Raw genomic sequence first — 69,369 nt, 5'->3', positions numbered from 1 at the left:
CACCCTCCTCAATAATTATAACATATGAAATTAAATTAATTGAAAATAGTTCTCTTACCAGCTGTATTATCGTCTTTACAGTAGATAGCTGCCACCAAGGAAAAAATTAGAATAATTGCCAAAAATTTCATTTTGTATTTTTTCTGGAACTTTAGTTGCGTTAAACTTTTGTATTGATGACTACTGTTAATAAAAATCAATAGGTATATTTATTTAATATATATATATATATATATATATGGCTCGGGGGGAGATTTCGTTAAGCCAATCAAATTTAGGATGGTTATCTTTCCACTTGAACTGAAAATGAGGAAATATATAGATAATATCTTTACGATACTTGTTGGATATTGCGAATAAAATAATTAGCAACCTTTTTATTTATCTTAATCACGTATATTAAACAGAATATATTGATAGCAAAACGGATTTGGAATTATACTTCTAATTTTATTAGAAAATTTTTGAAAAATACGTGGATCGATGAAGCTGAAATTATATTTTGATTGAAACTAGTTACTATTAAGTAAGTCAAATTTACTATCACCTTTGATCTATTTCTTCTGTCTGCCTTTTACAGATGAAACTTCAATATGTATTTTTTTATAAAATCAACGAACAGAGATATAAATTGCAATTCTTGATTCTCAGACAGGGTAGGTAAGCACCCGATAAGACGCTATGTGATTTACACCTGTACTTGTTCATAAAAACCCCCTACAAGGAAACCCCCAAATGAATGTACAGGGTCCTTCACGACGAGCTGAATCGATATTTATATGGGAAAGTTCTGCGACTGGTGTTCTGAAAATTTGCTTGTATGAGTTTTCCGGAATGCTCGTTTCAGTTAAAATATTTTTATCAAATTTTTGGAATCTACGCAAAATTTCAATATAACTTTATATAAGGCATCGTATGCCTAAATTACACCATTTTTTAATTATTTCACATTTTCGAAATTTTTGGACACATGCAGCCCTCCACTAAAACAATTATATTTCTAAGTTTAAGTGAGTCAGGTCTAATATTTTTGGGATTTGGACAAATAACACTTACAGCTTTCAAAATCTGTGGAAACTTTGGCAAAAATTTATACAGAGTGTTCAAAAAATGGTGCCGAATTTCGCTATCTAAAAACTTCGAAAACTTAATTTTTTCAAATGGCAATCCCCATTTTTCTACGTTTTAATTTAAGGGGACTTCGTTAGTAAATTCATATATCTCAAATTAACGGTTTTTGTAGAAACTTAACAAATTGAAATAATCTTCATTAATAAATCCTAAACGGGACATGATGAACACTTTTGCACCGCTTAGACGTCAGCTGTTTTCATTCTGTCCAAATCCCAAAAATATTAGACCTGACTCACTTAAACTTAGAAATATAATTTTTTTAGTGGAGGGCTGCATGTCCAAAAATTTCGAAAATGTGAAATAGTTAAAAAATGGTGCACTGTACGTATACGATGCCTTATCTACAGTTATATTAAAATTTCGAGTAGATTCCAAAAATTCAAAAAAAAACCATAACACTCCGCTTAAAATGACGAAGTTTGGATCCACTTTCGGTATAACCGGAAGTTCCAGAAAACTGAAATTATTTTAGCTGAAACGAACATTTCGGAAAACCCATGCAAGCAAATTGTCAGAACACTAGTCGCAGTACATGTCTTAGTAGTGGTGGTGTTATGGCCATCAATCAACCTAATGTACAGATGGTGAGAAAACTGCTTCTTAAGGGTATGCGGTAATTTACTGGGAGATTGAAGAACCGTAGCCTTTATGGACGAGCTTTGACCGACTGAGAGGTTTGTTTGCACGAAATTTAATCCCACTTTTCGTACGTTCCTACTTCCGTTTTGTGCACCGTTTCTTTCCTGCTCTATAGCTACAGAGTAGAACCCGTAGAATTTTTGAGTTTTCAATAAAGATCATTGTGTTTAACAGTCGTTTCACTTTGTCCTGTAAATTCATATTTGGCAAACTTTGTATGTATGTATACAGAGTGAGTTTTATGTACAGAACGCCTCAATTATCTCGAAAATGGCTTATATGATTTTTATAAATTTTTGTGTACAAGGATCTTGTGATACAATTGGTATCGTGGTGGTATCTAACATTGTTGTCAGATCTCTTCTTTTTCCGGAAAAATAACTAAATTTTTTATTTCAAATGGATCACCCTATATATTTTGTGTTTTTGGATATCCTTAAGAAATAACTGATTATTTTCGATATAAGATTCTCTATACCTAAATGCCATAATTTCTCCACCAAAGTTACCAGAAATATTGTACATTTAGATGGCTACGATTGAATAAACTCGTTTAATTTGAATATTTCTTAGTAATTTATGTTCTAATACAAATTTCGTACCAAGGTCTAGTGTCAATAAGTTAGTAAAAAGTTTATTTATCCAAATCATTGCGCTGAAAACCTACAACAACAGAAGACAAATCTTTTAATGTTTGTGTTATGTTAGAAGTGGATCCACATTTGTGAAGTAGAAAAATTGCGTATTTTAGGCGTTTACAGCATTACATGTGGTCCATTTAATTCGATACAACAAGCCATGCGATTCTTAAAACTTTGCAATACATTTTGTAACATCCCTGACTGCTCAATTCTTCTTATCTCTGTGGTAATCTTTTAATTTCTGAATATTGGCAGGTTTTGTTTTATAAACGATGTTTTTCAAGGATATAATCTAAAGGATTCATGTCGGGTGGTCGCGGGGGCCATTCGATAAAACCAAGCCTTCAAATCCATTTTCTTGGAAACACATTATTTAGGTATTGCCTCATCATCACACACGCAGAGTGGGGTGGGGTCGTTTAGAAGATTTTTATTGTCTGAAAATTTCTAATAATGTAATTTTTTTAAATGTAATTGAAATAACTTACTTGGATTTCGAAATATTCAAGCCAATTCAGGTATAATACTATTTTCCAATAAATCTAAATGTGCTAGACCATTTAAGTTACCCTCAATGAAAAAGGGACCAATTATTTTGTCACCTATTATTCCACCCCATACATTCAGTTTTTCGGGATAATGGGTATGGGATTCATGCATCCAACGAGGATTGTTACGTGACCAGTATCTACAACTATGACGATTTACGTTTCCATTAATACAAAAAGTGGCATCATGGCAAAACATAACATTACTTAAACAATTCGAATAGTTTTGATTGTAACATTTTCCATCATTAGGTCTACAAACTCTTCATGTCTATCAAAATCGTCATCTGACAACTAACGTTGCTTTGTATAGATGGATAGATGCGCGTAGACAGGAAGAGCTAACAAAGATGATAATTGAAACATATAGACGACAATGGAAGACATGATACTCATACGAATACCAGATTCGAAAACACACATTGAAACAACATTTGTTGTAATTGGCAAGAACATTTGATTTTATACATTTATAATATTATGATATTTATGAATTATAAAAAAAGAAAATGTTCGATTCATCCTGTTGGTATTCACAGTTTTGGAAATTTGTGGCTAAAAAATGTAGATTTTTTAAAGCTACTAATTCAGTATAGATCTGTCATTAAATATTTGTTTTCGAAGAGTACTCTGTTTACGCAAATTAAAGAGAAATTAGATACTGCACCATCATTTACGGCCGCGAAATTTTGGGCAGCTAAATGCAAACGTGGCCGTATTAGGGCAGCTTAATTCAAGCGTTAAAGTACAGTTTATCTATAACGATTAATTTGTTTAAACACAAGTGTGGAATGCTCACAATGAAATATTAGTATTAGAATACTAGTCGTTTACTGGCCATTAAATTCCTACGAAATGCAGGAAAAGATGTTATAGATTTGATTTGAATTGGCAAATGATTGTGCATTTTTCGCGTCGTACAGTCTTGGGCCTTTAACTAACTCTGAACGTGGAGTAGGTAAATAAAGATCGTATTCAAATATAAATAAGTAAGCAAGAATCGATGTTTTGAATCATATATCCCACTGTTTAGTTTCAATAAATATCAGTTCTCTTATGTAGTTTGAAGATTCACTCAAATTGAGTACACAACTCGTACCCCAGAAGAGAAGGGCATATTGGAGGTGTGACTCAAAAACGGCATCAGAAACTGTTATAGAGGTTGATAATTTTAGTTCCTTAGCGTAGACTTTAATTTTTAAGTTAAAGTGACGATATGTAACTGCACTTTCAGATAATTGTCTACAATAGGCCCTTAGAATTTTAGAGCTTCAACGACGTCAATGGTGTTATTTATTACAAAAGGCTACGACGTATTTATAATATGACAAAACGTTGAGACACGACAGAAGATTGGAATCGCACTATGATTTAATGGTGATTAGGTCACTAGATAAATAGACCGTACATTTAGGAACAGCCATAAACTGCTAATATCAATGATATATTTTGCTATATTCTGACTGCATTATAATTATACATGGGTAACCTACTCGCTCATTGGGTGTCGCTTTTGCTCATTTTGCTCAAATGAGTCAAGTTTTTGCATCGATTTATAAATGTAGATGAAACCTGGATCCACCACTACATTACTGTAATATAAAAGAGTCAAGACAGTGGATTTGCAGAAGGATAACCTACCCAGAAAAAGGCTTAGACAGATTTTTGGGGGAGTCATGGAATTATGTTCATCTACTTAGAAGGACTTCGTTATGTCGGAAACTTTTCAAGCCGTTTCCGTAAGATAGTTTTAGATTGAAAATTCCATATTTAAAATAAATAAATCAACTTTCTTATACACGTCTCTAATTAGATTCGATCTACGAGCATAAGTTTGTAAACCGCATTCACGAACCTTTGAGCTATCGATACAATTTTACATTTGGTTAGACCAGGATGATTTATTTTATAAAACATCGTTATGAATTTTGTGAAATCAAGTTAGTTCAAAATATCTACTAATTATACAATGAAATTAAATTAAATGTAAATTAGAACATTCTGTTCCATACAAATCGCGATGTTATTAGAAAGTTCCCCATTTTTTTTCAAATTAAGTATGCATTGTTATCAAAACGAAGAAATTATGCGAAATTTCTAATCAATAGGTTGATTAGAAGTTATCAAAAAATTTCATTTAGACAAATACAAAATTAACATTAGATAAAGTGTGATAAAAATGATTTCTTTCTATTAAAAATATCACCTTTGAATTCCGTTATCATGTACAATTTGCGGCCACATATCTATGCTTTCATCTTCATTTGAAAAAAATAACTCATATTCATCTTAATTATTAGACAAGTGATTAAGTGTGACTCATTATTTTTATATCTTTAATTGAACTCTTAAATTTATTATATGGAATCATATGACGACTACTAAAGTAACTAGAAGAATCAATAAATTTTGATAAAAACCAATTTTAGAAAAATTATAGGGTAATAAATCATTTTTGTCGTTCATATGTATACTTAGTAATAAGATAACTAACTTGAATTATCTCTTCTTATCTTTATCTCGTAACACAAAGCAAAATATTGGACGCGATTGAAAAAGCAAATGCTTTCATTTCGCAATAATCTAGTAATCTAGTCACTAAGGCAATTATAACATATATTTCTATCTACACGTGAATCCCAATATGTGTATCCGAACATTTCATTTCTTATTTATCGTCTAATCAGAATAAAATTCAATTAAACTTTAACTAAAGTTGCTAGTTACGTAAGAGTAACTTAAAGGTCTTAATCAATTTCGATATAGTTGATTTGGGAAAATTATAGACAGATAAATTATTATAGACATTATATCTGCTCCACGTTGGGCTCTTTAACTTTATGACCTAGCTGGAAGTGGTATTTGATATAATTAAATACGAGGGCTGACTCACAATAGAAAATTGTTGAAGATATTTTCATTTTTTAATATAGTGACATTTTTCTCGTTGATGTTGCACCATTTCTAATATGTATGAAAAGAAAGATTTTTTAACAATTGCAAATCTTTGATTTTGTGATGGATCTATGACTCATTCGTTGTTAGAAATTTTGCCAGAAAATTTTCTAGTGTAATAAATGCAGCGTCGTATTAGGAAGTAGTGGGGCTAAAATCGATCCGGTGCCCATTTAAGGAAATCAAAACCAGATCGAACTCTTTTAAATCTAATATAGTAGTTTCACATTAAACATAAATTATAAGTAAAATAAATTCAAATCTTATTTCTTAAACTATACAAGACTTTTATTTAATAAACTTCTTTCTCGATTTAATTTTCAATTATCTCATCAAAATTCATATTCTGTAACAACTAATTTTGTGCAAGCCTTTTAATGACAATTATCGCTTATTTATTACCCCAATCGAAAGGCTATATAAGCATTCGGAAAAGTAAATAAAGTAAACTAATTTATTCGTTTCATTTGATTTTCCAACAAAATTTTTGTGAAAAATGCAAATTTTGCTTTATATCCAATATTGCTTCTAAAATAAAAGATCAAATTAGTAACTTTGCGGCGCCTTTACGTGCTAGGGGTCTGTGGCTTCAGCCCCCGCTAGACCCGCCCTAACTCTGATACTGAATAAATGGCTATTGTCACCACTATTATAACTTGTAACTGTAAGAATCTGAGAACCGCTATTCTCGACAAATCAATTCCTTTCTGAGTAGCAGCTGCTGTCACCAGTGTCAAAATGTTACCCTAGAAGAGTGGACTGTCTGCAGCGATCGATAAAGGAATCGTTAGGGGTTGTTACACTCTCCTAGGTGCAGTATGCTTCATTTTGATAGTTTTTTTTTGGTCGTAATGTTTTTAAAATTCTATAAAAATGTATTTCACTGCAATAAACTCATTTGTCAGAATGCCACACCCTATCCTAAGTCTAAGAAATCAAGGAACCGGTACAAATAATTCATCAGCCTAACTTATCAATAGTAAATTTCGATTTGCAAGAAATTTTTCTCTGTGCACTATCCACTCGCGTTTCGTCAGAAAATACACTTTGCACTACTATTCGAGACCCTGAATTCCACCGAAATATCCTCTCAATCTCCTTAGGCTGCGGGGAGAAACAATTGAGTCTAAAGTCATGAAAACGACTTCCTCAGATCGCTAAGGTGACTTCGCTTGGAACCGCGAGGCGATTCTATTCGAAGTCGCAAAATCCACTTTCCTGATATATCAAAAATCTGTCACTCAAAATATATTCATTTATATATTTTGAACCATAAAACTTCGTTAGTTTCGAAAAGCTTGAATCAACACTTGGCCCCACCACGTTTGTTTTAGTATAGCTATAGCTATATTATACTAACTTTTCGTTTGTGGTAGCGATTATGGCTACTTCAGCTACATTACATTGAAACAGATCATTGTGAAGATGCGTTGGGGTCATTTCATTCAAATCAAAATCTTCAATCACCATACGTTGCTCAGCCCGATCTATTTTGATATTAATATGCGAATATCTAGATCTCGAGTTCCAACAGTAAGCACGCTTCAATAGATAAGAAGCTTGACAATTTCTAGTGTGAGTATATACATATATAATAGCATACAGCATAGACGAAATGGATCAGCTCTGGTATAGAGATATTGGCATGGGACGAATTGGTACCTACAGTTTTTTGACGAAAGTAATTTATATGTCAACAAAAGAAGAAAAAGTAGAAAACACATTGTAAATAAATAAGAAAATTGAGAATTCTTAATATATAAACCACAATTTGTATTTCGGAAGCGAAAATAGCGAAAATCCATCTATAAAATGGTACGGTACAGGTTAATTTAACAATTCAAACCTTTACCAAGTTGGAATGTTTGGAACCGTTGATGATATTCGTACTGATCACACTGTTTACCAATACTAACACTATCTGACGCGCGTTTACCTTCAGTCGCTGAATATGATAACTTGGTAATTATCATAGTATAGTTTATTTCTTAATGTCTGACAGCACAGTAGCCTCATTAAATATTCAAATAGAAAATTATCTCTTACAGAGTGATCCTAAGAATTTTACAAGTAAATGCTAAAATTCTAATGCAAAACAAGTAGGTGTCTGTATTGGTTATCTGTACAACCCTGTTTCAGCTCAAAATACAATATGGTAATAAAACTGAACAATGCCAGCTAAACGATAAACATTGCGGCAGTGGCGGAGATTACGATATTACATATCATCTTCAAATGGTATATCTTTTACGATTAACCAGTTTTTAATATAAGCTTTTCTCCGAGAGGTAGATGGAAGATTTTCTCTTAATCGCGAATGATAAGTGGCATTGTTCATATCGATTACAGCATTATTTGGAATTAATTCGACCATTTGTGTAAAATACTTTTCAAAAACATCTGCAGTCATTTCTTCATCATAATCTTTGGTTGATGTTGACCAGTAAATCACCTTCAACGAACCCTTGATTGCATCCAATATGCGCTATTATTAGTCGGCGACCTTTAACGATACGAGTTTTCAGTCCAGTAGATAAACCTGAATGTCCTTCATTGAGCCATGTCTCATCTAGATAATAGATTTGTCTTCCCTCCTGTCTGTATTTTCGGATATCTCGTAAATACTGGAGTCTCCAACATATTTCTTTGTTGTCGATTAGCACTGATTTGCGACCAAGTAAAATTTAATTTGTGTAATATTTTCGCCCTATGTCAGCAAATTCTCGTCCTCCTTCTCCATTCTTAGAATAATTTCAAGGGTTGGGTAGAGATATATTTCCATATTTCCTCTCTCTTAGAAGCCTGTAACTAGAAGATTCACTAACTTCTGTCATATTGGAACATGTCGAAACTATATTTCTAACAGTAGCAGCCGGCATTTGATGTACAACAGCATCATGCACATTTAACACTACAGTCTTCGTTTGTAAGCTAAGCAGCACACTTTACTGGGGTAAAACATTTTTCATAACACAGTCAACACTTATGGAACGTAAGCTTTCTCTAAGCAAAACAAATCATACAAATTTTGGCGAGACCAAGTTTCACCGTATATACCTGCAAAATTTCTAAGTAGTTATTAGGACAATCCCTAGTAGGAACTTATTGTAATGTTTCTTGGAATTGTTATTATCAACATTTCGAAAATCAGAAAGTAATTATCTGGAAAATGAATTGATAAATGGTTTGTTAATATGTCTCCCAAAAATTGACCTGCGCCAAATTATCAAGATAATTAATGAAATATTCAGTCAGAATAGTTGCAAGTTAGTTACAAGATTATTTCAAAAATAATTTATTGTTTTAACTGCATGTACTCTACAAATGTATGAAGGTCAGTTAGTTGTTTTAACTAACCGAATTTACATTTATATTACCTTTATATATCAGATCGGGTATAAAATTAAATAGTAAATAAATTCCTTAGATGAACGGTGACGCTTATGGTTTACTACTAGCATCTGTGACCTTTTCGCGTGCTGTCAGACAATAAGAAACAGATTATAATTACAATACTACCAACTTCATCTCTTCTCGCCAAGAATGTTCCAATTTAAACTACCCGATCTTTTGCAAGAGATAGAGAGAAAATCGTTCATTGGTTTTTTTGGTGTTTTGAGGAAATTTTCCATATTGAGGAAGGGATTTATTGGGTTTGGCTCTGGTATAGGAATTACTCCTCTGCAGAGCTGATGTTGTGGTAGATGGTAATGTGATGACTGAATAAAACAAGCGAATTATTAAAACGAGGAGTTAAGGAAACAAACAAACAAATATTCGATACAAAATATTTTCAAATATTGGCAATATGTTTTTGTTTTTTTTTTAGTTTATTTACGTAAGTGAATAGCCAGGTAGACGGTTATAGCTGCGGCTGCATTATTCCCTCTCTCTTCTGTATGATCCTGCTTTATATATACATTTATCATGTTCCAGAGCATGGTAGAGTCTTTCAAAGTGTCTAGTTGTATCCAACTTCTTTCAGAAACATCTCGAACGTTTAAAAGTTACCCAATATGTTCAACTACTTCACTTCACTATGCTACTTCTACTACTTCTATTGTTTCTATTACATTTACTTATGTTGGAAGTTGTAATGGAAATTGAATGCATATATAATTTTTTAATACCACTGTTATTATTGGAAGGAATAAATAAAAATCAAAGAATAGATTCTATATAATTTTATTACAAGGTTTTGGATGTAATAAAAAAACAATTCTTAAAAAATTTTTATTTTATTTTTTATTATAAAAATGGTGTTACTGGAAAAGACATTGTTCCATTAATGTTACTTGTTCTATTTTGTAACAAAAATTATTTTAATACCAAAATTTATGAAAATCTATGGAATACTAAAATGTTATAATAACAGTTAATATTTTGTGTATATAAATTTCCTAATTATAGCTTACTAAAATTATAATTGCTGATTTGAAATATTATAATAAAATTAAATCACAGATCTCCTAAAATTGTAATATAGAAATAGGTGCTATCACAAAATAATGTTCTAGTGACAAACTAACTAATTAAAATTTGTCATAGCCCAGTAAATGAAATTCAAATAACTTATTTGATATTTACGAATACAGCATTTGCTTAAATATATTTTTTATTGGAAAAAAGAACAAAATCATTTTTAAATGATTTCATTATCTTTTCTGATTTTCATAATCACCTACTCCTTACTCTTCATAGAGATCACATATATACATAGCTATCGACATTTTTTCTTTAGCGCTAACTACTATTCAACTTTCAAGCTAATCCGGAAGGTTTTCAGTTAGCATGGTCAAATAACACAATCATCAACAGATCCACATAATTCAAGTTATTCTCTGTTTATAAAACACACATTTCTGGAGGTACCAAATCAAAAAGATCCGTTTATTAATAAAAACTGGTTTTTAAGAATGATTTATGTAATAGATGGTAATAATGATAAACTGGAAAAAATATATTGTGAACACACATTGATACAGCAATGCAAAGAAGAGATGGTAATTTTTTTGAAAATGGAAAAAATTGAGTATAGATCTGTCATTAAATATTTGTTTTTGATATGTAATATGTTTACGCGAATGAAACAAGAACTGACACTGCATACGGAGACTCTGTATCTTCATTTAAAGCCGCAAAATTTTGGGCAGCTCAATTCAAGCGTTATAGTATGGTTTATCTTTAACGATTAATTTGTTTGAACGCTCACAATTAAATATTTGTATTAGAATATACTCTTTACAGAGTAGAAAGCACTTTCCAGTATATATGCCCTTAAATTCTTACGAAATATGGGATTTGATTTAAATTGGCAAATGGTTGTGCATTTTTTCCTCATTGTACGGTATTAAGCCTTTAATTAACTCTTATTGTAGAGTAGGTAAATAAAGATCATGCTCCACGTTCCTAAGTAGGATTAGGCAAAAAAATCGATGTTTTAATCATCTCAAGAAGATTAAAGAAAGCTAAAGTATAAAATTACCAAAAAGAGATGTTTAAATTAAAAAAAAAATGTTCAGATTTATAAAAAGTGGGCCAATTTCCTTTCAGCTTTTGTACATTTTCGTTGTTAAGTCACCTAATTTTGTTTTGTATGGTAGTAAAACAACTCGCCATTATCATCTTTCTCAATGCTGAATCGCGAAACTAGCTAAAGCGAGTTTGCTGTGGAACTAAATCAAGTACAGGGTTTAGTAAACCTAGATAGGCTGCTGGCAGGTATGAATATATTTTCGTCTTACGTATTTTGCAGTGAAATTTTAAAGTTTTCACGTCGTCTAATTCAAATATTATCCTCACTGCCTAAATATCTCTCAATATATATCATATAAATAATTGAACTTTCTATTTTCTATTGATAATTGTAGTGGATGAAAATAATTTGGATATTACTTTAGTACACAGGTTTTGCTAAATATCTAATTACTAAGAGCACACATCCCCTGTTTAGTTGCGAATATGTTTTTCACAGTTTGACGTATTTATCCGGAAATCACCCCAAAAGATTTAAAGAGAATACAGAAGTAAATCTCCCCTCGTTTTCATTGTATTATTATAAACGTTAGATTTTCTATAGTTATAGTCAAATATTCTTTTAGTTTGACTTTGAAGACCGCTTTAACCGTTTATTTTCTTTAAAAGGTCGTTACTTCCTTTTCTTGTGCTCCTTTCCCTTCTCGTTTTTCTTTGATACATCGACCTTCCTCACTATGTTGTATACCATAGGTAAAGTATATTACGAAACCTGAAAATGAAAGTTAATCATATAATCTTCTGCTCTGATGATAAATATCTATATTTACTACAGATTATAGAACTGATTTGCTTATTTTCGGATACTAAAATTTCTTAGTGCGTTCTTAAGGGCAGTGAGACGTGGCGTGAGCAAAAAAAATTGGACTACATATGATAAATCAATACAGAAATCCTTGTACATATTTGAAAATATCAAATCGAATTGAAGATACTTTAATTTTACACGAAAAATTCTATACAATCTTGCAGCCTATTCTAAAGAACAATCAATGGCGATAAAAAAGCAGTTTATCTTGATGTTGATATGATGATTTAAAATTGATAATTTTGATATATGAATTAATAGGTAACTTATCAATACTAACACCGCTTGTGATTAATTTTCATGATGTTTGTCGACCTATTACATAAAAAAATTGATAGTTGAATAAAGTGAATGGAAAAGAATCTTTAGTTTATGGAAAAATAATTGAATAATTACTAAAAAACGTTATCGGCAGTTTTATTACGAATTTTATTTTTATTGTGGCAATAAGGCCACATGTTCATTCATAAAAGCTGCAGTGCTGAAGATCTCTCAAAAAAAAGAACTGAAAAAATTATAATTACATGATTTCAACAATAATCGTTTAAACTAATATAACATTTTCTATTGTTTACAAACGATAGTACTCAGCGCGCTCTTTCGATGATCTTTGCTATATTTTCGGGGGTTAGAAACATTGTAGCATGATTTAAAGGCCGCTTGATATGGTACAAGAAATTGCATGCAATTTGTTGCAATATCAAATTATTGTTTAGATGAATATTGAAATTATCCAAGTCTTTTGCTTTGCATCATGGCTCCCACTAACAAAAATTCCATAAGTGAATTAAACATATAGTTTACCTAAAATTTGATTCAATATTTGTGACTGGTTAAAAAATAATGATAACAAAACTAAGTAAGAAAGTAACGAAGTGATCAGTGGATCACTGTCAATAATTATACCTGCTGCTGCCTTGGAAGTGAAGCCTGATGGACGGGTCGGTTGTTAAGCCTAAAGTAACTAGATTTAGATTTAGATAAAAATTTAAATTAAATTTAAATAAAAATCTTGCATGAAACAATGAGCTGAACTTCATCTGCGCATACTTTTTATTAAGGAATTTTGCAAGTTGTATTGCATCATGTTAAGCAGCCTTAGCTATTTACTCAAGCAGATTCTGAGTAAATAGCTTTTTATCTGTCTTACTCTTTGGGACAAATTGAACTGAATAACTATATGTTGTAACAGACTTTTGTACAGTATGAACGTCTGGTAAATACTTTGAATGCTGTGTTGTCTACCCCGCATAATTTAAAGATATATTAAATTAAAAACTCACCGATCGCTAGCCACGCTAAAAATCGTATCCATGTGTTCAAATCAAGTTCAAACATCAAATATAAATTAAAGACTACGCTTAGACAAGGAACATATGGAACTAAAGGAACCTGCAAATGAAAACATACTTTAGAAAAACATCATATGATCCAAATTTAGCCTCAGATAGTTCATTTAAACTGTGCAACATATTTTTCTCTAAATTGGTACAACTTTGAGTGCCATATCTCCATTACAATGTGTTTACGATGCGAAAAGTTTGTCTGGCGATATTGACTATGGAAAAAAGTTGAGCAAGGAATTTGCTTGAAATTTTATATTTTCATTGGAATTGCAGGTAATGTTTTGGGTAGTGTATTTTATCGCGAACGAAAGTATTTGATTCAACATCCGAGATGTAGGATAAGCTTTCAAAATCCGTTATGAATCTACTCAGCATATTTTGTTAATGTTTCGGATATGAAGTATATCAACAATAGATTCATTCCAAAAGACCTAGATCTTTTTAAAAAAATTTCTTGGCCAAAATTCAAAAATACACGGGAAAGGCATAAAAAGTAAATCACTTAATATACTGAAGGTCATCTTAGCCAAAGTTTTCAACAAGTGCATGGAAATTAAAAATAGCGTTGCCAAACTTGTATTAAAATAGATAAAAATGTATTTTCGGTTAGTCCTGGTCAAATTTAATCACATTATTTATTTATCTAAAAATATCGAGAAATGAAACCTTGTCGAGATTCAAACAAAGAGCCGGATGTCATTTACGTAATTATTCATAGTCCAGGCGATGTAGCCAAAACTTTAAGAAAAAAAAATGTTCTTTGCGCGAGCGGCCATGGAAAATGAGGAAATCCACCGGAAAAAAATTGTATTTCGTCAATATCATGAAAGGGATTAAAAATTTCAATAAAATGTATAGAAACATGTATTTAGACCGTGAAAATTCTCACAAAAAAGGTATAAACATGTTTTTTTTTGAAAAATAGTTCATTTTTGAGATAAGTGGCCCTGAACTGTTGTTTTTCAGTAATGGACCCCCTGGTGTGAGAATTGTGACGCGCATGCTCAGGTTAATTGGGCTGTAACTGTGTGGATTTGTGATTTTAGTAGACTGAAATCAGTTTCCTATAATAATTGTTATAAAGTTGATTTGCCGGTTATACACAATTGATATTTGTTAATTCACTCCCCAATTCTGAAAACAGCTTCAACTGTATTTAAATTGAATAATCTTTTATTATTGAAATAAATTTCAAAGGATGAAATCATATAGAACGGGTAGAAATTAGAATTTTCGTAGTGAAATAAGTGGAAAAGAAAGAAAAAAATTTCTAGTACAAACCAGAATGTCTGAAGATATGTTAATTTACTAATCTATTAAATAATTGTAAGTAATAACCCGAAATACATCATCTTTATTCAATTATTCAAATATCAACATTATCATCATCATTACTGTGTTAGAAATCGTCGCTAGGAATATCAAAATGAAACTAACCTGAGATTACCAAGAAAAGAATGAAGGTCACTGCCAGAAATAGCAGGTTCTGAAATACGGATTGTCACATTGATGAAGCTATAGACTTACTAACCTTATCAGAAGAATTTTTGGAAAATTTCTGGAAAGTGTAAAAAAGATGAATGAGAACTTTCTTATCGCTCGTTTTTAGACGCATATTCTGAACAAGCAAGGTATTGGGACTAGAATAACAAGTGGCCTTTTTCAGGAATCTGAACTTTGATACTTTTTTGTCAATCGCAAAGATATCGATCAGAAAAAATGAACAAACTAACGAACAACGTGTTTAGAAAAATGTTATTGAATCTGACCAAAGACAAGGTGGGAATGAATACTATATCCTATTTGTTCAAATTTGACCTACTGAATATTGGAACTACTTATCGAAATTATCCATTAAAAAAATATTAAAAATTAGTAAAATTATATTGTTTATTTAGTAAACAAAATTATTTCATCTTTGGATAATAAATAAAAACTTTCAACGCCCCATTGCCAGCTGTATACATCAATTACTGAAGGATATTCCTTCAAAATCCTGTTTACTTTGGGACTTTTCACCCAAAAAAAAGAGATTTAGTCGAGCGTCACGGCAAGGAAGCATTTTTGGAAAAAATATGTAGAGATCTTTTTTGTCCAGTTTTTCACGTTCTACAAGTTTGTTCATATACAATGTATTAAAATTTCCAACTCCTTCCACGTTATACATAAAATACCAATTTTCTGAGGATTTCCGGGAGTTTTCTCCAATTTGCGTTCGCGAGCAGAACAACTTTATTGTTCTTAACACAAACTACTCGTATACTAAAAATCATTTCTATTGGTTTTAGTGTCAGGTTAAAACACTTATTTCTTAGATTATCAATTAAAAAGCAACATGATAATTTTTTTGTACAGATACAATGTATTAATAGAGTAAGAGAATGTATAAAAATTAAGATATTGACTCACTTTAAATGACAGCTTTTCATCAGCTACAGGTTGTCTAATCATAATCACCATTAATACTGCCATCCCAATAATAGTAATAATAAAAGCCAGAATATAAAGAGGCTCTGTAAAAACAAGTTTTCTTCCATTTGCTACTGTAGCACAAAATAAAGCAGTAAATATGCCTAGAAAAAAAAACAAAATACCATAATAAATATAAAAATAAAAATAATCATATAAAAATCATAAGGCGAGTGAAAAAATGTTTCCTCTTTGTCTAGAGGAGTCCAAATAATAGAATTTATATAATCAAATAAACAACGGAAAATGGTGCCATAACTAATATGGAAGAGACTTCAGATTGCTGATGGATCTCTTCTGATACTTACTGAATAAAGCTATACTCCAATTTACTATAATTGATGATTCCTTTGTGGGATACTTTATGTTATGTAGATTAAACAGATTTTTCAAGTTCTTCATCATGTAATTTTCGATACTTTCAATTTTTTCATTCATTTCCAAACCGGGATACTTGCTTTTCTCAATTGGTTGATACCTAAGATTCAATATTATAATGCCAAAAATTTATAGTCACTGTCCATTACGTGTTTATCACGTCAAATTTACAATTACAAATGATACATGAAACGATAAAACAACACAGATAATTTTGTTTCTTTGTCACCATTGAGAATGCGCACACAATGTTTTCTCAGTATCAGTTAGTAGCATAGTTGATGAGTAGGGACTGGAAAGCTTTTTTTGTGTTTTATCGTTTGCATCAACGGAATTTTTAGTTACTTTGCAGCGTGCCTTTTGTACTAAATTCTGTTGTGATCCTCCAGATAATATAAACATTGTTTATAAAAGAAAAAGTACCAAACGATCAAAAGTTAGTAAAGAGAACATTGAGTGGAAGGAAGAGTCGTTCACACGTATCGCAAAAACTTCGAATTAACATTAACTGAGGAGATTATCTGAGAAGGAGGCTCCTACAAGAACGTTCTTATCGCTTCCTTTTGCTATAGGCACTAAGCTCGCTAGCATAACGTTGTCCGATGACGATTAAGATTTTCTAGATCACATCATCTTCAGTTATGAATCGATCCATAGTAGACACTCATATACTTAACTGGAACTGATACTTCTTATTTTGATACTATCGCTCAGTTAAAAGATAATGAAATAAATAACTTCACTTTCCTCTTTACTATCATAATGAAATTTGCGATTAAAACAGCTACAGACTCTTCACGAGGTTACAAAGAAGATAGAAAGTGCGCCAATGAGGATCACTCAGCCTTGCCTAGCGCTTATAAAGAAACTAAAGTAGTCACTTGGATCAGGTACATTTTGTACTAACATAGAGGGCAACTGTATAAATCGAGGGTGTGAGTGCTAGCACTGCCGCCTCAACTAGCAAAGACATGTACCAAGACTCCTTAAGATGCACCTCGCGAGAGCCTGGAGCAAGCATGAGGCTATACACTTACATGAACTGCTACTCTCGCTAGGACAACCAGTGGGAATTTTTACTTCGCTTTCTTAAAAACGGTGATTGAATTTTTCAACAATTTAGATAGAATAGAAACATTACTTTCTAATTCTTTTTTTAGGAATTATAATTGATCTTGATTCCATGAAACAATTAGAATTGCTGATTCTTCTCAAACAAGTAAAATTGTTTATAATTTGTGTCTAAGAGTCGTAAACTACTGACTAATCAAGAACTATTTTAAAACGTGCATAGTTGAGCAAGATCGTTTTGTCGTTAGTCCTTTTGGATTTTTTGCCACTTTATCGGCCAATGAAGCAGTCCACGTAACTACACGGTATAAGGAGGCACAAAAAACATAATGCCGTATTATTTCAATCTTTTTAGTTCACTACTAGCTGACCTTCCGAATCGTGGAATAGTATTCAAGCAGCAATTACTCGAGAAACAATAACCAACTTTGTAGATGGAAATCGCAGAGTATAAAACTATTTGAACTATTATTTGGTTTGATGTATCATGTATAAGTAATTAGGCTTTAAGCCCATATTAATGAAACACACGGTATTATGAATTAATAGTTACGAATGAGCTTATGTGATAATATGAGTTTGCCAACTAATCAATGATAATTCACACTCAATTCTAGTTGGTAGTAGGTTATATCTACGTAATATTTTTAGTAAATTATTGCTATTTTTAGTTTACGTCATCAATCAATTATTTATTATTTGTTAAGTGAAGAAATAATGCTTCTAGTCTAAAAAATAATGTCTCCATAAAAGACATTCACAAGAACAAAATTAAGTTGGAATTTCTGTAACCGTTGCTGATACTTATATGGAAAATTACCTTTGGTCTCTGAAGATGATAACTTGGTTATCGAAACGCGAGTTGGACAGTATAATTGTTAATGTTAGTATAGTGGTAGCTTGAACAATGTGCTCAACATAAAAATTACCTTAATAACAATACAGACACAGCTACTATGGTGTATGCCATAAGTGTTCCTATTGACATCATATCAATCAACTGATCTAGATCAAATAAAATTGCCATTATCCCTAAAAAACATTTAAAGAATGATGAAGTAAGAGATTAATGAATTTATATATTCTATGAACGATAGAGAATGAAGTTATTTTAGACTGATTGAAAAGAACTTATTGAGACAGATCATCATTACTTAGTCATCAAAAAGACCTACGTAGTTTATTGAGTTAATAAATTTGTTCTTAAAACTAACAACAGGTTTTGTTACTAAGCGCCTTATCAGAATTGTTCCGGAAAAATAGATTTAGTAGAAAATCCTTCAAGTTTCATATAACTAATAATGGGATTTAACAGAGAATCTTACCTGAAAAAAGTCCTGATAAAACCGTAGCAATAATTGGTGTTTGCGTTCGAGAATCTACTTTCGATAAAACTTTGTAGATAACACCATCGTTAGCCATTGCATATATAACTCTTGGTAAGGGAAACATTGCTCCTAACATACTAGTACATAAAGCAAAAATGGCACCAATCGTTACGATCCATTTAATTGCAGTCCATCCTATTTGATCGAACACATAAGGAAAAGGAGCTTCAGCATCCTGAAATGGATAAATATAATAATAATTTTGAAACGGGCAGCTTTAGATCACTGTGATCACACTATTTATTGTCCCTGCACTGAAAGTTACGAGCATTTCATAAAATATCGAGGAGAGCCTTCACTATCGATATCTAATACACACACTATTTGCTTACATCTACATCCAACAATTAAAATAAAATTCTTATAAATTATGTTTGGTAAAATACCACTTAACACTTTTAAATCTCAAAATAGATTGCATAGATGGAGGGGATGAAAAATTAGAAACACTTATTGTGGCTTCTTGGCATCGTCTAAAGCAAAAATAAAAAAGATATCGAAAATAACTAGGTTTAGACATGGTAACTTCCTGAAAAAATTAGTTTCTCAACGAATACATAACACAATGCCATTTTATTGTTCGAAAAAACCAACTTTCTCAACTTTATATAGAAAATTTTGAAAAAGCTGGTTGTGAAATAATTGATCCATTAATTTTTTGAGTTTTTTTCTTCAATTTCTTGTCATTAAATCAAAAAGCGTTGTAGCAGCAACACCAAGAATTAGACATATGTTTAAAGCTTAGTTGGTGACCCTACTTGTGTATTTATATAGACAGTAATTTGAATTGTCGTTCATTTCTTTTAAAATAAAGTTGTATAATTCCGTATATACAGTATGTAGTCTTTAACTTCCAGATCTTGATCGATATTTCAATAATAAGCAGAAAATAAGTCCACTAAAATCTTTCTAATTTTTACGATGTTGCCAATCTACTTGAACTTGAACTAGACTGATCCTTTCACGGTACATTGAAAATTTAGCGGATTAACTAGGATTGCCATTTCAAAATGGTGCATTTGGGTGTTAATCAATGTAAGCTAACCTGTAGATAATACGGCCAAGTCATTGTTAAAACTGTGGAAATAGCAAAATACGCGCCAAATATAATTGATAATGATATCACAATTGCTAAAGGAATATCTCTTTGAGGATTCTTAGCTTCTTCTCCGGTTGTAGCGACGGCGTCAAAACCAACAAAACCATAAAAACATTTGGCTGCTCCGGCCATTATACCGGCAACTCCGAAAGGTATAAAGCCTCCTGCCCCGGCAACTTCTTTATCTGCTGGTGATAGAGTATTCGTATCAATCTGCCAATTTTTTACATCAGCTTGAAGAAAAAATATATAAGTTATTTCCCAACAATTTTTTCGTGATGTCTCTTACCATTTATTGATCCTGCCACTATAGCTATACATATCGTAACCAAGTTTATTATCGTGAAAAAATTATTGAAACTTGAAGATTCCTTCACTCCGAAAGCAAGAAGACCTAAAACATACAAGCTGCTGAAAGATTCTGGTCAAATTATACCTTTTAATTCAAAATTTATTAAAATATTTAGAGAATAAATATCATAAATTAGGAGAGTACTAAATAGTTAAGGCAGATTTGGAATATTATTCATAACATTTCTTTAATACTGTTACTTTGCTAGAAAAAAGTTGTTTAGTTTCATAGATACTATTCTTTTCTCAATGTATAACCTTATGTTGAAACATGCTTGATTATTTTTTTTTCTGGCCATTGTTGAGACGAAAATGAACATTTTCTCATGGATTATGGCTTCAAAAAGTCCCGAATGTAATAAACGACAATCCTGGAACCATGTCCCGTACAGCAAACTTGATTGATACCCGTAATCAATTAATTCAATATTATTTGAAAATGTTCATGAGCGGTTTTTCCGCGAAAGTCGAGTTCGTCTGTATCTATTTATTTTTTCTATAATAGCGAACGAAACGAACGAATTAGAATAAAATTCTTTCCTCCCACAAATGCGGTTGTTTTTTCTTAAATTCGGATTCAAAACGTGCCAGTAAATCATCATAATATTAATATTTTCTCCTTTTATAAATGATTAACAAGGATTACACCTTTGAAATGCTAAAATACTATAGCTGTGATTTTTAAGGTCATAAAAACGGTTCTTGCTTTCTAGGAGCTCATTGTTTCCATTGTACTTTTGTTTCAGAGACAATGTAGTTGGTTTGATGAAGACTTGTTTCGACTTTTCATCCACTCTACACCTATACCTAGAAGATATTTTGTGAAAGACTCACATTTTTCTGTTTACAAAATGTCTATGGTGTAATGGGTGCACCATTGTGACACATCCATAAAAAAATTCACTTGGATAACTCTTTAAAATATCCGAAAATGCATTGAAATTTTTAACGCGGAGCAACTTTTAATTAGCATTAAATTAAGAGATATCTTCTTTATAAGTAATTTTCCACGAAAAATATTACATATACTATTGACTTCATTAACTATATCATATACTGTTATTCGATGGACGCCAAGAACAAGAGCACGAATTTTATTATTCATTATTGGAATGGTTAGGGTGTTCACCATATTCCGTGTAATATGGCCACGAATAAATTGTTTATAATTTCATGACACGGAGCAGAAATAATTGTCCTCGTATGGGTATTAAGAAAAAAAAAACGAAGATAAAAGAGAAAACAAGATTATGGAAGATATTTCAGCAATAATAAAAAGAATGTACAGAGTATTCTTCAAGAAAAAAGAAACAAAAGGTACAAAAATTCTATGAATCTATGAATCAGTACCAATGCTGAAACAAAGTATTAAATAAACGTTTCATGCAACAACAATCTTGCCCAAAATGTGCTAATTTTCAGTTTTTGAGGGTCGACGATTTTTCCAAAATCAAAAACCATTATGTTTTCATTTCGTGTTTCTGTTTGTCTCGTGTGTAGAGAGCAGAAAGGTAACTCATTTTTTTTTTAATTTTGAACGAAGTTATTAAGTATTGCAGAATCCTCTCTCCCAAAGTCAATTCATGGCTACGCCACTGGGTCCACTCTGCATTTTATAAATATATTTGGTTGCATCCGGTAAGTACTACGAGGATAGTCCGAGAAATACCTGGCCCAATAAAGAAAAGACAATTCTGGAAAATATATATTTATTTTCCAACGTAATATTCTTTTAGCTTTATATGTATACTTTTCCCAGCGATGTTCAATGAGTTCGAACTCCCTTTATAATAGCCATTAACCGCCACCATCACCTCTTCATTGTGGGAAAATCTTTGACCACCGAGGCATTTGTTCAAGTCTGGGAAGAGAAAATCATCCGAGTGGGCTAAATCTGGCGAATAGGATATATGAGGTAGCAATTCAAACCTTCATTCATTGAATTTGGCCGTTGCAATAACGGATGTGTGAACTGGTGCATTGTCTTAATGAGACAACACTTTTTTCTTAGACAAACTCGGCCGTTTTGATTGATTTTTTCGCTCAAACGTGCAATAAATTCGCATAATACTTGCCGTTATGTAATGACCCTAAAATTCAGCTTTATTTCTCATTGCCAAACACTCGAAGGAAACAACTTCACGACAGTATTTTTGTTCCATTCTGAGCAAACGCGGTACCCATTTCGCGCATATCTTTCTCATGTCCAAATTTTCAGTTAATATACGATGTACCGCACTTTTTAGAATGCCTTCTGTGCGCTAGCTCGCGCACTTTCAGTCGATGATCATACAGTACCGCTGTATATTTTCTTCAGCATTTTTGGAGTCGTGACCTCATTTGATCGACACAGTGATGCTGGTCTTTGCAGGTCGTAAAGCCTCGTTAAAACTCTGCTACGCAATAGTTTACTGTTGATAATGAAGGAACAGTCCCAACCAGAGTAGAATCTAGTTCAACTTTCATATTGATTGCACTAATGCCTTTCAAACAAACGTTTTGTATAACATAACGATGACCAATTTTGAAGCAACTACAGCCATCTCTTGGCCAGGCCAGACCATCCTCGTATATTCCTTCAAGGCTCTTGTAATTATTCCGATTTCCGCATTTTATATAGTTATATAACATTTTCTTAATTAGATATTCGATTTGGAATTGTGTCAGATATATAATTTAGCCATAAGGTGTTCTGTTTTAAAATGCAAATTGCTTACGATATTTTACTTGAAAAATCCTTGCATGTCACATTTCAATTACAGAATAAATATCATAAAAATGAAAGTGTATTATTATTTTATTGTTTATATTGACAATTTCTTGTTGCATATATTCCTCATTGAGCTCGAATGTATCACAAGGAAATATATATACATTTACTAATCATCTGATACAAGTAAAAAACGTATGAATAAACATGAAGGTCAATTTTTATTCTAGTTAAGTTTATTATTTTAGAATTGGGACAATCTAGAAGTGTCATAACTGAAACTTCTTGTTTTTTATATATGTATATTTTGTTCAAAATGCTGAAGTCACATGTCCATATCGTGAACTAAATAATGACTAAACAAAATCATCAACAAACACATCGGAACATGTTTAGTAGGGCACAAGCTGCAAGTAAAACTGCTCTTGACGTGATTACTTTAAAAAAACGGAACTACCAGAGTAATAAGTTTTATCGAATATATTCCACATTTCTGGTTAATTTTAATAGTGCTGCGTCTCATGGAATGATTTGATGCTTTTAAAACTGGTTCTGTAAACACGGCGTATTTTTACACAGCCTTCCTCATGTATGTAAGATAGTGAATATTTCAACCAAATGGGTACACAATATTTTGTATAAAATGTAACATATCTGTGAGATGAGGGGCCGCGATTAATTAATGCTGATCAAAAGCTCGCTGTCTTCAAGAAATGAAACAAATCAGTGGATACCATGGAATAAAATTGAAGTGAATTTTTCCGTCGATATGTAGATGAAACTTGGAAACACCCTCAACCAATGAGTTGTGTACACTATTTTTCAAATAAGAAAGTCAATTAAACAATATTCCACAAGAGTTGAACTGAAAAGTATTTAAACACGTGCGATGAAAAGTTAAAAAATCCTACAAAATATTTTTTATTTTGTAATAGTAGAGATGACAAAAACGAAAAGAATGATTATGAAATATTTTATAATTAAAGAACAGAAAAAGAACAATAAATTTCATATTGTCTACTTCTTCAGTGCTCTTAAACTTAGCCTTTTGCCTCTCGGCACCCAGCCAGTTTCATATTGTAATCGCGTATTCCCTCTATCGTTCGAGACCATATATAACATAAGAAAAAGAAGCATTTCAATACATGTATGTTTTATTATTTTTTAGTACATGTGTGAAATAAACTACTTTCTTAGGTAAAAATGAGTGTGCAATCTATCGTTTTCATAAGTTGTCGTAGGAAAAATAAATTTCTGCATATCCCGGCTATCGATATAGGAATATTACAAATGAGATAGAAAAAACCTGTGAGTGGATTAAATAATCTACTTGTGACCATATTATTGATGGAACGATTACAGATTCAACTATAAGTGAATTTTATCTTACCTGTTAATACCATAACAAAAATAAACGATAAAAAGTCTGGGTAGGGAGATAAAAATGAAATATCTATAGGCATCCATTCTGTTAGTTGATTTTTGATTTTTTTGTCTACCAGTGCGTCTAAATAACTACTCATTCCACGTGCCACACTTGCCGTACCTGTAAGGTAATATTAAAATTTTCATTTCATTAGACGCGAGAAAATGTAAATTTGAACACCTGAATCTTTTTAATTTCCTTTTTCTTTTAGAAGAAAGGAAAGTTAGTATTCATTGATAATGAATAGGTAAAATAGCAGTTAGAAGCCGATAACGTGGTTTTCGACACGTGCCTCCGACATTGCAATTTTGATCGTTAGTGTACTAGCAGCCCAAATTAAATTACTACACATACAGGATATTTATAAATTCATGACACAAAATTCAGGAGGTAATTGCTCGTATGAAATTAAGATGGTTTTTTTCTTCCTCAGCTCACCCTTTTCCGATATATCACCCTTAAAAGAAAATGACTAAAATTTAGATTTTTTTTGTTTTTCTAGAATTCTCTGTTAAGCTAGAAACTTGAAATTCTGTAATTTTCGTGCACTCGTAGAAGACTACAGCCATTTTTTCAATATTCCTGTTACATATTACGGGGGTGCAATTAGCAACCCTTACTTTTCATATTTCATATCAAAATTTCATAAAATTCGACTATTCATTTACCGTGTTTACCTAATGTTTTATAAAATTATATCAGAATGATGTCTAGCACTATTGTTGATAGTTACCAATCGAGGTCTGTAAGATATGCGTTATCTGTGTATTGTAACATGTATAGAAACGCTGAAAAATCCGACAAGCATTTTGTGTATGATTTTGCAAGCTAGACGTCTTTATGCTGAAAAATATCGGTAACGATTGACGCCTCATCATTCCATATTTGCAGTTAGACACAACCGCCTATCTGAAACTGGAATTTAATGGTATAACCAGCAATTTTAGATGAAATTTGTATACAATTGGAAACAAGGACTAGACCAATTACCAACACCCTAAATATCAGCCTTTCATCTATGTGGTGAGATATGAAAGAGCAGCAATTATATCCAATGGGTTCAAGCTCATTTATCTGGAGATTTTCCTCAACAAGTTACATTTTGTGAATGTTTAACACACGAAATGCGACACGGCCCTCAAATTTTTATATAATGTATTGTTTTCAAGAGTATCTTTCATATATAGTCAGACGAGAATTCCCATATAATTATAGAGCACCATTTTCAAAATATTTTTGATATATGGATTGATATTGTATGGTATAACAACATTTTCCTCTTCAGCCATTGAATGAAATGTCTTATACAAGTTTTCTAGAAAATGATTCTCTTCAACAGACTGCTAGGCAATATTTAGATGCAACATATCCCAACCGTTGGATTGATCGAGTTTGGCCCCAACGTTGGCCTTCTGGATCTCCAAAGTTAAATCCTTGTGATTTCTGTTTATGAGGTGACATTAAGTCATTAGGCTAGATGACACCGTTAGTTGATATCAACGATTCGAATAATCGTATTCAAACAGCGTGTGATACCATAAGAAATACACATCTTTTAACGTGTACAGCAACTCATGACATGTAGGCTACCTTCATGTATTTTGGCTTGAGGTGGTTATTTCTAACATTTATAATGAATCGTATTACATTTTACATCTTTACTGTTGTCCACTCAATTTATTAAAAAATTATAAATTACAGTGTTTATTTTTGTTCTCTGCAACTGATTGTTTATTTCATAAAACTTCTGCCAATTTCACTCCCGTATAATGTAAAAAGAATATTGAAAAAATATTCGTAGTTAGTCTTTTGCGAGTGCACGAAAATAAGTTTGAACTTATTCCGATTTCTCGGTCTGTTACTATTTCTGTTTCAATGAGATCTTCAATTTGTCGTATAATATATATTTTGTACGCATATATTAATAATATTAAGTTTTTGAAGACTACTTGCAAGTGGTATTTAGAAGAGGAGTCAATAAAGTACGAGAAACAGTACACAGAAGACAATTGCTGACGATTCAGCTAACCTGGCTGTAGGCGACAAAAACGAAGAAGCAACAATCAACATACAGACGCCAATCAATAAAATTAATTATTGAACCAAGAAATGGAAAGTTAGCTTAAACAAGACGATACCATATCTATGGTAATACAGCAATGTATCTGGAACTAACACTAGATGGGAAATTACGCTGGAAACTTCACATAGAAAAGAAGCGATAAAAAATAGGTACTATATACAAGAATATGTTTTGATTGCTGGGAAGAAAATTCACTATGTCAATATAATAAATTAGTGTTGTATAAACGAACTCTGATGAAGTTACGGAATTCAACTAAGGAGATGTTTCAGCGAAATCAACACAAAAATAATCCAGATATCACAAAATAAAACGCTGAGGAGCAGTGTTAATGCACTCTGTTGCGGCCACGTGAACATCGAAGGAATTCGGCTATACTCAATAACATCAATCTAAATAGAAGAGAGAACGAAGCGTAAGTTATTTAAGTGATTATTGTAAAAGCTTAGCAAACTGCGAAATTACATATTGTGTAGTGTTAATTGTAATACAATTCAAAGAGTTTCTACTGAGTAAAACCTATAGGTTCAGGACATTTATGGTAACTTTTTATAGAATGAAACTATTTATCGATCCCGCTGATAATCATATTTCAATGTTAGGAAATCCCCCAAGGTTTCCTTAAAATCAAAAAAAAATCATGACCACACGCACTGCCACAAAACGCTTTTATTAATTCGTAAGTTTTTGGACGCTTTTGGATTCAACAACTGACCCGTAACTATTATTTTGAATGAAATAATTCACTCTATAAATAGGCTAGCTACAGTTAAGATTTGATACCATACATTTGGACATTTGAGAAGATCTATATATGGGGAATTTTATGTCCGATTAACGACACCTTAATAAGATTTTCAGATAATTATAATAATAACATTCTGCATTGATGTTAGAACAATTAAAAGAATCAGTGTTTTGTAACTAGTTGAAAGAAAATTAACCTCGGCACTATTTCGAATTAAAAATGGTTTGATTAGAATTGCTAGTTTTTAAACTGAGTATTAAACAAGTGGAACATGGCGTGAAATATTATGTAGTTTAGATTTAAATAACTCAAATTTAGTATCATTATGTTCCTAATCAGTTAATGAAATTAGAATAAGAATTTGAATTACAAACTTACATAATAATCATCATCTTAGAATATTTTAATTACCTCCGAAAAAGCTGGTAACAGCGCGTTAATTATATACCTAATTGAAAAGTATTTAGTAGTAAGTAAGTAAGGATTTATTGAATCAGAGCAAAATTTATTGTCCACTATTATACCTACAATTTTATACAAGTACTGAAAATAATTCAAGTTTACAAAACAAATATCGGGCTAGATTTGTATGGAAAGAATAAATAAAAAATACATTTCAATAATCCCGCGTAGATTTCTCTAAACCCTATTGTGACTGAGGGTTTGAGCGTGATCTACTTGTAAAATTATCGTCTAAATAATATCTAGTCTAACCTATTTTGGTATGTATCAAATAAAGGATAAATACCGAAATTGGTTTTAAAAATCAATTTTTAATTAAAATAAACTTAATAACAAGACGACTTTTCAATAGAAAAATTTAAGTCCATATTCAGAATTCATTAATTTTCATTTATTTCCGATTATTTGAATAGTGATGATTTTGTAATAATTATATTACCGCGTGTGATGAATCTACAGAGATTCAAAATTTTAACCTCGCGATCTTAGCACCCCTTGTGAGGAATTTCGATTGACCAATTATACCATCTGAAAGGTCAGAAATTGTCATGAAAGGTTAGTTAGTTTTATTAATTGGTCAGCGTTACAAATTTTTTTATTAATGTTTAAAGCTTTTCATTGAGAAATGAAATGAAATGAAAAAAATCCACCTATGCGTGATCGCGAAGCACGCGCTAATTGGTCAGCTTATATAAACTATTGCATTGTCAACTTACCGATCACATATTCTAAAATAAGGTTCCAGCCAATAACGAATGCTACAAATTCTCCAACACTAACATAACTATAAACGTAAGCTGATCCGGCTTTCGGTACTCTCGCGGCAAATTCTGCATAACACAAACCTGCCGAAATAATAAGTGATAACCCATTTTGGTGGAGAACGATTATTTTTCCGAATCTACATTTAACGTTTAAAACAAGATAGCAGCATTTTTGATCATAAATACAATTGGTTATCAATTCAAATACGTTGTTGTAAATTATTGAACAATTAATAGACCAGGTTCGATAATTTTTGGAACCAAAAAAAAATAGTAAGCAGTTGGATGAAACCTATTGGAGATGAGTTTTTAAGGATAAAAAATAGCAAAGTTTTAAGTAATACAACTTTTATATTTCCAATTTTTGACATAACATGAAAATTTATGTGAAACTTTCAAATAACCAAGTTTTTTTATTTTTATCTTTTTCAGAATACACTGTAATTTATTTGAGTCAAAATATTTATTTTTCCACCTTAACTTAATATCAAAAAAGCAACTTGGCTTTCAGTCGAAAATTATGGCGTCAAAATATCAGCTTTTTTCAAAAAGTCGGTGTGCTCTGTTTTCTGATGATTTAAAAAATGTACATTTTGGTAGTAATTGTGCTCAGAAAATGCAAAAAATCGAGAAAAACAACAATGACAGTTTTATGAGTATCTCTGGCAATTTCTATCGAGGTCTTAATTATGGTGGCACCATCATCTTCTACTTGTTTCCAAGAAAACCCCTGAGACTGTAATATTTTCATTGTAACTTTTATTATTTTGTCGTTGGCTTTTTCGATAGATGAGAATTTTTCTGCAAACATGGCATATTTGTATGGCTTTGATAATCGAACTTTGGAATATTGTCTGAGGTTTTTCTACGACGCGTTCCTCTCTTTTAGTCGAAATAGCTGCTGGTTTTGTTGTGAAAGTAACTGATTTTTAAATTTCTGGGTAGTATATTTCAATTTGCAATTTTTTCGTAGATCAACGTAACATCTAATCTTACGTTTTTTGATTAATTAAAGTATAAATTTTAATAAGTATCTCAAAGCACACCGAGTTTTTGAAAAAAGCTGATATTTCGACGGGAAAATTATTTTTAAAAATTAGGATACTTTTTTTGATAGTAAGTCAAATTAAGGCGAAAAAATCAATATTTTAAATCAAATAAATTACAGTGTATTTGGGACATAGAAAGGTGAGTTTTCCCCAAAATTCGTAGAAAAAAATTTTTTTTGAGAAAGACAAGTAAAAAACCAAAAACTTGATTATTTGAATTTTTCACATAAATTTTCAGGTTATGTGAAAAAATTGTAAATACAAAAGTTGTAGATCTTTGTATTACCTACAACTTTGCTATTCGATTTTTTCCTTAGGAATTGTAGTTTTGCTGGATATGGAGATAAACCATTTTTTGCCCTAAAAATCCCTTCCCACTTCCCGAACACGGATCGCCCATAATTTATTTTTCTTTTATTTTTTATCATATTCTTCTTTTTCAATAAGGTTTATCCTACTATTATTTTTGTTCAGTTGTTATAATTTTTGAAGGCTTTGACCCTGGTCTATAAGGTGTATTATAACATTTAAATTTATAATTATTTAATTGTTTTTTATGAATAAAATTTCGAAAAAAGCATTTTTTCAATAATAAAATACAATGTATTTGGAAGTTATTTATAATTTTGAACATTTTTCTTTAAATAAATTTCGTTATTAAGTAAAGATACTTACTCTTAAGCAGAAGTAAAATTTTTTACAAATCTCTTATACGACTACTAATTTTGATATCTGATTTATTCTATTTTGTGTTTTGGACCATGTCGAACTGTTTATAAAGAATACCTTTTTCACGTAAACACACTGTATAAATAATTTGTTTCGAATATCGCGTGTTATTTATTATACAACATAACTTGTGACTGAATCTAATCAATATTCTGAATCGAAACTGATACCGGCTCATAAGTTTTTATTGAGCTTACATACAAGGTTGTTGTGTAATGCCAAATCAATTAAATTGTCTTTGCTGAAATAGATTGCATCATGGCGCTATATTTTTATCCAAGATATTACTAGAAATTAACCATGTATAAATATAACAACTTATTTTCCCATGGAATGTGGAGGTTGAAATACCGCATTGCAATTATATAAACAATTTTGTTATTGAACTGAAATACCTACTATTCAGGTACTTTTTAAATTTTTTACCTGCAACTGCAGACGCTACAGCTGCCACTAGAAACGAAATACAAACTGCAGGACCAGCTACAGTTTTTGCAACAGATCCAGCGAGTACGTAGACTCCTAACCCTAAAGTAGACCCAACGCCTAACGCAGTCAAATCCACAAGTGTTAAAACTCTAGCTAAAGGACTGCTTCCTTCCCCATCGTTTCTTTTTTTACGACCGAGTGCGGAGAAGAAATTTGTCACCTGTTTGATCTTCATCTGGAAAAAATAAAAACAGGAATTGAGAATATGAGAACAAACATAAAAGAAATAAGTCAGTAATAATAACAACAATGACCTTCACTATTTTTACTATCAAATTGGTTGCTATTTATAAGAGATAAATTAGACACTCACTTCAAAAAGCTAGAAAGACAGAAATGTATGATTAGGTAAAAAAAAACAAACGATTCTCTTCATAAATGGTAGGATCAAATGATTGTCACGGAAATGTTTGTTTTTATTGCAAGTGACCAATTAAAATTGTGTGTGAACGAAGAATGAATTGATCAATATAGAAAATTGTTCACTTCTGAAGCTATCCATGGAGCATAAGGGCTCTTTGGAAACTATGATCTGAGGTCAAGTAGATTATGTATCAGCTGATTGTGGATCCTAAACCAAAACTAGATTCTGATCACAGTTTCCAGATTCTAGATCGTCAATAATTGTTATTGAGCATTTATCAACGATTTACCCCCTCAAACTGATTTTACACTAAAAATTAACAGCAATGAGCTACGTTAGTCACGAAAATCAATAGTAGACAACCATTTGAAGAGAATAAATAAGTTCAGAAAACCATAGGAAAATAAAACAAACCATGAACTGATAGCATTTACCCATTGGTCTATCAGGGTAGAAAGGATCATATTATATGACTACGACTCAATTAACTCGATGAGTTTCCGAACAAAAATGAACGTGATTCGAGTTAGTTTCCGAACATTCAGTTAACCCGATCATAGTTTCTAAAAAGTCTTATGGTGAACTCTGTTACAAGATTGGTCAGCTGTTTGAATAGCAATAATAACTTTAATCAATAAACATTAGGGGTGCACAATGTAAGGTAAAAAAAGTGGTCACCACTTGACCACCTCTACCAATGGGTTAGCAAATGGTAGAATCTTAAATACATTTTGAATTGAAAATAAATACAACAGAAGGTAAAGTTTCTGTATCTGAAGATGATAACCTTGTTATCGAAACGCGATTCAGACAATGTAATTTCACCCCAAGTGTTTGGTTTTTGGAATAATGGTAATTATTGAATGACTTATTAACTCTGTAATGTAATTATCATCACCATTTCTTTGTAAATATTAATAATCTCGAAAAACTGTAGCTTTCATTCCAAGTTTTTCTCTAACTTCTAACTCATTGTGTTCTCAAAATACTGAAAAAACACTTTTTTCAATTTTTTTCATCCAAACCAGGGAAATGATTCCGAAAAATTCTATGTCAGGCACTTCAAAGTAAATAATATTGAAAATTAAGAAACTTCAACAGAAGATAATCCCTGTAAGTAATTCCGAAAAGATGATTTTGCTGAAAATTTTACCGGAGTTTGTACTTCATTAGAGAAGAAAATTCCGGATTTTCACCAAAAAAAAAATATTTTTGGAAGTATCAAGTGAAATATGATAGCTTTAAAAGTGGCTTGGTGCGAAAGAAGCTTTGTCGGTAAAAATCCTTATAGGGATTATCTTCTCTAATCAAGGACAAGCTTTGGCAAAACAAAAATCACAGCAAGATTGAAGGTTTTCCTAAATTCGAAACTATACCCGAATTAGTACCTGAGGACCCATTTCCTTGAGATGGTTATATTGAAAAATATTACCAAATAAAATAAATATATCTAATGTTTTACTTCAATTGAATATAGATATGAAACATTCACCCGAGTGAGATTCACCTCCTAAATAAACTGTACAAATTATACAAACAAAAGTTTTCGCATAAACAAAGTGGACTGATAAATTGATATGCTTAGGAGTTCATATGTTAAAACGACCTTCATTTTTGTTGTTTTGTAGAATAAATATAATAATTATTAATTGGAAAATACTTAACCATGGATGTCGAAAAAATAGTGTATATATCCTTTAATATACGTTATCTTTACGTAAGATACTACCAGCAAAAATTTAAATATATAATTACTTTGAATATATTATAAATATCTTTGACACTTTAACTTAACAAAGCCTATTTTTCGATAACATTTGAGCACGCAGTACATATATAACAACCGAAAATTAAACAGAGGTTATTTACAGAAAATACTATACGAGGATGGTCCCAGAAGTAACTGGTTCAACAAAGGAAAGAAAAATTAAAAAAATATATATATTTATTTTATTATTCCAGCAATGTTCAATGAGTTTGATACCCATTTTGTAATAAGAATCGTTAATATCCTCAAAATAGCCATTAATAGCCGACATCACCTCTTTATTGTTGATTTTTGACCACCGGCAATTTTTGCTTGATTACTACGCTCAAAAAATCAAACGATCTTTGCCTTCTTGGGAGCTAGTTTTCCCTTTTCAATCCATTGTGTTTGAAGTGATGGACCCATGTTCCATCCATGGTTATAAAACGGCGCAAAAATTCGGTTTTAATTCTACCACTGCCAAACATTCAATGGAAAAATATTACGATACTGTTTGTGTTCCATTGTGAGAAAACGCGGCACCCATCTTAAGCACAGCATTTTCATGTCCAAATTTTTCAGTTAATGAGATGTACCGCACTTTTTGAAATGCCCACTATGTCGTCTGCTAGCTCGCGCACTATCAGTCGACGATCATCCAGTACCGCTTTGTATCTTTTCTTCAGCATTTCTGGAGTCGTCACTTCATTTGATCGATCACTGCGATACTGGTCTTCGCAGGTCGTAAGGCCTAGTTTAAACTCTGCTAACCAATATATTACTGTTGATAAAGAAGGGAGCAGTCTCACCCAAAGTAGAATCCAGTTCAGCTTTTATATTGGTTGGACTAATGCCTTTCAAATAAAAGTAAACGATAACCAATTATTTCCAAGTTTACAAATTCACAGGAAACGTTCACTATTGATGGCTTCCAAACAAATACTAAACAATGTGGCGTCTTAAAATATATACTATATAGATTGTATACTTTCTAATACAGTGGTATTTTTCAAGTATCTACCGTCAGGCCAGGTACTTCTAGGACCATCCTCGTATATTTAACGTCTTTGTCCTTCATACTGTATTTTTTTCAGTAACTATTTTTTCTAATTACAACGTATTTCAAAATTTATGTGGCTTAATATATTTTACAGGTAGTCAAATTTCACTAAACTGCGACTGCGACGTAAATAGTGACATAATATTTTTATAAACAATTGTTTAACATTAAAATTATCTTCACAAACGGTTGTTGAAATCAAGGATTACACTCGTACATATTTTCGTAAGGATTTTAGTTCATGACTGGTCATAAATGCCAGACGTACAATTAAATTAATAGCTAACAAAAAATGTTAATAACAACGCATTTTTCACGTGCTTGATAAACGAAAAAAAAACTGTTTTTCATTCAAAACAGCTCTGAAAAGTTACCTTCTGATGTAGATAACATCAAATTAAAATTGTTCCTCTGAATAGAAAGTTAGAAACTATGTTACATTGCATTGATGGAGAATGCGTCATCTCCAGAAAGGACAGTGTACAAAAATTTGCTAACAACAGATCAATAAACATGAAACTAGAATACTACAAGTTGTTAACATTAGCTAAGCGGGTGCTTAGATTTTATATGGTAACTGAGTATATTCCGAAAGGGTATGTGCTTGTATAGTTAAATATTGAATTGAAATCCTCATCTATTTGTGATTACTAACATATTTTTAATCTTATCTCACACTCAAACTATCTCTTTGACGAACTCAAGGAAGTTTTAGATTCATTAGTAGGTATTTTGCTGCTCCCGAAAATCCATGTACATGTTGTGTCATCACCTCAAAGAGAACTTCTTGACGACATATTTTGAAAGCAAGAACAGAAACTAGGGGGACTCTGGAAGTTCTACTTACATACAAAAAATTACGTAGATATTATGTTATGATCTGAAAATAACTGTACTAAACCAGTCCCTAGTATCTGAATCTCATCCAAATGGGAAAATTGATCCCATGGTCGCTTTCTTCCGACTTATTTATCAAAGGTATTTATTAAGATTATTTGGGATCCATCTTTGACATTTTTGCGTGGTTGTAGATGAATCTGATATTTTGAAAACTCGAAAATCGAGTTTTTAGAAATTACAAATATAGACAAAGCTAATAACTAAAAGTGTCTTAAAAAAATAGAAATCCTACATTCAAGTAACTATGTTGGAATTTCTGGAACCGTTAGTGATATTCATACTGAAGACACTGTTTACACTACCACTACACCAACACTTACAATTACACTGTCTGACGCGCGTTTCGATAACCAAGTTATCGTATTCAGATACTGAAGGTAAAGTGAAACCGTATCGACTTACCTGTTTTATACTAAATTTACCCACCAATAAATCTTCTTCCGCGGAAATTAATTCCAGCGGGAAAACCTCCTTGGCAGGAATCTTCACATTTATTTCTTGACAAGGATATGGTGGGAAAATTTAGTATAAAATAGGTAAGTCATGTCATTAGGTTTTACTTTACCTTCAGTCTCTAAAGACGATAACTTGGTTATCGAAACACGCGTCAGACAGTGTAGTGTAGTGTTGGTCTAGTGGTGGTGTAAACAGTCTATTCAGTACATTTAAGTAAACTATTATTGATGATATCACTTGAACGTTGTTTATCCTGTATTAAGGACAATCTAAATAGTCTTCTGGACCGTAAATTTAAGATAATCGTGTTAGACATTTTCAAAAAGAAAAACCATAATGAATAAAAAATAATTCACATAATTGATTATTTGACTGATTGAACAATTGACCGATGGAAATAAATAATATAACGTAATAGCAATATACCTAGTGAATATAAATTTATAATTACCTAGAATCAATTTCTTTTTACTTTAAACTATTTGTATTGACAAATCATATAGAAGTGATCAGATGTTGGTTCTTATTATTTGATGCTTCTGGTGATTCCTATATAATTAAGTACGAATATTGAGGTGATTCTCTTTGATGTATTCATTGACAAGAAAAGTGGAATGTATAGCAATTTAACCCGAAATTGGCCAATCAATTTTATGTGGTTATTCGGCGTGATGTTACCGTTTGATGCTCTGTGAGATACCTGCTTGTGTGGGCCCCAGGTGGCTAATCGAATGAAATCGTTCTAATTTTTTGTTAATAAGGGATTTTAATCATTGGTACACTCTTTCATTGTATTCCCATCAAGCATTAGATTCTAAGTTTTTAGTTTTCATCACAATAGTTATTCATTGATGAACTTTAATAACCATGTGGTAACTTTTTACAGTAGGAAGAGTCGTATACACGTATACTGCTATCTGACAGAATCTACTAGTAAATTAAAACATAAAATTTCAAATGCTTCCACTATTCCATTGATTTTTGACATCTGGACTTGCTCACGAAACAGTGTGTTCCCCATCTCGTTGGGTATCACATATGATACACAGCACGAAACCTCTCTTTAATTTCATAGAAAATACCTATACAGCAACTAGCTCAACATTCTCTCGAATTTCAGGGATATTCCAATACATTCACTCAATCATATTCATAAGAGAGTACGATTGGTGGTGGGGATCCTTCCTTACTCGGCCGAGCTTTCGGTAGGTGTAATTGGGCCATAATCAGAGTACATACTCGATCGACTGACAGGCGAGTTATTTCATTCCATTTTGTTTTGTTTTGTTTTAAAAATATCCAGATAAAGTCTATGCAAAAATACAAAACTTATGATTGTATGTGGGATTTCAAATCAGATGCTTATAGAAACAAATATTGCCGAGATACTGTCTATGTGAAGTTGGCTTAAGTAATGAATTACCAGACTTCGGTCCAATGTGAAGTTAAAAACAAATAATTTTCGATCGACCTATAACTATATCTCCTATAGAAGGAGAAAATTGTAGAATCTGGCTCAGATTCGAAGGAAAAATAAAGTGAAGTATAATTCCATTTTTATTAAAATTGCAGGTTGCAGCACAGTGTTAGTTATTGCCTTAATTCGACTGCTGCACTTCCATCTTTATAAATGATCTTTAGTTATTTATGTTTATCTTATTATTTTACAGAGAAATGTTAATATGTACTCGTCGCATCGATGTAGCTCGAATACTTGGCCGAGATACATTTACAGTGCATATAAAATGATTGTATTAAAAAAAAAACTAGAAAACACTTTAAGAAAAAAATTATTGTAACAACTCTAAAGGATTAGGATGCTTTGTAGGACAATTTTAGTTTAAAACTAATCCCGCATTCCTGATCAAAACTAGTAAAAAATAAAGATAAATATTGAGCAGCTGACAGTGAAATTAATTATGGTCAGTTATTTTATCCTTATATCATAAATAATTCACTTTTTGTTTAACTAAGAACAAACATTTTCTCAGTTGTTTGTAAACTATAATTTATTTTTATTTTGACGAATATTAATGTAATGCTACTAGATATAATTTCCACTAGTTCTGTTATCAATCATGTTTGATAAAATGACGAAATAACAGTAATTTAATCTATTTAACGTTGCACTTTTCATAGAAAAGCCTTGGAAAAACTTAAAAACAATACAAATTTAATCTTACCTCTCAGTATATCTGTATTCGAGTATTCAGTCACACGGGTAATCAAGAAAAAATGACGAGAGGTTTAAATTACGATTGAATTAAGACCTATCGTTAAGATAAGAAGATTTTATCGGAACTTTGTATGTAAAGTGCAATAAAAATGAAATAAATCAGAGAGAAATTATTTTACAATGGTAATTGTGATTAATTGGTACATACTGAACAAACATTAGATTTTCTTTACAATTTAACCGAGAATAAAGATAATTCTCACATTGATAAAAGACAGTGTACAAAAATTATTATTTATTTTTCATTGCTTTCAAAGGAATACTGCAAAAATTCAATTTCAGTTAGAAAATGTGAAGCGCACCAACTGAATCAGAATCATATGATTTAGACGAGGAATTATATTGTCTGGTATAGTTCTTCCAATATCAATTGCAGAAGACAGTTATGCGATGAACAATCAATATTTCATAAATACGCACGGCACTCATACCAAGTTAAGAAATGAAAAATAGTTTTTACTCCCCGTATAAAATTCGGTAAACATATAACAAACCGTCAGTCCCTGTGGACTCCTCGTTTCCATTGCATTCCATGCATTTCTATTGGCCGAAGCTGTATGTATACAAAATATTCTTGCTAGAAAGTCTGCGATAAGCATTGGCGTGGCTGACAAACACAGCAAGTTATTTTAAATACATTCCAATATTCAGCAATCATAATAAGAATTTATGAAGTAACTAGAGTAAATAAAATTTCTATTTATCGAGTAGTCACGAAAGGGGTTTCTGTGGATCAATCACAGAATCGAAAAACATGTAAATTAAAACTAAGCTACTCAAGATTTTATACGTAGGACAGTTTATATAATAAGGGCTGTAACATTAGAAGTAATACAGCGAAAGGTAGCCGATTATCAGAATACAATTATACCGGTTTAGAAAAATTGCGTTAAGTTTTGTCAGCATGTGGTTCTAAACACAAAAAGCTGAATTAACGGCTGGCAATAACCGAATCGTCAAGGATCGTTCGATGACGACGATAAAGTTTGTTTACACTCCCAAACTAGTTTAGATTTGCACTCAATAGCTTTCAAAACCTCCAATGTCGCTTGGATATTTGAGAGAATGTATATGAGCTTTTTAGAGAGGTTTTTATTCAAACTCTCCTGAGCACATTTGTTTATTGCTAGCAGCTCTACCTGAAAAATGGTGAGTGATGTTCGTAGAGGTATGAACAACTTGCATTCTGGTCCATAAATTCCTAATCCACCTTTTTGTGATAGCTTCGAACCGTTTGTGTACCAGAGAGATACATTTCGTAATTTCGAAAGATTTTTGTTGACTCATAAATAGGGGTCGTTAATTACCACTTCGAATGGGGTATATTTGTGCAACATGCTATGCATTTGGTCCATTGGATTGTCAAGGCTTTCGAACTTTATTAGATCTAGAATCGTATCAGATTTCTTGGTTTTAGTTTTACTGTCTCGATTAGCTTGTGGGCTCTTTCTTCACTATAAGGTGAAGAATAGGCATGTTCAGTAGCGCCTCTAAGGCTGTAGTGGGGCAGGTTGACATTGCCTCTGTAATACATAGACAGATTTGCCTAGGAATCTTGTTTATTTTTTGTTTGGAGCTGTTGTTTACTCAGTTTTCGACCACCAAATAAGCACATGTAATTATGGGTTTGATGACTGGTATATCCATTAAGGGGTTAGGGGTAGTCCGAATTTTCAAAAAATCAATTTTTTTGCATTTTTGTTAAGTGTAATATCTTTAAAATTCTCTCTGAAAATTTCAAGTTGATCCGATAATTAGTTTTTGTGTTATTCGACAAATAACAAAGAGAACTCGGGCACTTTAAAGTGCTCGGGAGCAGGTAGCTGAAAAAATGGATGCTGCACGTGTGAAAGTGGCAGATCAGAGCGCCAACGACAACACTCGGGAAGGCAGAATGCTTCGTAGGAAACAGCAAATTGATGTTTTGGAAGCTTCCACAATGGCTGAAGAACTCTTATATGGCCCAGGAATAGATGACTCGGTGTAAGTAATTTAATAATTCGTATTTCTGAACGTAAATCTTGTGTGAAACTTTAAACGCGTGTTTCTCAAAACTATGTTTTTTGAACTCGAAAACCGCTCAGTAGATTTTAATGAAATTTATACAGCTTTTAGAATACATAATAAATTCGGGCCTGATCGAAGAATTTTTTTTTTCAAAAATTTCGATTTTTTAATACCAATTAACTGTTGATTTTTCCCAAAAATCTAGACAATAATTTCCCGAGGCCGCCATTTTGTTAATTTTTGAAAAAAAAATCCCTCGATCAGGCCCAGGATTATCTATTTATAAAACTAATTTTTTTTATCCGATTGATTTTAGATGAATCTCCAAGGACTTATGATTGTCACCGCAAGGACCTTTTTTTGGAACTGGGTCAACACAGACAGCTATAGCTTTGGAAATTAATTTTTTTTTTTGAAATTTGCTTGACTTCAAGTCAAAACATTGTATAATAATGCCATACAACTACTTTTGTAAAATAACACGATTTAATAGCAAAACAAATACTGAATATTCTCATTTTTTCGTGCCTCTGACTACCCCTAACCCCTTATACCACTTTAGGCTTCAGTCCCCATGTCTTTGTGACAAGTCCATATAGCTGCAGTGGCTTATGCAAATACCTTTTCGAGGTGATAGTTCCAGCTAAGTGTTTTATCCAGGATGACTGCTAGATATTTTGCTTCATTGAAAAGTATTAATTTAGTTCCATTAAGGATAGGTGCGTCTTCCTTCTAGTAACTTGTGGAAATATTAATTCTATCGTATGTGGTCCACCTCGAATTCTGAAGAGTTAACACTATTAATTTATTGTGTTGAAAAACGAAGCTTAATAAAATAATCAAGTAATTTTGAACAAGTTTTGTTCACAACATCTAAATATCATGTAAAGTATATTATTTATTGCGTGTGGATATTTTCAGTATTAGTTTTCCTCTTATTGTTTATTTTTTAAGATAATCCTCATATGAAATTCAATGTTCACTATCTGATATTATGTATTTGCTTTGTTGTATTTGTTTCATTCAGTTACAATATAAAAAGTAGGCCAATGTCGTATTTGTATGAATTCGACGATTCCGCCTATAGTCAACATAATATAGTTTAATCCATCTTTAGATTAGATAATAAAAGTTTATATTTTTTACTGGAATTGTGATTGATTAAAATAATCCCAAATATACAGGGTACAGGGACAAGAAAGTCGATATTCACTTGCACGCTCCTCAAATATCCGGCAGCTAAATGACGACATGTACCAGGATTGTTCCATAAGTTTTCGACATAATTATTAAATAGCAGAGCACGCTTTTAAATCAAGATATTTTTATACCTTTCTACAACCCTGTCTAAAACCCGTCAAAATAAGAGTTTTTGTATTCCTCTACAAAATAGACATGTAACTTATTCAATAATCGGAATTTCTAACCAAATAAACGCTAAGCCTCAAATATGGAGAATATGGTGATTCGTAAAATAATTTTATCTGCACATTTGTTTGATAGAAACTTTTCAAAAGTAATGTTTTTTTCATAAATTGCCGAAGCATAGTGGTGAATCAAAGTTTCATCTACATATATAATAAAACAACCAAAGCAACCAAATTGTGCAGTGAATTTATGTCCAACTTCAATCTTAATTCATCAAGTACCATTGTGCTATACTAAATTTCACGATCGTAGGTTCCGGAGGTTCTATAAATACACTGTTGAATCCATATTTGATCTCCACGGAGTATTGTCTTCCAAAAACCAGTATTAAAAGGCAGCTCGGTACTGACAACTTACTCAAATGAACTTTAAACCATAACTGAGTAACCAAAATGGGGAAGTTCTGCAATTTTCATGATCGGTGGGAAACTTTTGGAACAATCGATTTAGTGTAAAAACAACAAAAAAAATGAAAACAATTAAATCAATTATAGCGCAATCAGATAAGATAATTATGTAAAGTAATTAAGAAAGAAAATAGTATATGAAAGTATAAGTGGATATTAAAATATTTGAAACACGCGCGATTTTTCGAGTACAATGGTGCTCAAAATAGAGCAATTAGCAAGAATGACGTAGCCCAAGGAGGCCTATGTATTCATTGTTGAAGATGATAACCATTTGTGATTTACGCTTACAAGATATTAAGGAAGAACAAAAACATATCACTTATCACTTTTCGACCAAGATGCTGGAATCTCGACGTCTCATAGTTGCCGATAGTGATGACATTAGTTTTGTGCATTTGGTGAAGTTTAATCATTGCGCCCCCGAAATGTCAGTAGAGATCGAGTTTTCATAAGGTATGATAAGGGGAAGTACACAATCAAGTGGTTAGTACTCGTATAATGCTTTTGTAGCAGATGTACGTCGAAACGTACATCTACTACTATTATGTCAAACAATGGTATGACAAAGGATCAAATCCAACAAGTGGGATGGAAATCGGTAACTGTGGCAACTGGTTACGTTGAATAAAAGAAAAATATTTCGCACATTTTTAATTTGAACAGCATTTAAAAAATTGAATTAACATTTCAAACAATAAACACTAATTCTGAAAATTTTGATTAGATTGTTGATGATTTGAATAAGATTTTTGCAGTATTTGTATTTCATTCAATATTCCAAAGTACTTTTCACAGATCAATAATTAAAAATTGACGTTTAGATTTCGCGTTGTTTGTTTTTATAACGATAGCAATCATAAAATGAGCAAAATAGAATACCAGAAATAATATTCTGTTAGTTTATCTGCCTAGATGAAATGTTCACTAACTTTTAATCTATCTATTGATTTAAAACCTGTCCTGTTCAGACATAAAATATCCCCAGTATTCCAAATACTCCTGTTTGGTGCTAAGTTACAGAGCAATATGTTCTGGCATAGTTGTGTGGCTGAAATAAATAAATAAGATTTACAAAAATTTGGAGCAAAGAACAAAGAACAAAAAGCTGTATACCTCGCAGCAGCTTTGATCCTCTACAAGACCCAAATTCGTTCATCCTCTGAATCTTGTTCGCCTAGAGCACGGCTCTTAAATATAGGTACCCAGAGGATGCTCGACTTAATACAGTAAAGAATAATTCGACTTCAAGTAAACCTGAATTAACAAGAAACTAGAAGAAAAGTCGATGTATGAGCTGTACTACATAATCCCACCTAAAACGGTATTTGCATGATCTACTCCACAGGCAAACCTGTCCCTTGAACAACGAGTTCCCCTGCAGACGTCTAGAACGTCAATTTATTGTTTTGGAGAAGTGCAAGCCTGACAGAAAAGTTAGTTTATCGCGGTATTTTAGGGATAAGTTGGATCGCAGAATTGCAAGTCCCAAGACTCTTGAGAACAAAAACAAAACTTTAGAAATAAACAACACTCTAAAGCCGTGTAAATTACTATACTTGTCATGTAATGCATGCCCTATTAAGGTGAAATATTCACTTCGGCGAATAACATCGTGGTTAAAAAATATTCGTCAATGGATCTGGAAACCAACAGCGTAGCAATTCCATATTGCAGAAAATATGATAGCCAACATGGGAGCTAACGATCTATAACAGTCACGTCACGCGAAAAAGAAGTCTATAGAATCAGCTACCGAGACACGGCTTTCCCAAACACTACAATCTACAGAATGTCAAAATCAATATTCTCAAGTATCTCCAGGCTTTCTCATTTTATAATAGTATTTTTAATTACATTAACTTCTTTTCCAGAATTCAACACGACTTTTTGTAATCATTTATATGAGCTTTTCGCCCAATCCGGTTACAAATGTAAAATAGCTTTGATAGCTCAATAGTTCGTGAGCGCGGCTTACAAACCTATTTAATTAAAACGCAATAAAAAATAAAATATTACGGCGAAAAACTAACTTTTCTGCCAGGCTTGCACTTTTCCAAAAAATAAATTGACGATCAGAGCATCTTCAGGCGAACTCGTCGTTCATGGGACACGTTTGCATGTGGAGTAGAGCTTGCCAATACCGTTCTAGGTGGAATTATTTTGTACAGCTCAGATGAGCAGTAGAACAAAATCAAGTAATCGATCCGGTAAGTCCGATTCAGATCATCGACCTTTTTTCTATGTCCAAGCTTCTTGTTGACTCTGGTTCACTTACAAGTCGAATTATTCTTTAATGTATTAAGTCGAGCATTTTCCGAGTACCTATTCTTAAACATAGGTACCCGAGCTCTAGGTCAGCAATTCTCAAAGGATGACCGAATTTGGATCAGAAGCTGCTGCGAGGTATAATGCTCTTTGCTCAGCAAATATTTTGCTGATTTTATGATTACTGTCGTTACATTCAAACAAACAACGCGAAATCTAAACGTCAATTTATTTTAACAATTGGATTTGGAAAATGGGTTAAAAAATAAATTTTATTTTGTACGTTAACAATTCCACAAATACGAATAGAGTACGAATACATGTTATCATCGAAATATTGGTAATCATGAGTAATCATTTGTCACATATGATAAGCTCGAAGATCGGTTTCAGTATCTGTATGTCTCATCAGTTTAAGGTATTTATTTTCTCTACTAGGATAGTATCAAGAAGCCTCTAATCACACAATCTCATCTTTTAATTTAAAGTCAAGCTCTGTACTGTATACGGTGTGATGAAATGCAATACCTGCAATATTATAACGTTAAAGTCAGATAATGAATTAATCTTAAACCTCCTTTGAATGACAAGTTCTATTACCAATTTTGGACTTGTTTGACGGAATATATCCTTTCAAACATTTTTTTTCTTCTCTGTTCCAATATTATCCTTATTAAGTTCGTTGTAGAAATCAACAAAAAAATAAAATGGAATATTCAACTTCAATTTTTGATTGTTAAACTCCATGCTTATCATTGACGATTTCGTTTGATTGTCATACAAACCTATATATAACAAAACATTGTTGTTATTAAGATGTTTTGGTAGATACTCTGTAAAAGTAGTTTTACCTCAACCTAAATCTTTGTAAGAAATATTGCATGCAAAACAATACAACTGAAACACTTATAGCCTCAATATTTAGTAATTTAATAATTTTAAAACAATTTCGACACGAAATAAAATGTAAAATTCATAGTCGATAAATATATTTATCTGGAACATTAAAATTTGAATATGTCCATTAAATTGGGTATACATGTAATAAATTCTTAAAAGTCAATATTTTTAAATGCAAATTAAGTGCCTGGTACTGTAGCATAACGAAACAGATGAAAAACTAGATTTTTAAAAAGCTATACAAGACAAACAAGTTGTATTCAAATAATGTAACCATAATAATTAATACATATACATACTAAAAATTACGACATTCGAATATTGTCACAAGAAATTCTCCTTCGTCATTGGAGAAAATGCCGGATCAAATTTATACACAAGTCAAAATATTTACAAGTATGTTGAAAGACGTTGGCGCTCGTATTGGGAGTTGATAGTATTTTGTCAGTTTTTTAAAAAGATTAAAAGGATAGTTGTGTACACATTTGTAACGACACGCTCATTTAATTCTATAATTTCAATTTCCAGTAGCTTTCAGTACGTTATTGAGCGCACTAGTAGTTCGTCTAGTGGCCTAGAGTTTTTAGAAGAACGTGTTACTTTGGTTTCGCACAGCAAGAGAAAAATATTTTGGATCATGGTGCTTTTCGAGTAAATCTTTAATACAAACCCAAAGCGTTAAAACGGTCATTCACACGTCTTAACATGCGTCGGTTACATCTGAGAATTTTGAATTGTCCCACGTGGGATGGCGTGGCGTGGGGTGGCGTGTGGTGGGCTGAGTGTGTACGCAGACAATTGAATTAAATAGAAAACCATATGCACATATATTCGACACGAAGCGTGGGGTGGCGTGGCGTGTTGATAGGGGATTTCATCCTTTAAGATCGTCGTTCATCTTACCGATCACACATTATTTAACAACTTAACTTAAAATAATAAGAATGATAATCTTCAATTATGCTGTTCAATCAAGGGGGTTTTGAACTTTTGAACCTTAACTATTGACGATAGTCTTTTTAAACTTCTTCGACGACGCTAAAACTCTTTTTGGCTTTGGCGTGTTCAATCCAAAAACTTAGTACGGTCATTTTAAATATTATTATAGAATAATCTTAATATTACATAAATTTTTCATAAATCTACCTGAGCTTACACAAGTTTTCGGCTTTTTATTGGTCTTTTATAACCAGAGCTTTACAGAAAATAGAAAGAGGTTTGTCTCCTAGGTGACTAGCCATGTGTAATAAGATTACGTAGCTGTATCATACATGGAAGCCCGATCACCTGAGACCCAGAAACCGCATCACAAGGTTATTGAAGTGGTACATACAGATTATTTGAATTTTAAACTTTTCAGTAGTAAACATTGTCCGTCCGGAAATGAGGGAAAGAAAAAGTGGCAAAAATTCAAACGATTCCAGTATACCTAACAGCAAAAGCTCAGTGACTCACTTTCAATCACTGAATACTCAGCGACGACCATTTCGGAATCAATCCATTGATAATGTACCTCTACCACTATATATGCATATCCAAGATGAACAATCAAAAACTACAAGATTTATTGGAACTAAGAAAAAAAGGCACCATTCCATCCGCCTACAACGATTTCTACAAAAGACAGAAGACGAAATTGAAGATAATTATTGTAATATTTTTATAGATCTGAGTCAATAATAATAAAATTTTAAAGTCATTTTTGTATTTAATTTAAATGAAAATACACAAAATATTATTAGTTTTATAAGTAGTAATAATTGTGGTGAGGTGAAAATTAGATAATCAGAAATGAATGCTGCTTTTACAGATGAGTTTATGAAAAAAAATATCCTAATAATTACCAAATAATTTCGTGGTCAAAGGAAGTAAGATGCCAAATAATTTCGGAAATTCTGATTTATGGGTGGTAATTATTGAAAACTTGACAAGATAAATAAATAAAAAACAAACTAAAATTTGATTTGTGGATTACGTCTATTACATTCCAAATTGACGATATTCATTATAATTATACAAATGTTATTTCCGACGAAAATACCAGAGGTATTGAAAATATTTTAACTGTCTACTAAAAGAAGTAATAGACCGAAGTATAAAACTTGAGAAATTAAGTCACGTTTATTTCTAAAAACTACTGAAAATAATTAAAATATTTATGGAATCATCAAGGCATAATTAATTTGTTACACATAACCATCTATCAATATAAATATTGACAGATAAGCGGATATAAAAAGTTACATTTTCATAAGTAGGTAATATTTCGAAACAAATTGTATATTAAAAAATTGACAGCTTGTTTTAGAGGAAATAATTTTTTTTAAAACACTTTTTTTAATTACTTGACAAATCTACTTGAAAAAATAAATTGTATTATTCCAATTAAGTAAAATAGGACGGATTTTGAAATAGAAACAATTAAAATAAACATGGAACAAATTGGTTTTATTTATTTGTGTGTTTTCAAATTGCTTGCTTCAGTTAACGTCATGTTTTGCTACACAGTTGCTGTATGAATGTTTGATTGTATCATCATCAAAGATTTACTCGACCGAATTGCAAACTCGACCTATAGCTTCGCGGACTATAGCACACTGGTGTTATCGATCAAATGAACTGTCCCAATAAACTTGGCAAACACCCAAATCCGTAGGCAACAATAGACTACCAACATCAATACCGATCTTGAAAACATTCTGGAGTAGGGTAGAAACAATGTGATTGAGTTTAATGCAGTAAATACCCAGGCTTCTTTACAAAGAAGGCTGGTACTGCGGCTCAGGATTTGGTCCTATGAGGACATAAAATATCACCATCACCGCAAATTCGCTTGTTGGGTGCAGTATGTTTTGGCATATTCACGTGGCCGATTTAGCAAAGGCAGCTTCACAAAAACTTATATATACTCCACAACTACGAGTCCTCTACAAGGCCAAAATTTGTCCATTGTTCGCACATTTGGAGCTCGACTATCATGCATACCTTGAGGATGCTCGAATCAATACAGAAGAGAGTAATTCAACTTATAAGTGATCCAGAGTTGACTTAAAACTTACTTACCGATACTACCATGGCAAATACACTTTCGAACTGTTCAACATATTCTGCCTAGAGCAGTTTGTGCAAAACTTACTCGACAGGCAGACGTGTTTCATCAGCCTCTCTTCATTCCTTTTAAAATTGATGGAAAAAATTATTGATTCTCCTCACAAATGATTCTCTACATAGAAATCAATTTGCATAATATCAAAACGGTAAGTCTACTGTCTTTGCCCTGCATACTCTAATTAGAAAACTGAAAAAAGCTATAGAGTATAAAGAGATAGCGCTATGTGCCTTTACAGATATTGAAAGTGCCTTCTCCAATAAGCCAAGACATTTCATCCATTATGCATTGGTAAGACGAGGAGTCGAACCAAGCAGGGTGGCTTGTATTGTGGCCATCTAGATAGTCAATATCAATCTAGGGGATAAAGCAATATATGCAAAACCGGGAGACGGATGCCCACAAGGTGTCTGCCTATCGCCACTATTATGGTAATTAGTAGTCCATAATAATATGACGATAAACGGGTAAGCATGAAATAGTATGAGTTCAAATATAATATGTCCTAACAATCGTTCAGAGATGTGTGTTAATGAAGATCTTAGCATAAACCCGTCAAAGAAGACCCTAGTTCCATTCACTAGGAAGAACAAATACTTTCCAAAAACCCTCATAATCAACAACGTCGAACTAACCCTAAAGTCAGATATTATATCTCGGGGTGACCTTCGATCAGTGAATGACATGGAGACAACACCTTCAAGCAGTAATCATTTCATATAGAAGAAATAAAAAACATGGAATAAGATCCTAGTTTTGAAACAATCGAAGAAATTTCTTTCTATTTTACCAACTGGTTTCAAAAGTCACTTGACCATTGAACAAAGATGAACTAAGGAGAGTTTTAGTAGTATGCTCACAAAACATTTTCTGGTAAACTAGAATCTGAAGAGCACAGCTTTTATCCTGTAAGGAGCCAAGAAAACCGCCGAACACCACCTTTGTGAGTGAGAGGTAATCCATAGACAAAGATTACGGTACTAACATGTGAGCTTTTTGTAGCCTGAAGAGGTAAGCCGCATAATCCTCAGACAGTCATTGGTACCTGATTGGTAAACAGTCTGGGGTACACAATAGTTCAATAGTCAAAGTGAGGTAAATTCAAGGCCTTTACGACCTGGCTTAGTTCTATCTTATCATTATTTTAAAAAAGGCTCTACCTGTAAGAATCTATATTAGCGTAATGTAATTAAGAACCAAATTATTATCATTTTGTAATATAAATTACTTTACTACAAAGTTAAATTTGGTTCGGTGAAAGTATTTTTTGGTTCAAAATGAGTTTTAATTTATAACTTACCTTGTTGTTACATCTCATATTAAACATACGAGCAGCTCATTAATTAGATTGCAATTAAAAATTTATTGTTTTTCAAAACAGCCAATATATAACTTCACTTCCACGTTTGTATGCATTGATATTTCCGCAATTATGTATTAAATTACACATTTTTTAAAATAAATAACAATTATTAATCAATGTTTTCATGTCGTTTACTGGAACGTGTCACTAGCAGTAATAAGTAAGCATTATTAGAAGATGAATGGTTTACGCTATTATATCTTGATAATATCATATAATTTTATCTCTTCTTGTAAGTACGTGAGAAGACACACACACACACACATAGATAATCGCAGTAGAATGTACTCCATTGTCTTGATAATCCTTTCAGTATATTCTCTTGATTCTTCGTTACTTTCAACGTAAATAGTATCATTTTGTCTTAATGCGATAGATTTGCTATATCTAATCTCATTTTATTGCTTATATCAGTTTTGGGGGGCTACCGTTTCTGTGCTCGTTTATTGTACTTGAAAACAATACAATGAAAATGATTTTTTTTTTGGTTGAGGTGGTATTTTCTTTGTTATGCTATAACTTGCAAAGCTTACCAAAATTCTTTTTCTGTTCTTAATTTTTTCTTTATTGAATTAAAAAAAGATTAAGAATTCATATTTCAGCATATAATTTAACTTCAAACAGCATTTTTTTCATATATACGTTGAATTTGACTCTAGTAGATATAGAAAATCGTCTTTTGGGGATACTTGCGTTTATGAAGGGTCGTGAGACCTTGAACTTATAGTAGATCGTGAACGGGAAGGAGAGAGGGTAGGTTGAAAGGCAGCTGTAACGTGCAACTAAACGCACGTTTTCTGGATAGCTTACTTATAAATGACGCGTGTCATGTGTATGTTGTTTTATTGGAGACGATCTTTTACTGTTAAATTTCTGTTCAAGACTTTTTTATTTCTTCGTGTGGTAATAAGGTAATTGAATTAAAAACTGTAATTAATATTAAACAATTGAATAATAGGTAGATGTTTTAAGGTCAATTCAAGTATAATAAAAAATTATGAAAATGAATAAATCTCATTAAATTTTGTTACTTTTTATTTATTATAGGTTTCAAAAAATGGATGAACCATGTACCAGTATCATGGCTGATAAGAATACGAGGATATATTGAAAAATTCTTAGCTTACTATAGAACTAAACAAAATTTCAATGTCAAAATATTTTATTAGACTTTTCAAAAAAAAATGTTTCTTCTTGCTCCGCAATCCAGACCTCCACAGCTTTTATTATCTCTTCGTTGGAAAGAAATTTATGACCTTTCAAACTTTTTTCAGTTGAGGAAAGAGACTATAGTCGGATGGAGTCAAATCTGGTGAATAAAGGGGGTGTTCTAGTAATTCAAACCTTAAATCACGAGTTTTTTGTATGGCAACATGAGATTTGTGTGCAGGGGCATTGTCCTGCAAAAACAAAACACCTTTGGATAGGTTTCCGCGTCTTTTCTCTTTAATTTTTTCCTGTATAATGGTCAGTAATGTCGAATAGTAATCCCCAGTTATTGTTCTACCCTTATCCAAAAAATCAATCATGATTACTCCATGGCAATCCCAAAAAAATGAAGCAAGAACTTTTCTAGCAGATTTTTGGACACGAAATTTCTTCGCTCTTAGAGAACTAGAGTGTCACCATTCCATCGATTCTTGCTTTGTTTCTTGATCGTAGAAATGTACCCAAGTCTCATTCATAGTAACAATTCGATTCGAGAAGTCTACATCGTTTTCAAATAGAGCTCAGACCTAACGCGATGCTTCTACCCTTGCATGCTTTTGATCAACATTCAAACATTTGGGGATCCAATTTGCATCAATTTTTGTCATGTCCAAATTTACGTGAACTATATAATGAACGCGTTCGTAGGAAATATTCAGTGCTTCAGACATTCGTTTTAGCCCAATTCGACGGTCTGATAAAATCATGTCATGACTGACACTGAAACTGGCCTTCCTGATCGATCATCATCTTCAATGGAAAATTTACATCTTTTGAAGCTTGCAGTCGAATTTTTCACTGTTGCATACGATGGATATTGATTACTAAGGGTATTAAGCATATCTTCGTAAATCTGCTTACCTCTTAACCCTTTTAAATACAGGTACTTGATGATGGTTTGATACTCCAATTTTTCGATTTTCACAATTTCGGTGAATATCTTTTTTCTTTTAATTTATTGCGTAACTCTAGTTTACTTTTTTGACGTCAAGCTTTACACTAACACTTCTATAATAAGTTATTGTTCGTTGCTATGGTAACGCAATATTTTGTTTATGCATGGTAGTGGTCCAGGCTAACTAGATATCAATACATCCCCGTAGTTGCATACTATGTGAAAAATTAGATTCATTATCTGAAGCGAACTCGCATTTGGATGAAATTATGAAAATAAGCAGGGGCGTGAACACTTTGAGAGCTGCTTCGAGCGAAGAACAAGATGGATTAACCTCACCTGCAAAATAAATTCGGACTTAATGTCCAAATAAAAAGAGTCTAAAAAATGTTTAGAAATTTAAGCGAAAAAGATGAAATTAATATCGGATAAATCTTATTATTAAGCCTCTGTGGGGTTTAACGTCCGTATCCCAGTGCTTGAAGCCGACAGAGGAAAAAGTGATGTCAAATCTATTTTAGCTATCATCATAAAAATAACCGAAGAATGATTTTTCCAATTGGGTACGAGAAACGGCCGCATAAAACAATTATTTTACCGATTCCGGTTCAGTGTCTACAAAAATTAATTAAAATCGAAGAAGTACCGGATGTAGAAATATCGCTCCGGGTGGTTGTTACAGCTCAAAGTTTAAGTACTGGTCAGGCAATAAAAAAACGTGTAAAGCCCAGTGTGTCAACAAAAATTGTTTTTATTTTAGAAATTATGTCCTTTGTAATTCCAAGTGTCATATTAGTAATCCTTGTTATAACAAATAACTAGTTATAACTGTATTATATACTTTAACGGTAACGTACACATCACCATATACTAGTACACTCAATATTTCTAAAAAGTGAGTGAGAAAATATTTGTAATAACACATTCTATATCTCAGCAAGGAAAAATATTTTATTAATTATTTTAGGTTAAATCTTATCATTTTGGGCTAAGATTGCTCCAGTTACTAATGAGCAATTCCTAATAGAAAAGTTAACTCGAGCCGATTCTCTAAAACATGATATTTGTGAGTTTGTTTCGTAGCACATAAAAATTTCATTTGTAATATAATATTTTTGGTTTCTTTATTTATTTATTGACAAATGACTTAATGGACGAGGTTATTTTTAGAATTTTTTATTTTGAATTAATCTTATTTACAAACTGGTTAATGTTTATCAAAAATAGAGGTAGAAGACAACTTAAGTTGATTGGTTTGTTTGTCTGCCTCGATAAAGTTAAGGTAGGCTTTGTAAAACAAATGATAATATTTGCATTTATCGGGTTAAAATGCTTCTCAAGTCGCTGGTGGTAATAAATCCAAATATACCGTTTGAACACTTATTAAATTATACAAAACAAAGGGATAAATGGCTTAAAAACCATGAATTGTCATCTGCATTATTCCAAAATCAACGTAACGTAAAATCGTAAATAGAATTATTAAGCAAAATTGATCTACTAGTTATAACTAATACTACGTGGAAAATTTTGCGAAAGGATTTGAATCAATTTTTCTCATGTCCAAATTGACGTGAACTATATGATCAGAATCGGTCACGCAGTTTCTGAGGATTTCAATTACAAACACCTCGACACGGGAATTTTATATATTAGATGATTTTACGAAGCACCTCGTACAATCAAGGATATCTACTTTACATTACAATTACAATACAGGTAATTATATAAAAAGTAAATCACATATTACGCTATAGTTGAAACATGATGAATGAATTAATAAACAATAAATAATTCATACAATATAGTAATATACAAATAAAATTATCATTAATAGACTTCGTTTCGTGGTCTATACAATCTCATATACGATTATTTTTCCCAAATCCCGTCATACGAAACACGTCACATGAAATGACCTAACCTTACATTTACAAAATTGCCTTTTTTCCTCGACTATTCTAACAATCAGGCAACACTGCAAACCAGTGAAGACATATTATAAGCGATCTGTGACGCATGTATTACGTCTCTTACGATAAAGGTCAAATATTTTTGTTCCGGATTGAGGTAGCTATTATGACTGCAGGTTGTTTCTCTTCCACTTCGTTTGTTTACAAAGGATTTGAATCAATTTTTCTCATGTCCAAATTGACGTGAACTATATGATGAACGCGTTCGTAGGAAATATTCAGTGCTTCAGACATTCGTTTTAGCCCAATTCGACGGTCTGATAAAATCATGTCATGACTGACACTGAAATTAAAATCCCATAAAATACGGCTGGTGGAAGAATTGAAGCCACACGATCTGCCACAACAACGTCTAACATTTAGTGAATGGACGTTGGCAAAGTTATAGGGAGATCCACTTTTTTATAGAAAAATTGTGTTCAGCGACGAAGCTCATTTTTGGTTAAATGGATACGTCAACAAGCAAAATTGCCGCATCTGGAGTGAAGACCAGCCAGAAACATTTCAAAAGCTACCAATCCATCCCGAAAAAGTCACTGGTTGATGTGGATTATGGGCCGGTGGCATCATCGGGCCGTACTTCTTCAAAGGTGACGATGGCCGCAACGTTACTTTGAATGACGAGTGCTACCGTGTGATGATTGACGGTTTTTTCGCCCAAAATGAAAGAATTGGATATGCCTGACATGTGGTTTCAACAAGACGGTGCCACATACCACAGGAATAGCGAAACAATGACCAAATTGAGAGCCGCCTTCATCTCACGTTTGGGGCTAGTCAATTGGCCGCCTAGATCGTGTGATTTAACACCTTTGCACTATTTCTTGTGGGGTCCTGCTAATTCTTATGTCTACAGGGATAAACCAGCAAAGAATAATGCACTGGAAGCCAATATTGAAGCATTTATTCATGAAATACCGGACGATATGTTGGAGAGAGTGATTGTTCTATCGATTCCAATAGAGATTTCATCAATTTTATTCAAATTTTTTGTGGTTTTTTCCAAAATTAAATCTTATACCTTTTAAAAAATCTTAAGTCTCGGAGCTGTGAGGGCTAAACGATACAAGTACCAAAAAACATCCATAGTTGGATTAACTGAGAGATTGCTCGTATATACAAATAAAACATATAGTTCTAATATTATTTTAAAAACCCCGAACCAGTATATGTTAATCACTTCGTACGATCATAAAACTTTCGACGTGTTCCAACTGATATATTGGAAAAATACCAAAAACATTAAGTTATTAAAACGTTACGAAAAACGTTTAATTGCATCAAATTAATCGAAAAGAAAGTCGAGTTTATAAACAAGTTTTTGATTACATAATATCCCGTTTCGAGTAGGGTCACACACATTAAAAGGACGCTAACCAAATGAAATAATGGCCACTGACGAATGCAAATATATTTTCTGTATGGTATTAGAGGTATTAGAAGCTTTAAAATTTTATCTTTATAACTAGCTGACCCGACAAACGTTGTTCTGCCATATAAACTATATCTACGAAATATTTTTCTAGTTCAATAAAAATAACTTACTATGTATGCTTTATTTAGGTTAATAAAGTATTCTTTATTAAAGTAACGAGTATCTTTCAAATCTTGATAGATGTCTAAACGTCAAAAATAATTAATCATATATTTAGTACCAATTTGGCGAGATTATGCTACATATAGTTGCCCAATAACCACTTTGAAATTAGCTTAATAATCTACATCAGACTCATACTGGAATTCTAGTCGAAGATATAAATCTGATGTAAATGCTCAAAGAACTTCTTGGCATTGTTTGTCAATTCCTCTACGTATGTTTACTATGAATCTGTGCGTTTCTCTTCGTTCTAATTGTCTGTTGATTTTGTTCATCTCGTGCATCTTGTGATTATATATCTTGCAGGTGTTGCTGGCATTGCTGATTGTAACCTATAAATAATCTATAAATAAGTTAATATACTTATTTGCGAAAAACACTGATTTAATACTGTATTCGTTTGCTCATTATTTGACTTACCTTTTACAATAATAAAACACGTACACGTTTTTGTTTTGATTTAAAACTATTTTCAAAAAATGTTAAGTACAATATGTACAGGTACGATAATGACCGTTATCAGCGGAAGCTCAAACTTGTTTATTTACATGTGAGTAATAACTGACTTTTCAGTTATTGATAAATAATTATTACATTGGAACTTAATGATAAATTTACGATGAGAGTAAAATTAACATAAGAGCTGCACAGAAAAATCAAAATGATACGTACAACAGTCACTACTATGATCGATACAAAAAAAGACGTTGAAATTATATATAAGAATTTATCGTACTATAATTATTATATTCGATTGCCATCTTGCAATCCTATTGCGGATCTGTGGATAAAATTAAAGTAAAAATCTCGATGGAAAAATAAGGGTTGAACGTAGAAGGGTAAAAAATTGAGAGTAATATGAATTTTTTTTAATACTTAGTGAAATAAATATAAAAATTTTGACAAAAAAATTAAAATTTATAATCAACAAATAAAAAATAGGAATTGATCGTAGAGGGTTGAAATTTTGAAAAATTTTATGTTTGACATTTAGGGGGATGAAAAATAGATGTTCGATTCTCATACCTACCCGATACGTACACAAAATTTCATCAGAATCGGTCACGCAGCTTCTGAGGATTTCAATTACAAACACCTCGACACGGGAATTTTATATATTAGATGATTTTACGAAGCACCTCGTACAATCAAGGATATCTACTTTACATTACAATTACAATACAGGTAATTATATAAAAAGTAAATCACATATTACGCTATAGTTGAAACATGATGAATGAATTAATAAACAATAAATAATTCATACAATATAGTAATATACAAATAAAATTATCATTAATAGACTTCGTTTCGTGGTCTATACAATCTCATATACGATTATTTTTCCCAAATCCCGTCATACGAAACACGTCACATGAAATGACCTAACCTTACATTTACAAAATTGCCTTTTTTCCTCGACTATTCTAACAATCAGGCAACACTGCAAACCAGTGAAGACATATTATAAGCGATCTGTGACGCATGTATTACGTCTCTTACGATAAAGGTCAAATATTTTTGTTCCGGATTGAGGTAGCTATTATGACTGCAGGTTGTTTCTCTTCCACTTCGTTTGTTTACAATATAAAACATAATCACAAAGTTTCAATCTTGTAATTAATGTTATTAGACATGATCGTATTATAAGTACATAATTAAAACTATTGACCTAGGCTAAGTATTCAACCCGTCGGTCGGTACTCTACCGTCATTGTCATTGAAAAACGAAGTGATTGTACTCCTAGTAGGGAGGCCCAAGAGGGGATTTTGGGATTTACTCGAGCGCGTCAGATTAATAATAGGTAAGGTACATTACAGATTGATATGTATGAGTCCTTAATCTAGTGGGTGCACTCTGGGTTAGTAGAAAAAATCGATCTTCTGAAATTCTCGAACGTGTCCGATGAAAATAAGGGGGATTTATTACAGTCTCAATTTCGCTAATATGACGGTCTGAGAGTAACCTAAATGTGTGGGAGGGTAATAAAATTACAAAAAAAAACGTCAAAATAACAAAATTATCATATTATCATATTATCGGGACTGTTTGAAAAACACTTTCAACAAAAATAAGAAGTTTATTTCTTGAAAATAGCTGCCATTTCGTGATATTTTCTTTAATTGTACCAGGGAAGTGCGGTTTGTTAGCCTGAACTTTAGATTTGACATAACTGCACGGGAAAAGTGTAGGTTTTAAATTATGAAGGCCTTCTTATGTCTTAAAGATCAGTGTGCCAGGTAAATTTTTACTAGCTCGTGGATGTTTGCGAAGTTGCCCCGCCCTGCTAGAACCATGTTTGTCGGTTATAACCATTAATGTTTTGTAGTCCAGGCACGGAGAAATCGTCTAACATCTGCACATAACGCTCTGAATTCACTGTAACTGTGCGTCCCCTTTCATCTTCGATAAAATAAGTACCTATATTTCCTCGCGTTAACATCGCAACCCATTCGGTCACTTTAAGCAAATGTAGGGGCTTCTGATGTTTGTGTGTGACCATTATCTTGAGGATTCAATTCTGACGCAAACTGAATTTTGTAAGGATGTCTTTGGAGCGTGGGGGAAGTCCACTGATTCGACTATTTCTTGGTCTCTCGTAAGTATTAGTGAATCCATGTTTCATTGCCTCCTCAGGATTGCTTTTAAACAGCTTCAAACACTACTCTTAAGTGTTGTTATGGCGCTTGTTGTCAGGAGTGATTTACATATACGGGATCGTAGATTTTTGTCACGTTTTCCTCGATGGTAGCCGGTTTCGGGACATCTGGAGATAACTAATCAAAAACCAACGTGCCACCACATTTAAATTAATTAAAGCTATTTTGACGGTCGCCATCGAAGAAGAGTTACCATACACAGCTTCCAAACTCTCTTTGATTTCGCAGCGTGATCCCTTTCAAATTAAAGAATCTAAAATTACCATACCCAACGGCTTCCACGCGAATTTATCAAAACATTACTACCAGTCCAATATTGCCTAATATGAAATGCTTAGTGCATATCAGTTTATTTTGAGTTAAATTAGTTCTTTTTATTTCATTTTTCTCGGCATGCTTCTGGTTGACCCTCATTATTTAATAACGAGGGAATTCTATGTTCTTAGCATACCTTTAATATGATGGTGAGTGTAATTCTCCGCGAGGCTACAGCTATCAGATTTTCGGGTGCCGATCAAAGACTGTGAGGATGAAAATTAAGTAAATATCTCGCGGGATACAATAAGTAGAGAATTAAATATATGTAGGAACAACTACAACTACTATAAGTAAAAAAATCCTTTACAATGACTTTTAGAATGCATCTAGGGAGAAAATCCAGTAAAAACAGCACTTAAACTACGTAAATTATGTAGTAAATGTAGCGAGCAACTTAATAAATTAAGACTCGTCTCGGAAGCCTCTAGTCAAGAAAGGTAGCATAATTGTTTGATGGACGAATTGAATGCAAATGGGACTTGATAAACACCTTAATATTGGTGGAATTTTCATGAGAAAATAAAATTACCAAAAAATGTTCACTGTTTTTTTATTTCAAAACGATATTTAATCATAAAACTTTTCTCGTATGAAAGAGAATTAATTCAAGACTCCTTATATTTTTTTTTAATTTTTGTGTGTGTGATAGTTAAATAATTTAGTAGTAGTGGAAGTAGTTTTATAAAAAATAAGTATATTACAAGAGAGCACGTAGTTCTAAATACCTTTTTTGAGTTACTAACAAAGATACTAAGTTTTTTTTTTATTTTGGCTATCTATTAACATAACAAATAAAATTCTGTTGCTTAGGAAATCTAAATAAAAAATAATAAATATCTTATCTGTTTTTAAATAATCTTTAGTTGACTACTGATCTAAACATTTGATACATAACAACAGATTAAATAAATTACATTCATTTTACTGAATCATACACTTGAATTCTCTAAAATCGTTGTTAGATCTTGTAAATATGACATTAGTTTGTGACTTAATGATTTGTATTTGTTATATTATTTATTGCTACATCATAAACTCGATAATAATGAAGATGGAGGTATATCCCTTTATCGATTTTTATGGTAACATAAAGATTGATCAATTTTCAAAAGCAGATGAGCCAGACACTGTGCGAAACCATTCAAAACTTATGCTCGAAAATATAAATACATAAATATAATAATAATCAAAAACAGCACAGCAGGCCTTATAGGCTCATGGCTTGAAGTCTATCTGCTGCTTAGCTCAACTCCTTTTGTTAAATGCTGCTTTGCGCTAGTTCACTATCCCTAGCTTCTGTCTCCCTTATATGCATCTAGCCATTTTCTAAGTGGACGTCCTCTTCTTCTTTATGCACCTTCCCCACTTGTTAAGCCTCTATGCACCAACCAATGCAGTCTTTTTGCTTTTACTACATAGCAGACCTCTCCCTGACCGTACATCCTTTTAATATCTGCATTCGTTGTTGCTCCACTCGTATCCTTCTATTTTTTTTTCTCAATACTTCTTTCTCCCATGCATTTAGCCAGTTTTCCTCTTTCTTATTCATGACCCAGCATTCACTAACATATAACACCGTAGATTGTACAACTGTCCTGTAAATTCTTAGCTTCGCTACCCTTGATATATCTTTGGACCTTAATAGGTTTTCTAGAGCTCAAACTGTTTTATTGCCCCTTCCCAATCTCTTGTGGAATATTGTTTTGAAATTTTTCTATTATTTAACGAAAAGAAACTAGACGCGTAGATGCGTAGGTATTTGGCAGTCTAAGACACTGTATTGTGATTTAACCCTAAAGGTTCACAAGCATTCAGTCCAGCGCAACGTGTAATACACAGTGGGTTAGGTGCAAGTAAATTTACCAAATTATCTAGGTCTTTAGATCGATTTGTATTGAATAAAATTATAATATAATGGAGTTTGTGGAGTGTGATTTTGTGCAGTATGGAAGTTGTTTTTAACTTAATCAATACCAAGAGATTTCATACGAAGAAAAGAATTAAAAATGAAAGGCGGGCTATTACCAAATATTATTTTTAAAAAACTGATGTAATTAGGGGAAAAAGCTACATAATTTGCTCAAAATGCTTATACAAGAAATTATTATATTTGTAGTTATAACCAACATTGCCGAAAATCTAAACTTTTTACTGCGTGCCGCCACTGCGTGTGGGTATGTTAAAGATTTTGCTGATAACGATGGAAAGTATGAAATTTTTATGTATATAAGTATCTACTTACTAACTTTTGAAATTATTGCAAAACATACAGAGTGTTGATTAAAAATCAAACATATGTTTTTTTAAAAGAAAGAGATATATACCAGTAACTAATAGTTAAACTCAAGAGAGTCCTCAGCTTGAATAAGCATGTCTACAACTTCACAGCAAAATACTATTAATCATAATAATTTCACTTTTTAACAAGCTTTACCTGTATGTGGGTTCCTTTGTTTGTTTGTGAGATTGTTTGTTTGTAACTCTCCTATGTGGTTTATTGGTGTTAGTGTATCCGCAAACTTGTTTCAGAAATTATCAGTGAAAATTTTCTCGAAAAACATCGAAAAAAAATTTATCAATTATCAATTACTTCTATGAACTGACGACTATTTGTTGACGTAGATAAAATTTTTTAAGGTGGATCTATAGGATCTTGAATGAATACTTCTTGAAGGCGGTGAAAGAATCACATTTAACATTTTTCAGTTTTTCACAGAAAGTCAACAGTAATCTCCCAATGATGTGAGCGTAAATTATTTACAAACCCCAATGCCAAGGACTAGCTTTTTTTCGAAATAATTAAGCAATATTTGCCTTGCCTCCTAATGTCCGTGAAGAGACTTTATTTTATCTTACCTCGAGCCTGACAGCAACATAAAATTATCAAATTTTTTATAATCCAAAATAGGCAAAACATCAATCACTCGCGTCGTTATTAGTTACCGTTAATTTCACTCAATAGGACTGCGGTACTGCTCTTACTGTAAAATACCCACTATTTGGTTAGCTAAAATTTCTCGTACTCCCCACCTACCTTTGTACATTTGTCGTTCAAATATTATTAATTTATTCATTCTTTTATAAATTAATATAGTTCAGTAAATAAAGTTGTGATTTCTAATCCTTCAACTGGAAAAATATGGGCAATAAACAAATTTCTAGGTTAGAAATTTTTCACATTTTCACATAATTAGATAATATTATTTATTTAGTGTTGCTAATTTTGGCAAAAATTTCGGCTGAACTTCCAGAAAACGCCAATGAAATTTTACAGGTGACGTCGATATTTTTGAAATTCCTGCGACCTCGCAAGGTCGAAAATCGCGGTCATCTCGTGCGCAGGTGAGTAGGAGCAGAAATATCCAACCACCAAGAGCACTTTGTTGACCCTAAAACTATGCAGGATAGAGGTAATGAGGACCACCTCATATGGGAGCTTAGCTTAAAAACTGTCCGCTTGTAGACGGTAAATTATAATTCAAAATTTGACCAGAATGGCGCTCCTGTCGGACGAGATATCATATGAACTTAGTTATTTTAGATAGAGTGAAGTATGCAGTGTTAGAAAATTTAATAACTCAAATGACTAGAGTCGTTAATTAAATATTGGTATACAAAATCTAAACTATTCACGTAGTCCAAAATAATTTTATAAACATAACCTAGAAAAGCTACAGTGAGATAACGCTAAATGTTAATTAATTATTGTGAATTTGTAAGAATTTTTGCAAGGAATTATAAAGTCAATTATCACAAAACTTTAATACACAATAGAATCATAATGACAAAAAAAATTTTCTCAGTGAAAAGTTGTCCGAGTGGTACGCCGCAGTCATTATCTTTCTTTAAACTCATGCTATAGTAGCGCCTCCCTTACGTAAAGGATTTGATGGACACTTTCTGTGGAACAGAGATAATTCTCCTTACCTCTACCCTCCATACCAAAATATTGTATCCAACTGGCGGCACACGAGAAGAAGAATATCGAGGGGGAATCAGAAGTAACTTGAACCTGCATCTTTGTAAATTTCTCTGGAGACGGCTAGTCCGGCGAAACAATGTGAATCCATTCGATGCAATCATTGTAGATATATAATTTTTTTATCCTGGAAAGAATGATCGACTTCCACTGGAAGAGGGTGAGGAAAGTGACTAAATTTTTTGGAATAAAATTGCTTTTCATTATTTCTATTTTTTTTATTGCTCTTAGGTTAGGTTAGGTTAGGTCCGGTGCGTTTACTGTCGTATTTCTATTTTTCTTTCTTTTTTCGTGGCTCGAATAGTGACCATTCCCTATCATTTTTACCTTCCAATTCCTTTTGGCGTTTTTCGGAAGTTTATCCAAAATTTCAAAGCGCAACAGTAGAATGATTGTTCAAAATTTTCAATAAAAAATCTATAAACATTAATATACAAACCCTTACAAGGACAATTCATCATAACCAAAGTCACCAATACAGGGGTAAGAGGTTAAATAATAGAAGTAAGTAGTAACAGTGCTTGTTCACTAGGAATATGAAACTTATTATCGTATTTCGTTTACTCAATCTTATCAGTGGTTGGTTGTGTACGAGGCTCCGTTGTCAGCACGCAACGTATTATTCTACTTTCCTAAACTTTTGGTTTTACTTACAATTATCGAGTTCTTGTAGCATTCTTAATTGTATTCGGTGTTGAAATATATTTTTATTTGATGTGGTGTAATAGTTTTCAAAGCTACTCTATTGATGTCGGTTATGGTAATAAATACTTGGGGTATGCTGTAAAATGTTAACATTTACTTCTATGTATTTTACTTTCATTTTATGTGTTTTATTTGATTCTTTTTTAGACTGAGCGGGCAAGACGAAAGCCAGAATGTATACGAGTTCACTGTAACGGAACAAGTATATTGTGAAGGCGATTAAACATGTTGATGTATGTCACGTATTTCTTCACATATACATTAATAAAAAAAACATTTTCCAAAAGTTGATTATGTGTAGCTTAGACAAATGTTCAAGGAAAAAGTCGAGTGTAAATTGTCTTCACGTATCCTCAATTATGCTGAAATATATCTTGGATTATTTCCTATGGAAATCAGATAACCAACTTAACTGTTTATGAACGGTGATTATGTTAATGCTTTCTATAAAACATATCAACGTCTTCTTAAAAAGTATATATTTACTGCTTCTCAATTATGGAACATAGATGAAACCGGGGTCATTACAGTACAAAAATTTTGTTGCTCGTGGTCAAAATCAAGTTGGCACTATCACATCAGCGGAAAGAGGAAATCTTGCATTTATTGTCTGTGCCAGTAACGCTGCAAGTAATTTTATTCCATTGATGTTTATTTTCCCAGGCTAATACTCTGAAATTTTCATTCGTGATACACCTCCAGTTTGCATCGGAGCTGGCAATTCTTCAGAGTGAATGGAAGATGAATAATATGTTTTCGTTTCCCACTCATTGATCCTATAACATGAGGACGTGGGAGTCTATGGCCATTTTTAAATCTACTTAAATAGGGAAGCATGGATACATTATAATCCGGGATTAACGATGACCAAATATGACATTCCAGGTGTAGTGAAGGAATCATTGAACCCTGCGAATATTATGAGTGGATTTAAAGCTTCAGGCATTTTGGTTACTAATCGTCCAGATCTCTGGATCCTAGTAAACAACTAGTAAATTATCTAAATCCAAAAATTTTGCATTCTGTCCCGAATTAAATATCACACGACGCGAATTATACGTGATATCGAAATTGCAAACAATTGAATTCCGAGCTGCTCTGGTCAAAGTCAAGTTTCCTTATTGAAAATTTCATTATTACCGAAAACACCACCAGGTAAAAATATATATATAGCAGGCTTAAGAGGAAGTTAGCGGTTTCGACAGACACATCTGGTAAAGAAGCTTTTAGAATGGAATATGAAGAAAAAGCATAAACAAGATGGGAAAAGGGAATGTCAAAAATCTGCAAATAATAAATATCGAATAGAAAGAGCTAGGATAAGGTGATTGGATAGAATGTAAGATATGGGCACATGTAGGAAGGTCACAGAAAATACTTTTTCTTTTGTCTGTACTTACTTTAACTCAGCTGAGGCCTAATTTTTTTGAAATTGTAGAGATTTTTTGAAAGGCTGATTATTATAAGAAGTAAGATAAAACTGAGAGATAATTACGGGACTTAATTGGTAACAAAGCAAATTGTGGAGACAATAAATGATTGAAGGTGTAAAATTCTGGTTTTACTATTGTTGTTACTACATACACAATAGATGCTATAATCAGCCTGAGCCTTTGGGTAAGTTGTAACATTTTTTTATTGTGAATGAAAATATCTGAAAGAGTTTCCTGTTGATTTAATATTTTCTTTTAATTAGACTTAATTGAATAATATACTTAGAGTATCAATATTTAATTAATAATAATCGAACCAATACAACTCAAGATATAATATCATGTCTTAAACCAAAAATAAATTGATAAATAAATCTAATTCAAACAAAACGCAGAAGCATAGCTACTGTAGTATCGGCAGTTTCAAAGATAGGAAGCCCTCCAACTATAAGAATCCCGAGCCCATCTAAGATATATTCGAAAAAATGTAGCCCACATATTACTCAAACTCGTTTCAGAAAATTTATACATACGGAATCAATGAAAACTTATAAAAGAGGGTTAAATTTTAAACTCGTATTAAGCGTAAACCCTTTTAATTTACAACAAACCAAACAAAGAAAGAAAAAAAATAGAATTATATTAGATAAAATTATTTCTTTATGTCTTATAGAAAAAGAAAAAATGAACACACAAAAGTTCAAACGAAACTATATAGATTTCTAAAAACTTTATAAGTATAATTAGTAATAAAATTAGCGACATCTGCTGTAACGTAGCGAATTTAATTCAATTTTCTTAAAAAGTATGTGCCTGAAATTAATAGGAAATAGCTAACCCTCTTCGCTTGACATCTATTGAGTAGTAGCAGCACTATACATATATTAGGATTTAGTAGTTAACTTCAGTCGGTAAAATAGAAAATATTGCAACAAAACATCTTCCAAATTCTTTTTCAGCAGTTGTCATAGCACTGTAAGTATATTTTCTTAAATCTTTCTGCATCTGATGTAAATACACTACTTTTACTTGTTTTTCGTATTGAGTAAGCTAATAAAAAATGTCTTATATATTCCTTATTACTTATTTTATAAAAAATGGGATAATTTCAGTTCAAATAATTGAAAAGTATTTTAGAGGTTATGTTATATTCAAACAGTTTTTTATTATTTTTAGGCCAAAATGGGTAAAATAATGAAATCTGGTAAAGTCGTATTGGTCCTTGGAGGCCGATACGCAGGCAGAAAAGCCGTAATTATAAAAACATATGACGATGGTACTTCTGATAAACAGTATGGACATGCTCTAGTTGCAGGTATTGATAGATACCCAAGAAAAATTCACAAACGTATGGGCAAAGGTAAAATGCACAAGAGGTCCAAAATCAAGCCCTTTATCAAGGTAATTTTTAGAGTTTGTCTTGTTAGGCTTGAATATAAACATCATATAGTTTATAGTGTTTAAAAGTACACTATTCATTGCACTCTTTTTGCATAGAGTTTTGTTGCATTTGGTACAATTTACCTTGCAACACGTAAGACTAAAAATTTTTTTTTAATCTTTTAAAAAGAATAATTGTTTTGGATATTTTTGATTAAACAATAGGTTTGTGTTCATAATTTTAATCATGTATTATGCTTTAAATTTTGACACAGTTACTGTGATGCATAATTTTGATAGTTTGTTGTCAGTTTTGTCTTCAACATAATTTCTTCAAAGTCATCACTTCTCTATGTCAACGGTATCATACTATTTATAATTTATATGTTGGATCCATTCTTGTTTTTTCTACTATACAGACTACACAAATTATTTACTTTCCTTAAAAGTAGAATACTAGTTTTGTTAAATTGTTTCAATTTAAATATTCAGACCATGGATTACTATTCCCCTTTTGATGATTTTAAAGTCTTGATTTCAAAGTGTCAAACACCACAACATGCACAATGAAAAGTTGAAGTTAATTTGTGTGATATTAAAAATTTTTATGTGTATTTATCAAATATATTGCATACTTAGTTATATATTTTGTAGGTTTTGAATTACAATCACCTTATGCCTACAAGGTACTCAGTAGATTTGGCATCAGATTTAAAAGTAGGACCTAAGGACCTCAAAGATCCCATGAAGAGAAAGAAAGTTAGATTCCAAACCCGTGTAAAATTTGAAGAAAGGTACAAGCAAGGAAAGAACAAATGGTTCTTCCAAAAATTGAGGTTCTAGGCTATAGATTTAATTTTATAATTATACACTTTTTATTTTGAGAATAAAATGTGAATAATGTTTTCCGTTATTTTTTTCACACATCAGTCCTCTGCTTATTTTAACTGAAAGTGGATACATTCGTGTTTCCCAACGTGGAGTGCACGCCCTACAGGGGGCAATTTGAATAAGCAATTCTAGATTTTGATGTCCAGTTGGAAGAAAAAAGTAAAAGATTAAATGTATGCGGCCAATATATAAAAATTCGTTGACGAGACCAAAATATCAATAGTGTTTTTGGGGTCATCAAGTTAACAGCAGGGACCCCCAGAAGCTTTAAAATTTCTACACAATGCAGTTGGCATTTCAATCAAAGAACTTCAATTTGTGGAGGAAGTCTCAAAGCAGTTGAATCAAACAATTGGCGCTGTAATGGTATGGGTCAGGTGACCGACGCCGACTGAGTTTGAGCTTTTCTTTTCACCTACGCGTGTATTTAGTCGTATATTTCGAATTAATTTAGGCTATTTTTTAAATTAATGTTATTTCTTTTAAAGTTCAAGGGGTAAAGGAAAATTCCGCTTCTAATATAAATATTAAAATGGTTTCCTTTCGTTCAAGTTTATCAACTGAACAATTCAATTATTTAATATTAAAAATTATGTACATGTTACATAGGGGGAATAAGAATTTTTGGAGGGCTTGGGTGGAGCATGGAACAAAGGCTGGAATATATCAAGGGCCACCCATTGATTCTTAAGAAGGATCAGGACTTATAGTCACTAGTTGATTTACCAGCAGGCCTAGTGCAGCAGATTTGAAGCGGTGGCATATTTCGTTGAAAAATTTTCTATTTGAATTAACAAAATTAATAAATTTAAAATACAATATACTAAATCTATATAACAATTGCTATGCTGTGTAAAATGTACTATGATCATGAATTATTAGAATATTGTAACAGCAATCCTTTATTATAATTTAAATTCAGTTATTACTTATTTAGTTCTATTTTTTCATTTATAACTAATATTTTTGGAAAGATTAGATTGCACCCCTCCGATTTCGTTAAAATTTTTGTATGCTATAGAGAAAATTACGCTGAACAAGAATATACAGTGCAACCTCGAAATAGCAAACTGGAAGGAAACAAGTAAATATTCGTTATATCAAGCTTGAACGAATATTCGTCCAAGATATCAAGTAATTCGTTGAATTGAGATTTGTTATTTGGAGGTTTCGTCGATATAAAAAAGTAAACAAATTGTTTTATTCACATCTAAAGCGAAATCCAATTTCGTGATGGACTACATCGTCACTCAAACCTCCTTTTTCACATATGAAATTAAGAGTCATATATTGGTTTTTGGTTAACAAAATTTGTTAATCACTTTTTATTACCAAAGGCCGATGTCTTTTGAAAAACGAATCAGGCATTTTAGCTTGAGTCTTTTATACGTCACAAGGCAAACTGAGTGTTTGAATCTTGTACGTGTGAGTACTGGGGACTAACCGATGAAGCGGACTCTGTTTTTGGCTCCTCCATGCATCAGCGGTATAAGAAAAGCAGTAGGCCCTTCTATCTGTGTCTTAGCTTGTCTCATGCTAAGTGTTCCTATCCATCTCCGCAGAGCCTTGGAAGCATATTATTGAGATATTGAGCAACACATTTGGCTACACCAATAAAGGGTTGTAGTCCCATTAGTGGATTTGCTGGTTCCAATCTGGCGAGCGGGTGCGCCTCATCGCCGCCCGAGTGACTAGCATTTAAGGGGAATAAACAATTTTCAAAGTTCAAAAAACCATAAACAAATAGAACAACCCGTCAGTTGATCGTATTTACCCACCGATAGACCACATGACGACCCAATTAACTCGATTAGTTTCCGAACAACAATGAACGTGATCCGGGTTAGCTTCCGTACATTCAGACCATGATCGGGTTAACCCATTCATAGTTTTCGAAAAGTCCTTATTCAATATAACTGGACCTTGTGAATATAAACTACATTTTTTCTAGTTCTTAATAAACAGATTTCAAATAATGTCTAAATTAATACACTATTTAAAAACGCACCCGATAGTAGACAGTTTGACATCAGTCAATGTCAATGGTATAATATTGTACATAACCTCTTGCATTTCCATCAAAAATAAGAAAAATTACGTAATTAGTATTATTTTACTTTAATAGAATACATTGTTTCTAGCTAGAAAAATATGGGGAAATCCTCTTTTACGGGGGGTGTTAAACCCATGTCCATAACAGGGCGATTTACTAATGAAAGAGAACGTTTAATTGGAATGACAGATGCTGAACGAGCCTTTCGTAGACAATGGTTAAAAGATCAAATATTAGCTCCTTCGGAGCCAAGAGTTGTTCCTGAAATATATACGGCTACTCATAACCCAATCAGAAGATTTTATAGATGGCCTTTAGATCAATTAGGTACAAATGCATTGTTTTGATCTTGTCGAGGTTTATTTTTTAGTACATTGTATATTTCCTTTTAGGTAAAGCATTAGCACCTGTTCTCGGCGAACAACGTGCAGGGAGAATTAGATACTTCACTGGCAAGATTTTATTGGGATTAGCAGGTGTTTATGCTTTGACTTACTATGTAAAATACAATACAAATGATTGGACTCGTAAAAATGGTATGAGAATTTTAAAGTCTAGTGTAGCTGTCCATGAAGGAGATCCTGGTTATCCTCGTGTATCTGATAGAACCAAACCGTCTGATTATGGTGATAGAGGGTTCAATAATGTTAAATTAAACTTATAAATATATCTAATTATTTAGTGTTATTAGAATTTGTTTTTGATTACTTGCTTGTTTTTTTTGGTAATCTAAACAGGCAATATATTCAAATACAATAGCTTAGAAGGAGTATTTTCTCATTTTTTAAAAGTGGATAGAAGTTTCACATTTACATTGATATTTTTTAACTAAACATTGAATGTTCTGGTCAAAATATGTAACTCATTACATTTGTAATGAAAACACTGAAACTAAAATCATATAAACGATAAACTATTAAGAAAACAAATAGTAATCCACCTATAAGGATTTTAAAGTGCTAAAAGAGATATCCATAATCTAAAGGATGGAAAGGTTGATGATTTAATCCTGGTATATATACGACACATCCATATTCATATACTTTTCATTCAATGTAATTGAAATCTCCTTTCTATATTAATGATTATTTCAAGGGTTCTTTTTACTACAAACCCTAAAATGTGTTGGAAAAGAAAACTGCCGCCTCTGAATTTTTATGTAACGCTTTTTTAAAATCTACAACTTTGACTTTTTGTCACTGAATTTG

General features: G+C 32.1%; 3 protein-coding genes and 1 long non-coding RNA gene across 12 annotated transcripts in view; 2 read left to right on the top strand and 2 right to left on the bottom strand.

Annotated features, from left to right (window-relative positions):
* Positions 1 to 222, bottom strand: part of LOC130901441 (uncharacterized) — a 6,978-nt gene extending 6,756 nt beyond the window's left edge. Inside the window, exon 1 of the long non-coding RNA XR_009060287.1 lies at positions 59 to 222. This is a non-coding gene — a long non-coding RNA (uncharacterized LOC130901441). The remainder of the gene's footprint in view (positions 1 to 58) is intronic.
* A 9,914-nt stretch (positions 223 to 10,136) lies between these two features.
* On the bottom strand, positions 10,137 to 60,721 carry LOC130901028 (cationic amino acid transporter 2-like). Of its 8 annotated transcripts, none has more exons than XM_057812088.1 (12): positions 60,155 to 60,721; positions 30,760 to 30,997; positions 28,508 to 28,636; positions 24,463 to 24,618; positions 20,301 to 20,405; positions 19,958 to 20,244; positions 18,850 to 19,087; positions 18,454 to 18,556; positions 16,384 to 16,553; positions 16,016 to 16,179; positions 13,544 to 13,652; positions 10,137 to 12,164 (listed from the first exon to the last, which is right to left on the bottom strand). In XM_057812088.1, the coding sequence occupies exons 2-12, from the start codon at positions 30,995 to 30,997 to the stop codon at positions 12,055 to 12,057; spliced, it is 1,809 nt and encodes a 602-aa protein (XP_057668071.1). In that variant the 5' UTR covers positions 60,155 to 60,721; the 3' UTR covers positions 10,137 to 12,054. The 8 variants fall into 8 exon arrangements, with proteins under 8 accessions (XP_057668071.1, XP_057668070.1, XP_057668068.1 ...); XM_057812087.1 differs by having other exon boundaries at positions 60,577 to 60,721; XM_057812085.1 differs by lacking the exon at positions 60,155 to 60,721 and adding an exon at positions 49,005 to 49,358.
* A 3,955-nt stretch (positions 60,722 to 64,676) lies between these two features.
* Positions 64,677 to 66,122, top strand: LOC130900981 (60S ribosomal protein L27). Of its 2 annotated transcripts, none has more exons than XM_057812015.1 (3): positions 64,677 to 64,812; positions 65,014 to 65,238; positions 65,872 to 66,122. In XM_057812015.1, exons 2-3 carry the CDS (start codon positions 65,020 to 65,022, stop codon positions 66,058 to 66,060), a joined length of 408 nt encoding a protein of 135 aa, XP_057667998.1. In that variant the 5' UTR covers positions 64,677 to 64,812; positions 65,014 to 65,019; the 3' UTR covers positions 66,061 to 66,122. The 2 variants fall into 2 exon arrangements, with proteins under 2 accessions (XP_057667998.1, XP_057667999.1); XM_057812016.1 differs by lacking the exon at positions 64,677 to 64,812 and adding an exon at positions 64,864 to 64,882.
* A 2,020-nt stretch (positions 66,123 to 68,142) lies between these two features.
* LOC130901787 (uncharacterized) lies at positions 68,143 to 68,868 on the top strand. The gene is made up of 2 exons (XM_057813386.1): positions 68,143 to 68,488; positions 68,554 to 68,868. Exons 1-2 carry the CDS (start codon positions 68,260 to 68,262, stop codon positions 68,823 to 68,825), a joined length of 501 nt encoding a protein of 166 aa, XP_057669369.1. The 5' UTR covers positions 68,143 to 68,259; the 3' UTR covers positions 68,826 to 68,868.
* The last annotated feature ends 501 nt before the right edge of the window (positions 68,869 to 69,369 follow it).

This window comes from Diorhabda carinulata, chromosome X, assembly GCF_026250575.1.
Source record: "Diorhabda carinulata isolate Delta chromosome X, icDioCari1.1, whole genome shotgun sequence".
In the NCBI taxonomy this organism is placed as follows: domain Eukaryota; kingdom Metazoa; phylum Arthropoda; class Insecta; order Coleoptera; family Chrysomelidae; genus Diorhabda; species Diorhabda carinulata.
This window is presented reverse-complemented; position numbering and strand designations above follow the sequence as displayed.

Excerpts from the sequence above, each read along its gene's own strand:
- LOC130901028 (XM_057812085.1), bottom strand. The coding sequence starts at position 49,031 with ATGTTTAATATGAGATGTAACAACAAG. Across the intron at positions 16,180-16,383 it reads TTGGAGTATAGCTTTATTCA|GCATATTTACTGCTTTATTT; the intron begins GTAAGTATCAGA and ends TTTTTTTTCTAG. Across the intron at positions 12,165-13,543 it reads TTTAGCGTGGCTAGCGATCG|GTTTCGTAATATACTTTACC; the intron begins GTGAGTTTTTAA and ends TTTCATTTTCAG.
- LOC130900981 (XM_057812015.1), top strand. The coding sequence starts at position 65,020 with ATGGGTAAAATAATGAAATCTGGTAAAGTCGTATTGGTCCTTGGAGGC. Across the intron at positions 65,239-65,871 it reads AAATCAAGCCCTTTATCAAG|GTTTTGAATTACAATCACCT; the intron begins GTAATTTTTAGA and ends TATATTTTGTAG.
- LOC130901787 (XM_057813386.1), top strand. The coding sequence starts at position 68,260 with ATGGGGAAATCCTCTTTTACGGGGGGTGTTAAACCCATGTCCATAACA. Across the intron at positions 68,489-68,553 it reads ATGGCCTTTAGATCAATTAG|GTAAAGCATTAGCACCTGTT; the intron begins GTACAAATGCAT and ends ATTTCCTTTTAG.